Below are 70,636 nucleotides of genomic sequence, written 5' to 3'. Positions count from 1 at the left end.
TATATTATGTTAATCTCAAGTTACTATTTTGTCAGGTGGGTTATTCAGCACCTACTCAATCAGCTATCAGGGCTGATCTTAATCTTTCTCTTGCTGAGGTAATAAACATTCTTGTTTTTCCTTATTCTCATTTTAAACTAAATTTGAGTTTGACTCGTATTCACTGATAAATGGGCATACACTCGAGCGTTACAAGTACAACATTACTTGATCGTGCACGTCCTTTGGGCATGACCCATTTGTTTATTGGGTTACGATATAAATTGTACCATAGTATTTAAACAAAGCTTTGTACTCAATAAACTTAAATTATTGCATACTAGAAAATAGTCGCACAACTATCAAAATATAGGTATAATTGGCCGAACTTTATGATCAAATCATTGTGTTCTTAAGCGTTTATTTATTTGTGTACGTTAGAATCGAACTTTGTTATTCTGACTTTTTTTTGGGGATTGGCAGTTTTCAATGTTTGGTTCTTTGGTGACCATTGGTGCAATGCTTGGAGCTATAACAAGTGGTAGAATTACTGATTTCATTGGCAGAAAAGGGGTATGTCAAACTTAAATGCCTAGAATAGATACTGTCGTTTAAGATTTTTACGCACAATTTAAAAAAAGAAAAGTAAATAAGCTAAATTGTAGGATTTTGACACACATTAATTTTCATGAGAAACAGGCTATGAGAATTTCAACAGGATTTTGCATTATAGGATGGTTAGCTGTCTTCTTCTCTAAGGTATGCAACTTTGAACAATGTGTTAATCTTCTTGATACTATCTCTGATTCTAAATATAAGAAAAAATCGAGTCAGATACATCAATTTTTGTTGACCGGACTTTTTCTTATATTTAAGTCCAACGGTGTTAGTTTTTGCAAAATAAAAAAACTCATTAAATTATCTCATCTAATGCAGAGTTCTTACACACTTGACTTGGGAAGGTTTTCCACAGGATATGGAATTGGAGTTATCTCATATGTGGTAATTAATTCATTAGCATAGAAATTAACTTCAACTTAATTTCATCAAGAAAGTTTAAATTATTTTCTTACTCACTTGGCATATGTTTTTTTTTCCACTTTTGGAGGTGTAGAATTTATGTTGGCATGTTTGGATGTTCTCCAATATTAGAGTTAATTTTGTCGCTAGAATTGATTCTAATTGTATTCAAATATAAATCACTTTACATTCAACTCACTTGTAGTCAGAATAAAATCAGTCACGATAAAATTTTGTCATGACAGAACTAAACAACGTGGTGTTACTTAATATGTTGCCTCTTAATTATAACATTCCTAACAAAAATCAGAAAAATGGATCAGGTTCCAGTCTATATAGCAGAAATAGCACCAAAAAATCTACGAGGAGGACTTGCAACGACAAACCAGGTGAGGAAATGTATAAGAACTTTTCTTTTTAGGCTAATTTTTTTTTTTGAAGCATAATTGAATTGGATTTTAGCATTGAATGTGAATTTTTTGCAGCTTATGATTGTTATTGGATCATCAGTATCATTTTTAATAGGAAGTGTCATAAATTGGAGACAACTGGCACTAGCAGGTAACTAATAATATTGGTTTTGAATTTTTGCCTCAGATTAAAGAAATAATCTGATTGTTGATTTGGTTTGGGTTGGCTTGAACTATAGGGCTAGTGCCTTGCATTTGCTTGCTGGTTGGTTTGTGCTTCATTCCTGAGTCTCCTAGATGGCTGGTAAGGATAAATCTACACGGCCTGTTTGAATTAACTTATTTGAGTTTATTTACCGATATAAGTACTTGCGAGACTGTTTGAAACTAGCATGTACATTTTTTTCAGGCAAAGGTTGGTCGCGAAAAGGAATTTCAACTAGCTTTAAGGAAACTTCGTGGTAACGATTTTGATATTTCTCATGAAGCTGCTGAAATTCTGGTACATTCCAAGCTTACTTAACTGATCAAAAACTAAAAAAATCAATTAGTTTGACAAGTTTGGTGACCTAAGCTGAATTCATTTTTTGCTTACAGGATAATATTGAAACTCTTCAAAGCCTTCCTAAGACTAAGTTTTTGGATTTGTTCCAAAGCAAATATGTGCGCTCCGTAGTTGTAAGTAACAACATACTTGTAGAAATTATATTAATATTTTGTAGTGTGTGTGTGCGCACGCGCGCGTAATTGATCAACGGATGATAAACTATTTGTAACAATTTCAGATTGGAGTTGGACTAATGGCATTTCAACAATCTGTTGGAATTAATGGCATAGGATTCTACACAGCCGAGACTTTTGTAGCAGCCGGTAAGTGAGATGAAATGCATACTGATTTTGGCAGAATTGTGACATGCCACTTTGATTTTTGCAAAAGTTTCAACGAAATTAGTGTCACATAATTTCATCAAACTCACTGTGATTCCAAACATGCACGAAATATGTTTCTTCGGTCGTAGTTGTTACTTATTCCTTTGTAACTTGATTTACAGGGCTTTCTTCCGGAAAAGCTGGCACCATAGCTTATGCATGTATACAGGTAGTTGTCCCTTTCGATAATTTCTCAAAAATTAACCATATAATTTATGATTATTTTGTCTAAATTTCATTAGTTACATTGAATTATAGGTTCCATTTACCATGTTGGGAGCCATTTTGATGGATAAGTCTGGAAGAAAACCTCTTATAACAGTAAATATATTTGCAAACACTTATTTATCAACTACATCTAAATGAAAAAGGAATAAGAACTTTCGGTTTAACTAAATTAATTCTTGCATATATGCAGGTTTCTGCAAGTGGAACATTCTTAGGCTGCTTTATTACTGGAATTGCATTCTTTTTCAAGGCAAGTCTTTAGTATAAATGTTTCTTCTGAAGTTTATAAAATAAGTTGAAAAGAACTTACATAGCATATATAACTTATTTTTATAAGTCCTTCCTAACACTGGCACAAGTGTTTTTCTTCAATGTTCTAAAAATTTGACTGAACTGGCCAGTTCGCCGGTTGATTTGATTTTGGTTACATTGTAGTCCAGGTTAAATCGAATTGGACATCCGCGATTTAATATCAGTTGGTTTAACCGGTTTTCATTTTTATTCATTTATTTGTCATCTGGTTCAACCATGATTGAATCGATTGAATCATGATCTAAATTCATCTTTATGACTTCATATGGATCAGGATCAAAGCTTATTGCTTGAGTGGGTGCCAACACTAGCAGTTGCAGGCGTGTTGGTGAGTTTTCTTCGACGATTTTTTTTCCCTTCTCTTTGCTTTTTCTTCAAGTCATTGGTATGGTTTGATAAATGATAAAGTAACTTTATATTCCTTAAACTCAAACTCAAGTTTAACATGAAATTCTCTCATCTTTGTTCTTGTAATCAGATCTATATAGCAGCATTTTCAATCGGGCTAGGATCAGTGCCTTGGGTGATGATGTCTGAGGTATGTATCATTTTGAACACAATACCTAAAGTTGTAATGGTTTAGCAATGATTCGATCTACATCGAAAATTACGAATAATACTAAATTTGTCATTAAAAAACTAACTGTCATATTTCAGGTGTTTCCTATAAATGTGAAGGGAAGTGCTGGAAGTTTAGTGGTTTTGGTAGCTTGGCTAGGTGCATGGATAGTTTCATATACTTTCAATTTTCTTATGAGTTGGAGTTCTCCTGGTAAGCACGAAACACAATAGAACCAAACACTATATAGTTAGTCATAGCCCCTCTTTTACGAGTTTTTGTTCGTCTTATGCAGAGACCTGATTATTAATAATATTATTTGCCGTTCAAAAAAAAAAAAAAAAACTATATAGTTAGTCAAAATTAACTGTTATAATCAGCAACATGTAGTAATTGTATTGTTTTTGGACACAGGTACTATGTTTTTGTATGCTGGATGTTCCCTCTTAACCATTGTATTTGTAGCAAAAGTAGTACCAGAAACCAAAGGAAAAACATTGGAAGAAATTCAGGCTTGCATTAGTTCTTAAGAGGGACATGATATGAGCAGATATGGCTTATGTATATGAGCTGTTTTTCCGTGGTTGAACTTTTGTATTGGGTGAATTTGATGATATTGAAATCTGAACTTGTGAACTTCAATACCCTACATGCAAATTCACACTATAGGAAGAAGAGTAAAAATATATGGGAGGAATTTGGTTTTAAGAGAAGAGAGCAGAAAAAATCAAGAATTTTATAACTAATTTACTTATATATCCTTATAAACTTACAACAGTTTCATAATATTAAAATTATTGACTTCATCAACTATAAAGTATGAGCACTCAATAATCACAAAACTCAATAAATAATCAAACATAACGATAAACAATAACAGCAGACGGAACAGTGGCAAAAGCCAATTGCAAGACAAGGATGGTATAAATGTAATGTAGACGCGACGCGAGGTTCCATCATGAGAGCATCGATATAACAAGCGCAGGTTTGTGTATCCGCAATCACAGAGGTCAGTTTATACTTGCTGGGACAACATGGCTACAAGGTAAATGTTCCATCATGGAGGGAGAGGCAATTGCATTGCTAGAACCTATGAAAGAAGTTGAACGATGTGGTTTCACAAACGTCACTTTTGAAACCAATTCGAAGAATGTAAAGAAGTTGAACGACGTGGCTTCACAAACGTCATTTTTGAAACCACTTCGAAGAATGTAGCGGATACGATTCATAGATTACATAGTGGTGTGTCAGTTTTTAGGACCTTAATTTGTAAGATAAAAAATATCATGTCTTGTCATTCGAACTTTGTGATCGAGTGTATTAAGCGACAAACGAATATGATTATTCATACGCTAGCTAGAACGGTCATTTCTTGATGTAGTTACTATATATATTTGAAAAAGTAGGAGCAAGTTACTAGCATTTTCCTATTTTTTTTATTGAAAAAGTTATTAAAGTTTAACTTTTTTGACAGAAGTTCTTAAAGTAGTATATTATTTTGATTATTCTAATTTTAACTATTACACCTAATACTACATACGTGCATCAATCTGCTCCACGTGTATACTTTATGCCAAATGAGAACATCGTATCCAAGCAAAGAAAACCAGACATAGCAGCAGCATAGGAAGAGAAGATTTGACAAATCTAATCATCGACAGACACTGTTCCAATGTTCATTCCTTAAATTCATCACACACACTCTGACAAAACACAACACTCACAAACATGGTGGATGAAACCAGAAGCAATTGAATCAAGATTCTTTGTCTCTTCATATTCCAATCACAGGTTTCATTACTCAATCATCTATCTAAACCCCTCTTTTTTTTTTTCAATTGTTTGATAACTTATAGTGACGGTAAATTGAGTTCCAATTGTTGTGGTACCTACCCAAATATTCATTTTCCTTTTAATTCTCATAATTTGATTAAAGTTCAGTTCTTTTTGATCAATTAATTCAATTTCTCACCGACCCATTTGTTCCATCAATCAAAAAAGTCAACTTGAAAAGAAAAAACCTTTTGCTTTATTTTCTGTGTTTTCACCTAATTTCATTTGGCTAACTAATTATTCTTACTGTGATGCTAAAAGGGGTTCAACTTTTTTGGTATTTAGATGGTAATTTGGGTTTAAAACAGTTCAAAATGATATAATTCACTGCATATTTTTGTGTATTTACGATTATGAATTCCTTTGGCTAATGGTTTGTTTGAAATGATGCAATTTTGTAGGGTATAGAAAGATTTAGTGACAAGGTAAAAATTATGAGTCAGTTGAACAAAGATATAAGTGATTGTATGAATGATGGTAGTGGCAGTAGTAATAATGAATCAAGTGCAAGTGGAAAGGATGGAGAAGGGACAAGTTATCTTGTTCATGAAGTTGCACAGATGACAAAACTTAGGTCAAGTCCACATGAGAATTTGAGTCGCGTTTTTCCTGGTAGGATGAAATTACCTGCATCAACTTTAAGAATGTTAGTAGGGAGAGAATGTAATTATTCTGGAAGAGGGAAATTTTCAGCAGCAGATGGATGTCACGTGTTAAGCCGATATTTGCCTACTAAAGGTCCTTGGATTGTGGACCGGATGGGAAGTCGCGCTTATGTTTCGCAGTTTTCCGATGATGGTTCTCTTTTTGTAGCTGGATTTCAGGTTATTGCTACCATCATTCTCGTTCTAGTTACTGTTATGATTCTTATGAATAATTATATGTGAAGTGAAGCTGAAATATGAAGCAACATAAGACATGTCATGGCCACGACATTGACACTAACACCACTGACACGTTAACAATGGTAATAATTTGAAAAATGGAAAATATTAAATGTAGCTACATGTGTCGGTGTCGTGTTGGACAATATCTTGAAGTGTCGGTGCTGCATATGAAGATGGTTTTTTAAAAAGGGAGAGTCTTATATTTGTGAAGCTATAATTATGGAACTAAAGGGTCTTTAAGTCCTCACTTGTCGTTGTTTGTGCTTTGTTATGAAACAGGGAAGCCACATCAGGATCTATGATGTTGAAAAGGATTGGAAAATTAAGAAAGACATCTCTGCTAGAAACTTACGGTGGACAATTACTGATACATCTCTCTCACCCGATCGACAATATCTTGTAAGTTCGGCTTGTTTACTAGATGAGGTGGCATTTGCTGGCTTTTTAAGATGGAGGATTTCCGGTTATAAGGAGCCAATTTGACCATGGATTGTGAATTCATCTAAGTTTGAGCTATCATTTACCACTTTGTCTCATTTTGACAAATTGTTAATTCATTATTGCAGGTTTATGCTAGTATGTCACCAATTATCCATATTGTCAATGCAGGATCGGCTACAACAGAGTCCGTAGCAAATGTGACAGTATGTGCTTGAAATTTCTCACTTTTGTTTAGTTATCAAATTTCAATTCAAATTGTTAAATGTAAATTGTATGATTTAGTGACACAGTAAAAGTAGCGTGAAATATGTCATATGAATGATCTATAGATAATGCTTGATGTAACAATTTTAAATCATGAATTGACAAAAAAACTCACAAGACTGTAAAATTTATGGTTGCAATTGAGTTTATTTGTAAACATGTATATGCTATTAAACTCATTGGTTATGATTTTATTTTTTAAGATTATATATGCCATGAGATTAATTGACACCAAATCTTAGCCGTTAGTATAAATTTTATCCAAGGCCTCCCAATAACTCTCTTAAGTGCTCATATGTTGCTTGACGGTCTACCCTTAGCAATTACACGTTCTATCTCATCTTGGTCGCACCTCTTTGCTTGAAAATATATTATGATATGATGTATGTATTTATGCATGTGTATGGGTATTTATGTGTCTATTTGAGTCTATAAACACATCAAATAATTGTTTGCTTTACATTCATAAACCCTTCTTTTATTGCAGGAAGTTCATTATGGATTGAATTTCTCTTCTGACAATGATGGTGATGAATTTGGGATTTTCTCTATCAAATTTTCAACGGATGGGCGAGAGCTTGTGTCTGGAACTAGTGATAGTTCGATATGTGTGTATGATCTCGGAGCGGATAAGCTTAGCCTTAGAATCCCTGCTCACCTGGTATTATATATATTATTTTCATATAATTGTTTTTTTTTTTTTTTTTTTGTCACACAAATAGAACTTAGTAAATACATAAAAGCCAAAATAGCTCATTGCTTAATGTATTAAGCAAACATCCAAAAAAGTTCACGAGCTCAGAAAATCAACTTATTACATTATAAAAGAGGCCTAACTGTTGTGTGCTAGGCTAATAGTAAGAAAAAAGAGTAGGTCAATTGATAGCACTACCATGGTTGCTGATTTTGCACAATTAAAAAATAGATAAAATGTATTTGCATATTATTTTCCTATAATTGGTTGCTGATTTTGAATAAATCATTTTAGGATTGTTGATTCGAATCTGCTCAAAACATTTCAAATAGTCTTACAATGTTTGACATGTATCAAAATGTATTGTCGGATTCTTCAGCTACTCCTAAGTTTTTTCTACAATTTTTAGTTACTTTTATTTTTTGAGCTACTATAACAATACAAATGGTAATCCACCACAATGTTTATATAAATGTTTTATCTGTGTCTTGTGTTGTATCTGTGCTTTCTTGGGAAGCTTAGAATGCAAGGCAGCCTAATTTTGTGCTTGAGAATAATTTCTTTCAGTTCCTTAACTCTTGTAGAGATTAATTTTACATAAACTGGCAATCTTGTTGTGCATCACTCTGAAGTGGAATTTTGACTTCAGCTGGAGTTTTATTTGTCAGTATATATAGACAGTAGATCCTATCTGATGTTCCATTTTTATGTTGCAGTCTGATGTTAACACTGTCTGCTTTGCCGATGAATCTGGTCATCTCATATACTCCGGAAGTGATGATAGTTTCTGCAAGGTAGACTTCACATTATAACTATAGGAGTTTGTTAATATCCGCATATGCCTGATTCGATTTTGATAAATTTTTACTGACCACAACTTTAGAGCCATGTGTTTGTTACGCTGATAGAGTAAGTTGGTGCTATTCGATCTCTTGGTTGATAGCAGTGCAGTTCTCTTCTTAGCAGTTTCTCATAGAGCTTAAGCATATAATTTTCATTTGTTTGATTCTTTGATATTTATGCTTGATGAAATAATTCTTAGTTGTTATGATCTGCGCAGGTGTGGGATAGGCGTTGCTTTGTCTCGAAAGGACAACCAGCTGGTATCCTGATGGGACATTTAGAAGGCATTACGTTCATTAATAGTCGTGGTGATGGCCGCTATTTAATTTCTAATGGAAAAGATCAAACTACCAAATTATGGGACATAAGGAAGATGTCTTCTAATGCCGTGAAGTAAATTTTTTTTATCCTTCACTTTGTTTGATAACAGATTTATGCTAAAAAATATGCTAATGCATGATATAATGATGATGATGCTTATTATTTAAACTAACAGTATGGGACTTGGAGATGACGAGTGGGACTATCGGTGGATGGACTATCCTAAATATGCAAGAAATTTAAGGCATTCCCATGACCAGTCATTGGCAACATATCAAGGCCACTCAGTGTTGCGAACTCTAGTTCGATGTTATTTCTCACCATCATATAGGTAACTTGTATTTTTGGGACATTCTCACTCTAGTATATCACTGCTTATCTATGAAGCACGAACACAGACACCCGACACGACACTAACAAGTCGACACCAATAATAATTTGAGAAAATGACATTATTTTTTTATTTTTGAAAAAGAAAATGACATAATTTAGTGTGTCGGTGTAGTGTCGGTGTTTGACACCGACGCGTGAGTGTCGGTGTTCGACACCGACGTGTGTCCAACACTGGGACACGACTAATCTAAGGAGGGTCTATGCTTCATAGCTGCTTACTTATCTTCTTATCTTGCAATTTTATTGTGCCATTAGATTACAATATACAAAAGCCAGATTTGAATGACCACAAAAAGTTTCCTTTGAAAGAATAACATTTATCATGGAAAAATCAAATTGGTTTTATCAACATGTAATCATTTTTTAAAAATTTCTGCAAGTCTCCATATGCTTTTTGCTTCATGTTGGAATTGATAAATCCTTTTCTAGTACAAGTCACATTTTAGTTCTAGTTATTAGTGATTGGAATGTGTTCCGGCCTCGAATCAGCTTCACTGCTTTTTTGAAGTATTGTCTGCCACTCTTAACTAAACCCTCATAGTTTTGTTCTTAAAAAGCGTCTCAGTGGGTTGAGGAGAGTGAGTGTTATAAACTACTCTTTGCTTCGATTCCAAAGCAATATGAGACTTTTTAGTGTACCAGAAACAAAACAGATGAATAACATCTGTTTGTCAACATGTTTTAAGTGTACCGGTTTTGTTCCTATGTTCTCTTAACTCTTTGTATATGATGATTTGAAGAATGTGACTGCGAATAACATCTTGTGTATTTCTTGTTGCAGCACTGGTCAAAAATACATTTACACCGGATCTAGCGATGCTTCTGTCTACATATATGATCTGGTAAAAAAACGCTTATATATTCTTGAATAAAAAGTTATAAGCTATAACCTCAAATGCGGCTTGAAATAGCATCTCAAAAGACATGCTATAAGCTAATTAGAGAACATTGTTACCAAACGTGTCTCATTTCTATCAGACAAGCTTATAAGCTAGTCGAATAAGCTATAAGCTAGCTTATTGGATTTACCAAACAGACACTAAATCCATTTTTTCAACTTGGTTTAATATGATCTAAAAATTGAAGTTTCACATTCTTTATAGGTGAGTGGAGAACAAGTTGCAAAACTTGATCATCATGAAGCACCAGTAAGAGATTGCAGTTGGCATCCTATGTATCCAATGTTGATATCATCATCATGGGATGGTGACATTGTTAAGTGGGAATTTCCTGGAAATGGCCAACCACCTGCTCCTCCTCCAACTAGAAGATTAGGTGGAAGTCGTATTAGAGGTTTGTATTATATGTAGTTACTTCATGTTCTTTGTACATACATATCTACTATCTCGGATTTGGATTGGCTGTCGTAGAGAAATAATGTGGTTTCACGCTGTTTCGAATCCCGACCGTCAATTTATGACCGGATGTCTCAGATTAAATACAGAAAAAACAATACTAAAAAAATCTCATCCGTCAGATCGTAATCAGACGGTTCAGAATTCATATACATTATTGCGTCACGCAGTAACTCCACCAAATCTGATTCCCAACTATCTCTCTGGATACATATATATATATATATATATTTAGGTAGCTAGATTTACATAATTATTATGCATTTTTCTTTTTTACAAATATTTGTTACATTTAATTATATCTTGTTTTTGTATGCTTTGTAGGCATATCTTGGATGAGGAACATGTATCGTTAGATTAAGTTTTGTATATTAATTATTGTTATTAGATTCTCAAATTAAATTAAATATTATCTGGTTTGTAGTATAACCTAGAATTTTTTTTTGAAATACCCCTGTACCCACAAAACATCACCAAAATACCCTACCTGAATTTTTTTTTTCCAAAATACCTTACTTTTCCCTTGTGAGTGGAACGCGCCATCCAGCATGTGGCGTTCATATGAAGAACGCGCCGTTCGCAATTTAGTGTTCATAGGTTGAACGCGCCATCCAGCATGTGGCGTTCAATTGATGTTTTTTTTTTTTTTCGTTAATGAGGGAGAATGAGAGAAAGAATACTAGAACTTTGACACATGCGGTGTATGGGTCTAATTAGGTGTAATATGTAATAATAAAAAATAAAATACAAAAATTCTAAGAGTAGTATAGGGAATTTCAATAGTGATTAAAATTATGTGCAATAATTGATAAGCACCATCAATTTTAAAAGTATATCAAATCAAAATTATTGTTGACTATATTATTCATCACGAAATATTTTTATGTCTTTCCTGACCAATGATTTTTTTCTACCGGATCATAAATTTAGAGAATAATTATCATGTGAGATTTGGAAAGTTATTATCACGTGTAATTTGGAAAGTTATTATCAAACTAAATTCTGCTAAATCAATGTTTGTTGCAATACAACCAAACACAATCATAGTCATGTCACTAATCACATTCATTATTTTGTTTTTAATATTACAGATTTAATATTAACCGATGATCAATTGATATAATATGCACTAGCAGACCAATTGTGATTTAAATTATGTCCACGAAGTGTTAAACTCCATCAACTTTCATAGGAAAGATTTCATACGACAATTAATAAGTAAACAAAACGATGAGGTTCCAAAATTATTTAAAAAATATATAAAATATAAAATAAGCACATAAACAAATATAGAATAATTAGTCCATGAAATTCCCTATACTACTCTTATTGAAAATGCTCTTAGAATTTTTGTATTTTATTTTTTATTGTTACATATTACGCCTAATTAGACTCATGCACCGCATGTGTCAAAGTTCTAGTATTCTTTCTCTCATTCTCCCTCATTAACGAAAAAAAAAAAAAAATCAATTGAACGCGCGTTCAACCTATGAACACTAAATTGCGAACGGCGCGTTCTCCATATGGAAGCCACATGCTGCATGGCGCGTTCCACTCACAAGGGAAAAGTAAGGTATTTTGGAAAAAAAATTCTCAGGTAGGGTATTTTGGTGATGTTTTGTGGGTACAGGGGTATTTCAAAAAAAAATTCGTATAACCTATGTTGGGTTGGGCCTAGGCCCAGCGAGACGGTAGGTTTTTTTGGTTTAGATAACTCAATTTAGATTTTTTTTAAAAAAAAATAAATAATTTTTTTCCTACTTCATTGTTGAGCACATATGTTTTTGAAAATATTTTCTTTTCTAGGGAAATATATACTTTTTTATCAACATGATTTATTTGAAAGTTTACTTTTAGATAGTATAAAAATTGGAGTATATCTTTTTTTAGGATTTGGGTTTTCTTAGTTGAAAGAGATAAGATTGCAGAGAAAAATTCAAAATGCTCAACCAACTAAGTTAAATACAAATTATATATAGCTACAAATAGAGTTCAAAGGGATAATCCAAATTCTACGTCCTTTATAGATAAAAATAAGTGATTAAAGTGTATAGTGAGAAAATCAATAACTCTATTTTAACTACTATAATTTTGTCAACAAAAAAAAAAACTACTATAATTTTTTGGAAATCCTGTGTTTCAAAAAATATCACACACCTTTTATTTATAATAATGTTGATGCAATAATTATATTCAAGGAAGTTGTAATGACTATAAACACTAACAATTCTTATCATAAAAAGAAATACTAACGTAAAGTCAAGTAATAGTAAAAATACACTTGAGTTTTAACACTCCTCCTCAAGTTAAAGCTAACTATACTTCCAGCTTCTTGCGTCAAAATATTTTCTCACAAAAAATTGAAACTAAGTTTTACAACTGTTAAGTTTATGGAGTGGCAACTGCATATCCTGCGCCAAACATGAACATCTAGGCGAAAGGGACGAAAAACACCAAGAAATGTGGCAAAGGAAGTCCTGTGGTGGCTGCCACTCAAAACAGTGACCGAAAGAAGCTCATGCAAAGATTTGGGAGATGCGTGTTAGACATAAAAAGTACTTTTGAAGATGGTTGGCGACGAGAAAAAGCAGTATTGGGTTCATGAAACTGTTTTGCGTCGGTTGGTAGTGGTTGCTTATGGGTGTGGCTACGCATGTAGTAGTATTGGCGATGGGAAAAGCACAGTTGAGTGACCGATGATAGCCACTACTAGAACACGACTTTCAATTTATCGCTGCTGACCCAATGATATAGCCACTACTAGAAATCTCGCTTTTAGCAATCGTTTTTCATCAAAATCGGTTTGTAAATCCATTAGCGACCAAATTTTTGACTTTGAAAATCAAAATTTTGGTCTCTAATTCGGTCTCTAAAAACGGCCAAAATATTGGTTGCTAACTAGTAAATTTTTGACTTTCACGAAATCTATATAGTTGAATAATCTAGGTACTAGTAATTTGAACTTTTAAAATTCTCATGCGACTTTGTCAAAAAAAGCAACCACAAAACATTAAGCTTAAATAAGATTAGTGGTACTAAGTATAGTGTGAAAGCATACAGTTTCCCACTTGATTATCCTTATAATGTGCATTGGATATGTATCAAAACTTAGACTTATAATCATACATCATTGCAATTGCTCAACATGTGTGTAGACAGCAAATTTAGAGCTGACCTTAATTAACAATGACCATAATTTTAATTAACAATGACAATAATATATTGGATTCCTGAACAGAGATTAACTAGTCATCGTTAACATCATTAAAAACTCTATAGATTTAGTGCACTTGTGCACAATAGACGTCGCCATACTTATATTATGATAACTAAAAAAATGAAGGTATCATTTATCATTTTAACATACTTGCAATTCAAGATACTTCTAATCGACCGATGATGAAATTTTTAATAAAAGAGCGAAAACTTATAAATTAAAATAAATTATTTTATTCTTTTAATCTATAAGTCTTTTCTCCTATAGTGGAACATGCTTAAAGTTGCACTAATGGTAGTTGGATTTTGTGTGTGCCAAATTTGAAAAGTAGTTTAAGTTAAAATCATGGCATGCTGTTTACGTTGGAATTTGGTAAACAACCGCTAGTTTAAGTGTTTAAACTCGCGAGATCAACTAGTAAATCTCAGGACAATTTTGTGTTTATTCGTTGTAAGAAAACTGTTTGAATGTTCGTTTTAATAAGGAAACAAACACTTAGGAATTAAAATGTTTTAAAGCATACAAGAGAAACTTAATTCGAATCGCCTCGAAGTAGCAGTTTCTCAAGCAAGTATCTGAATTTAAACTTGGAGAAGATTACTGGAAACAAATTGCATTGAATGAAAAGCAATTACAAATAAAGATGGTTCACAAAACATACATTTCTCTTCTGAATTCCGTTCGTTCGATCGCTGAGTACTTAGAATTTTAGAGAGAGTGTTTGTATAAAATTTTGTGACCCTTGTTCTGAATGAAAAACTACTATAAATACTACTACAAAGTGGTAACTGTTTCTCGATCATCTGGACGCTCCTCCATTTGCCACGTCGACCACGTTCTCCACTTTCATCTTTCATTCCTTCAGCGCGCGCCAAGACCTCTCGGGCCGTTCGTTGTTCCTTCTTTGGGCTTGGCCCAACTCTCCATCGGTTCGATTTCGCGCTTTCGATAGCTTCCTGGCGAAACCAAAATTGGACGCGTTATCCATATCTCTCGAAGCGCTTTTTGGCTTCGACCTAGCTGACTTTCGACGCCACCTTTGAAAGTTTTATTTTGACAATATCACCTCCAAATAAATATTGGACCCACCAATTATATTTAATTGATAAATACCAAATTTATATCCAACAAATTGCCCCCCAAAAAAGCCATTTTCGACTGTGTCTATCGAAAGAGGAAGTGGCGTTTTTGAAGGTACTAATGGATAACTTTCTTTTCCATTTATCTCTCCTATCGTTTAAGTTGCCATTCAAAACTTTGGATTGGCTCCAAAACTTGTTTTTTATTCCCACCTATCAAGGGGTTTGGACACTTGTCACCACAGGAAGTTGAAAAATTTGTTATTTTCCTCAATCCGCGTGCCTCTATAAATAGCCAAATTCTCCCTTTATTGAGTTTTTCTCCAACTTTCGCTCTGTCAACTGTTCATCTTCTTCTTCATCTTCTGCGATTTTCTTGAATTCTTGCTTTCAAAAGACCTCTTATTCTCACTTTTCTGTTTATCACCAAGTTATTACTTTTCTTTTCACTTGAATTCAACTATCACAAACAGACGGTGATTCCCCAATTTAACCCTAATCCGTTTTACCTCTTCATCAATGGCGTCAGGTCCAAATGTTGGAAAAATCCTTCCTTCCGCCGGTAAGTGGACCGCCGCCACTCTTTCTTCTTACGATACGGACGTGGTTCCAGAACCATCGTTGCGTCTAGACTTGCAAAAGTTTTGGGAAAATCAATTGATCTTTCCTTATTCTGTTGATAATCTTGTGCATGCGTTTGGGGGACCCAAGCCAAGTGATAAAAGTCGGAATTCCAAGGTTTTGTCTATTTTTCCTATTTATAAACCTTGCGCTCTTAGGGTTTTCATCAGTGAACCCTATAACTTTAGCTATATCAAGGCGCCTAACAGAGTGTTTCGATCGGCTCCTTCTTTGAATGACCAATACCTGGGCTGGTTAGACAGGGTACAACGTGATAAAGCGGATATTTGGCAAGCTTGTGGTATTTATGACCTTATTCAGCTCTCTCGGACAGGCCTTAAATACCAGCAAGAGATGATTATTGCGGCTTTACACTTCTTTGAGTCCTCTACCAACACCTTCCACTTCGAATGTGGCATGATGACTCCTACACTGCTGGATGTTGCTGCCATTACTGGCTTATCGCCTCTTGGCGACACTTATGATCCTTGCAAAGCTTCCGACACCATCAAATTTGATTTTCGAAACAAGTCTTACTCTAAATACATCGTGGAAAATCGAAAGACCAGCGATGAAGTAAGTGACGAAGAACACGTTGCTTTCCTAACCTTATGGTTATCGCAGTATGTCTTCTGCACTCAATCTCTCCAAGTAGCCAAGAAATTCATCCCTATGGCTATTCAATTACATGAATGCCAGCAATTCAACTTCGCTCGGCTTATTCTTGGATGTCTTTATGAATCCATGAGGGATGCTTGTGAACACCTTAAAAGAACAGGCGATGGATCTACCTTTTTAGGTGCTGGCCCTTTTTGGTTGCTGCAATTATGGTTAACTGCCACTTTTCATGCTGAACTTGACCTTTTCTTACCCGAGCCATACTATGAGGAAACGAGAACACGTCGAGTCGAAGGCACAAGGTTGGCAAGGATGGTGCCTAGGGAAAGAGGCCTTGGTTATGATGTAGCTTTCCAACAGTATTTTAATACTTTTCTCAGCCTGAAGAAATTCAAGCCTAGCTTTGCTCCCTTTGTGGATAGGCCACTTGGTCCTCCTTGGTTTACTCACAGATTTCCTTCTCCACCAGAATTCGAGATGGTAACCAACAACATTTGGACTGCTTACTTGATGCCTACAGTCTTGTCTTGTCGAATTGGCTTGACCTCTGGAGATTTTGGGTTAGTTGGTTACTTCCCAAACCTGGTGTCTCGCCAATTTGGCTTAACTCAAATACTCCCTAAGAGCATATATTTGGAAGAGAGGGAGGTTTGTTTAGGCAAGCATGGCATGACAGAACCACAGTTCCATTCATTCTTGAACCATTTCAATCAGCCTTCTTATGAGCTTACCCCATTCGACTTCGCTCCCTCACATGCCTGCACTAGGGAATTTTTTACCTGGTGGTCTCGACACTATGAAGGACGCCTGGTCGACAAGACTGCCTTGCTTACCGCTATCTCTAATGGGTTCGACTCATCTATTTTGAACAAGATTAAGTCGAAATTGAACGCCAGAGGTATTCTTTTGGTTCTACTTTTACTTGCATAATTTTTACCTTGCGTGCTTTTCTCTTATGCGCACCTCTTCGATGCAGGGAGTAAGTCGAAGGCAGGTTCCAGCAACTCTAGCAAGCCTCTTCCTCCACCATCTAAGGTTGAACTAAAGGTAGGCTTTTACCTTCTTGTGGTTTCTCACACTTCTGTAAGATTTCTGTGTTAACTTTGATATGCCCTTTCTAGATTGCTTCACGCAAGAGGCCTCCTTCAACCGAAACTCCTTCTGTTTCAAAGAAACAAAGGCCTATTCCTGCCACTTGTTCGAGTGCTCCAGATAAGGTACTTATTTAGCAAAAGACTTTTCTCTTCTTTTCTTACCTGCGAACTTACGGAGCTGTGGCTTGCAGGATACTCCTGTTCTCTCGACCATCCCCGAGCAGACTAACGTTGCTACTACTCAAGATCTTTTTCCTAGTGCTGAACCCATTACTGATGAGAAAAAGAAAAAGAAGAAGAAGAAGAAAGAACACCAACCCAACCAAGAAAGTACTCCTGAGCGCAAGTCCTCTGAGATTAAGGCACAACCTGATACTCTGGCATCACCTGAGGACCCTCCTTTGGAACAATCGGAGAGGAAGAAAAAGAAGAAAAAGAAGCAGAAAAAATCTCCTGCTGCAGCTACTGTTGTCGAGGCTTCTGCTACTGCAAAAGAAACAACTTCACAACCTGAAGCTTCTGCTACCCCTCAAACCCAAGTAAGCCATTCTTACTTCTTGTTATTTCTCCAGCTTTTGACTGTGTTACTCATTCTTTCATGGTTTTGTTTGTTTCAGCCACAAAACTCTGCTCAAGTTATTCCTCAGGATGAGCCTGCTCTTAGCAAAGCGGCTGAGGGGGTGGTCGAAGGACCAAGCGATGCGCATCCTGAAGATGTTGCAGAAAAATTCCCATCTCCTCAGCCTCTCGAAACGGCCATTCCTACTGAAACCTCATCACCGCCCAAGGCTTATAGCTCACCTCACCGCGCTTTCGAAGATGACAATCTTAAGCCTAACAATGAAGAAGACCAACTCGATCGAAACCTACCACAACCGAACCCTTCGACACATCCTGCCCAAGTATTGGCCAATAATGATCCTCCAACCAACTTTCAAGCTGACCCTATTGCTAATACTGAACAAAGGCCAACAGTTGATGGTGAGCACTCCACTACCAATCAACCACAACCAAGTGGGTCAAACCATGAATCTAGTTCACCCAGTGCTGGCACTTTCGACTCTGAAGATGGGGACTCCTATATTGGTGATTCACTTGGTGAAGAGGGAACTTCCGTGTCGAAGCCACTTCCCACTGTTGTCCTGCCAGCTGAACTTGCTAAAGAGTTAAAAGATTTAACTCCAGTCGACGCACTTAACAAGCTTTTATCAAGCCATGGCACCTCTAGCTCCGCTGTTGAGGACACAGAGGGTAACGGAGATGTACTTGAGCAAGAACAGTTTGAGCATGAAATCAGGTTCAGGCGAGAAATTCTTGATGGGGATATGTTGGGCCTGCTTGAGCGTAACTCTTCCATATATTACAACATCAAAGCCCTTTTTCGCAAGCTGCAAAACCCAAGGACTGACGAAGCAATGTTCCTTCTAGTAACTCAGGCTGAAACCTTTTTAGAACAATTCATTAGTCAATCTCAGCTCCTAACCAGGACTAGCGGCCTTTTAACATCTCTGCTTGCCACCCAGCAACAACATTTCGAGCAAGCTAATAGTTGCAATGCAGAGGTCATAACTATCAAGGCTGCCTCTGATGAAGCTCTTGAGCAACTTGTGGCTTGTGAGAACAATATTGCTCAATGGCAGTCTGAAATCGAAGCGCTAAAGGAAAAGGTTCGACAGGAAGAGGCTAAGATGGAAAAGCTAGCTGCAGTAGCTATCGAAGCACAAAAGGTTAAGCTTGATGAGCTAGCACGTGAAGGTATCCAACACTACAGTAATGGTCTAGCTGTCCAAAAGCGAGTTGAGCACCTTGCTAGTGATAAAGAAATGCTACAACGTAAACTGGCGTCCATTCGAACTCAGTATTACCAATTTCAAGCGGCCAATCGAAAGCCTCCTTCGACATCCCAGCAACAATCTTGACCTTATAAATTTTCCTTTTAGTCTTAAATTTTCTGTTATTCTCTTTTGGATGTCGTAATTGTAAATCTTTTAACACTAGCAACTGTCGAACAATTTTGTACATGCTTTTTAGATGTATGCCCTTTTTGGCCTTTTCATGCTGCATGTTCATATATTGGCTGAGTATTTTATTCCTTTATTGTTGCTTGCTTTCCTTCTTTTGGGTCATTATCCCAAGCCTCATTAATAGCATTTTGTAAGGAATGGAACGAACATGTTTCCAAAGCAGTCAACATGATTAACTACACGGTTTTGGGCATTAATGCTTTGGCATTTCCCTATGCAAACTGACCATGGTTAGTTGTAACTACCTAGCCATTAACGCGTATTAATCCTTCTATAAAGATCCACGCTTTGCAAATCTTTTGTTCATCACTTTGCACAAATAACGCATCAATACCTCTCCACAAAGAATGGATAACAAGACAAATCCTCATTCTTCTACCTCAAGCTCAAACATGCTACGTCCTCTTAGAAAGGGACGAATCAAGATTCCAGCTTCCAAACCTCCACGCGCTAGAATCCTTCGCCCTCGACCGGCATCAGCTAAGGTAGTAGAAACCATCATTCTCTCTTCTAACTCCTCAAGCTCTAGTTCAGATGACGAAGATGAAGACTACCTCAAGTTCCTCAGTACCCTAGAGCCTGATGAAGAATACCCAGGAACTCCGACTCCTTCTTCTGAGGATGAAGACTCTCAGATCTCAGAACTTTCCAATTCTGATTCGAAGGATGAGGGAACTCGGGTTCAGGGTAAACCTTAAATGGTTATCTTTCAACATTCAACCATTTCTTGTATTTTCTTGAACATTCTTGAATGATTGGTTGTATTGTTGATTTTATATGAAATAAAACTTGATTATTGGCATTTCCTTTTACCATTTCGCAAATTTTATTCTTGCGTTATTCATTTTTTATGGTTATTTCTTGCAACATTGGCTTGTATTTCTTTAAATATTTGCCATTCATGTTGACTGAACGTTTCTCAGGAGTTAACTCTTCAATCTCATAAGCTCCATTTGACAAAACTTGAGAAATCTTAAATGGTCCTTCCCAATTGGGTGACCATTTTCCAAAGACTCGATCTCGTCTGTCCATGGGGAGGATGACTTTCCAAACTAAGTCTCCTACGTCAAAGAGTTTGAATTTAACCCTTTTGTTATAGGCTCTAGCAATTCGTTCCTTTTGTCGAATCAAAGCATCTAACGCCTGCAACCTTTCCTCATCCACGTCTGTTAATTCATCTAACATTATATTCTCATAGTGGTCAGGAGGTAGTTCCCATTGCCTTTGCACTCGAATTGACTGCATCATTATTTCAACAGGTAACACAGCATCGTGACCATATGTTAGTCGAAAAGGTGTCGAACCTGTTGACTCTTTAGGAGAATTCCTACATGCCCATAGGACTTGGTCCAAGGTCTTATGCCAATTCTTTGGCTTTTGAGCAACGTGCTTCTTAATTAAACTAATTATAACCTTGTTGGCTGCTTCAACTTGGCCATTTGCTTGAGCATAATAAGGCGTCGAAGTCATTAGCTTAAAACCTAATTGTTCAGCAAAATCTTGCATCTTTCGACCAACAAACACCGTTCCTTGGTCCGTAGTGATCGTCTCAGGAAGCCCAAACCTATAAATAATATGGTCTTGGATAAAATTGATCACTGTTTCCTGATCCACGTTTGTTAGGGCAACGGCCTCTATCCATTTGGTAAAATAATCAATCCCAACTAGTATATAACGTTGGTTCTTGGATGACGCGGGCCTAATCTCACCAATTAAATCTAAAGCCCAGCCTCTAAAAGGCCAAGGTTTGATAATCGAATGCAACTCACTGGCAGGAACGTGTTGTATCCCTGCGTGTTTTTGACACTCTTGACAGCCTTTCGCATATTCTATGCAATCCTTAAGCATGGAAGGCCAATACAAACCTTGTCGAAACAAAAGCCATTTCATTTTGTGGCCTGCTTGATGGGCACCACAGGCTCCACTATGGGCATTTGAAACTGCTACATACGCTTCATTTTCATTTAGGCATTTCAACAAAACCCCTTCAGGAGTCTTCTTAAATAGCTCATTTCCCATGATTGTGTAATTCAAGGCTCTATACTTAACCTTCCTATCGGCTGTACCTGTTGGATTTTCTATGTATTTAACAATGGGTTGTCTCCAATCCGTGTCAGCCAAATTGTCAATCACGAAGACTTCAGTCATTACTTCATCCAAGTGTGCATCAGCCATTTCGGACTCCCTTTCGACATTTAGCTCATTTGCCCCCAGCTGATGGGGTATTTCCTCACATGAGATTAGTTTTTCTTTAATTTCAACTATCTCATCTAATTTTTTCCCTGTTACCTTATAACCAGAAGCAATTTGGGCTAAGTCATTTGCTTCTTGGTTTTCGATCCGAGGTACGTGTTGAATGTCACACGAATCAAATCGTTTTAGTAACGAGAAGGCAATGACAAAGTATTTCATCAAATGTTCTTGAATGCATTTGTATTCCTTTGCCAATTGTTTTATTACTAACTCAGAATCTCCTCTGATTTTAACATGTTTTGCCCCCAAGTCTAAAATAATCCTTAGACCTGCAATTAAAGCCTCGTACTCGGCTTCATTATTAGAGCATGTTCCATTAATCTTGTACTTAAATTTTGTTGGAATCTTTAAAGGAGAAATGATTAAGATTCCAATTCCTGTACCATGTTTGTGCTTCGAGCCATCAAAGTACAACATCCAAGGTTCATGTTCTACATATGTTATTGGGGTCTCAGCCACCGAGTGGTCAACAAGAAAGTCAGCCACTACTTGACCTTTTACAGCCCTCAGGGGTTGGTAAGTCAATGAATATTCAGTTAAAGCTAAAGCCCATTTCCCAATTCGACTATGCAAAATTGGTTTTAATAACATATGCTTAATGATGTCAAAATGAGAATAAACATAAACATGAACTGGTTTGATATATTGCTTAAGTTTGGTACAAGAGAAATACAAACATAGACAAAGCTTTTCAATTGGACTATATCTAGTCTCAGCATCATTCAAAATTCTACTTAGATAGTAAATAGCCTTTTCTACGCCATTTTCATCCTCTTGTGCGAGCATGCTTCCAATAGTCGAATCTGATGCTGCGATGTACAACTTCATTTCTTTGTTTCGAATAGGAGGCATTAAAGTTGGAGGCTTCGACAAGTATGCCTTGATATCATCAAATGCCTTTTGTTGTTTCGTTCCCCATTCAAATACATCACCTTTCTTGAGCCTTAGCAGTGGAGAAAAAGGTTGAGCTTTGCCACTTAGGTTTGATATAAACCTTCTCAAGAAATTGACCTTTCCTAGCAAAGATTGAAGCTGTTTCTTCGTTCCTGGAGGTTTTGTCTCCATGATAGCCTTTGTCTTATTTTGGTTAATTTCTATGCCCTTCTTATGCACAACAAAGCCAAGGAAATCTCCTGCATGTACACAAAAAGCACATTTCAGTGGATTCATTTTTAATCCACATTTTCTCATTCTTTCGAACGATTTTTTAAGATGTTCGATATGTTCATCCTGGGAGGAGGATTTCACAACAATATCATCAATATAAACCTGCATAAATACTTCGATAAAATCATGAAAAATTAAGTTCATGGCTCTTTGATACGTTGCTCCAGCATTTTTCAATCCAAAAGGCATCACCACCCACTCATAGGTGCCTAAAGCACCAGGGCAACGAAATGCGGTTTTTGGCACATCATCTTCATCAATAAAGATTTGATTATAGCCTGAATAACCATCTAACATACTCAAATATTCATGCCCTGCTGCTGAGTCAACTAATATTTCGGCTACAGGCATGGAATATTCATCCTTAGGGGTAGCATTATTCAAATCTCTAAAGTCTATGCAAACCCTAAGTGATCCATTTTTCTTAATAACAGGAACAATATTAGCTAACCATTCCACATACCTGGTTGTTCGAATGAACTTGCATTTGAGCAACCTTTCAATTTCTGCTTTGATCTTTGTCATGATTTCCGGTGCAAACCTCCTTGGAAGCTGCTTTACAGGTTTCTTATCTGGTCGAAGGGGTAGCCTATGCTCCACAAGATTTCTGCTTAACCCAGGCATTTCGTTATAGTCCCATGCAAAGCAGTCCCTGTATTTCTTAAGCAACTCGACCATTTTTTCTTTTAGGGTTGGGTCTATATTGGCACTAATGTAAGTTGGCCTTTTAACAGAGCCATCTCCAATATCAACCTCCTGCAAAGGGTCTTGGGCTTGCATTCTCTGAATCGAACTATGTGGATCTTTCTCAAAACCCAAAGGCTCATCATCATAGATGCAATCTAACTTTTGCTTTTTTCCATCATTTACTTCACTAGCCCCCGAGGCCAGTTTGTCCCTTAAGTCATCATTAGCTTCGACAGCCATATTTTCTTGAACATTAATGGCCTCAAGAGCCATTTTGATTCTATTCTCGGCTGCGTAAGCCGTAATTCGATCCCATGCTGGGGACTCAATCATCAAACTCATCATGGTTGACCCATCCAGACACTGGTGGGTATGCATCCTCACACAAGGGTTTCTCTATGTCTTCCCTTTCCCAACAAAAGCCATGGGTTGGATGCAACTTAACTGAGTGGTATACATTTTTTGATACCACTTCATTTGGATCGAAGGCAGCATCTTGCTCACCACAAGGAGCAATCGAAGCTAGGTTTTTGTCGAAGTTCTGTAAAGTCACAGTGCCTGTCTCTGAAACATATGCACTTTGATCTGCTTCTACATTCTCGACTAAACCATCTTCTCTCCAGATGATTAATCTTTGGTGCATGGTTGAGGGAACAGCTCCAACACCATGTATCCATTCTCTACCTAATAACAGATTGTAATTAGGTTTGGCAGCTATGACCATAAACAAGGTCTTTCGAACTGTACTACCAACACAAACTTCCAATTGCACTGCCCCTAGGGAATGACCAGTTTTTCCTTCATAGTTGGCCAACACCACATTGTGGGAATGAAGGTCTGTGTCATAGAGACCTAATTTCTTCAACATGAAGTGAGGCATAATATTCACCACAGCTCCTCCATCCACTAAGACTTTATTGATTCCCACATTATTGACTTTTGCCCTAATGAACAAAGCCTTCAAGTGGTTTTGCATTCCCAGATCCGGCTTTTCGAAGACAACTTTCTGCTCTTCAACACAACCATTTTGCATAACATAGTAACACATTGGCTTATGATCAGCCAAATTAAGGGCTTCGAAGTCCTCTTCCAGCTCATTGACTTCAGTAGGCACATCATATTCCAGTGGCAGAATAGACACCACATTGACCATGACATCAAAATCAGACCCCTCATCCAGGAGATCATCATCCTCCATGTCATCCTCATCTTCTGCCCCTCCTTGGGCATTTTCAGCTATTGGCTCTTCCAATATTATGGAGAGCCTCTCCTTTACTGGCCTCTTGGCCATTTCAACCTTTTCAGCCTTCTGGGTTGCAACAGCCTTGCCCCCAGCCTCAGCCTCTTTTGCTGTCAACTTTTGTTTCCTCTGGAACCTTCGCCACTGAGTGCGGGTCATAGGATTTTTTCCCTTATAGTTATTCCTATAAGAGTATTTGTTGACTTCAGTGGCAGCATTCACTGTTTCCTTCCCAGCTACCACTTTTGAACCCTTGGGTTCAGCTACAATGTTCACGTTAACATTGCTAGAGCTTCCATTTTCCATCATCCTTCGATTAAAAGTGACGTACTGTCCACTCACCCATTGGTTAACAGGTGCTCTCCCAGATGGTTTGAAAGTGTTTTGGGGGCCTAGCCTTTGCTGGATCGAAAGGCCTTTGGTAATAGGTTTTCCCCAATTGGCCCCTTTGTAAGGCCAAGCTTTTTGATTTGGCCTAGATTTTGGCCATTTTCTCTTGTTTTCAGCATAAGGTACAACACTTTGAAGGCCTGCAGTAGCCTCTTTGTCGCACACAGCACTGCATCTAGGGCAAAGCATCACTTCAGCATTCTTCAGCTTGCACCTATTTAGGAAGTCCACCAATTCTTCCTCGGCATTGGGGTACACCTCACGTACCCTCTTTTCATACTCCTCTTCAGGCACAGCCTTGATTGGAGCAGCGGCATCTATCACTTCAACCATGTTGCAGTCATAGACTTCGACATAGGTAGCGTCCGCAGGTGGCAAAGGGTCTGAATCTACCTTCATTGGAGGCTTTGCCTTATCAGCATACTTCAGCCTTCCTTCATTCAGCGCTTTTTGCACCAAATCCCTGAAAACAACACATTGATAAGTTTTATGTCCCAAATAATTATGAAACTTACAATAACCTCTTTTCTTTCTTTGTTCTATTGGTGGTATTTTCATATCTTTTGGCACAATAATTTGGCCGTCAGTCACCAATAAGTCAAAAATCTCATCACATTTAGTAATGTCGAAAGTATAAGTCTTCGTAACAAACTTATCATTTTTTGGTTCGATAGGATTTTTTCCATTCGACGGCCTCAACAATTTGCAAGTGTAAGGAGGCCCAGGCTTTAATTCAGTCACATTAATATCACTATCATCGAAATCTAAGTATTCATCACTCATTTCATAATCAATTTCATTATCATAGGAATCAACAAAACCTATTTCTTTCTTTTTCTGAAACTTAGAATTTCTAACTTTTTCAGCTTTTAACCTTTCGATTTGTCTCACTCTGTCAGCCAGCCGTGACATGTCTCGAAGGTATTGGGTATCCAATTTCTTTCGAATTGAATAATCTAACCCACCGACAGCCATTTCCACTAGCTCGTGTTCAGGCACTTGAGTAAAGCACCTGGACTTCAGCAGACGAAACCTATTTAGATAGTCATCAATTGACTCTTGGTTTTTCCTTTTTACACTGGCTAACTCTTTCAGACTTATCTTGGTTTGGCCCATATAAAATTGCTCATGGAAAGTCCTTTCCAATTGGGCCCAACTATGAATCGAATTGGGAGGCAAAGTTGTAAACCAAGTAAATGCATTCTTGGTAAGCGAATTAGGAAAATATTTCATTCGCAAATTTTCATTGTTCGCCAAATTCCCAGACTCAGCTAGATACCTAGCAATATGTTCTACGGTTGACTCATTAGTGTCCCCAGCAAACTTAGTGTATTTTGGGACTTTCCAACCTCTTGGTAACTCGGTTTGCAGCACATATTCAGTGAAGGCAGAGACAAAGTTTGGCCTTCGACAACCCGTGTTTAGGCCGTTTTGGGCCAAAATCGTTTCGACCATGTTAGCCAAATTGTGTTGGCCAAGCAAATTATTGTTTTGCACCTCTCGCACTACCTCGTCAGGATCCTGGTTCCTCCTAACCATTACCACTGGGGGTTCTGATGTACCACTTGTGGATTTGGGTTCATAACAGGAGGGTTTTGATTTACTACTTGAGGCATTTGATTAACCTCGTGAGGATAATAGGTTTCCTCTTGTACGACTGGCGTAGGTGTTGGGTTAGGAATTGTTTCAGTAGCCACATAAGTTGGCCTTTGCTGCACTGGAGTCGAAGACATTGCAGGTAATATTACTTGTGGAGTAATGGGATTTACTCTAGGAGGTGGTGGAGGTGTCCCAAAAAAATCTGCAATTCGACTCATTTGAAATGCCAACATTTGATAACTCTCGTTGGTGTTCTGAATTAATGGATTAAACACAGTACCAATTTGTTGTGTTAAGAGATTAACCATTTCATGGTTGCTCTCATCCATTTGCTGTCTCAAAGACAACACAGATGCAGTCGTTAAGGGTGTGGGAGTTACCCTTGACGAAGTATACCTATCAGATTCGAAACTTGGCATCCCTAAGCCAAGTGTAGGGGGAGGCCCATACATAAAACCCTGACCTGATGGTGGTTTCGAACGTCCAAAACCAGCAGTCACGGACGGAATTGCCATAGTTGGTATTGGCAAAGTTGGAATAACATCATGCACAGTCGAAATGGTTGGACTGGAGAATATTGGAACATTCACCAACTCAGATGTTACCAAACTTTGTGGAGGTGGATCGACTCCACCACTCGAACTTGCTTCGCTACTCATCGCACTAGAATTTGGAGTTTTACTAGGATTAGATTTCTGAGTAGTTTTAACCATAACCTAACTTATCATCAGTTATATGCAAGTAACAAGTTTTTTATTCCACAATATAAAAATTCTCACAACTTTAACAAACACAAAACCGGTCCCACTGGGCGTGCCAATTTGTTTACGTTGGAATTTGGTAAACAACCGCTAGTTTAAGTGTTTAAACTCGCGAGATCAACTAGTAAATCTCAGGACAATTTTGTGTTTATTCGTTGTAAGAAAACTGTTTGAATGTTCGTTTTAATAAGGAAACAAACACTTAGGAATTAAAATGTTTTAAAGCATACAAGAGAAACTTAATTCGAATCGCCTCGAAGTAGCAGTTTCTCAAGCAAGTATCTGAATTTAAACTTGGAGAAGATTACTGGAAACAAATTGCATTGAATGAAAAGCAATTACAAATAAAGATGGTTCACAAAACATACATTTCTCTTCTGAATTCCGTTCGTTCGATCGCTGAGTACTTAGAATTTTAGAGAGAGTGTTTGTATAAAATTTTGTGACCCTTGTTCTGAATGAAAAACTACTATAAATACTACTACAAAGTGGTAACTGTTTCTCGATCATCTGGACGCTCCTCCATTTGCCACGTCGACCACGTTCTCCACTTTCATCTTTCATTCCTTCAGCGCGCGCCAAGACCTCTTGGGCCGTTCGTTGTTCCTTCTTTGGGCTTGGCCCAACTCTCCATCGGTTCGATTTCGCGCTTTCGATAGCTTCCTGGCGAAACCAAAATTGGACGCGTTATCCATATCTCTCGAAGCGCTTTTTGGCTTCGACCTAGCTGACTTTCGACGCCACCTTTGAAAGTTTTATTTTGACAATATCACCTCCAAATAAATATTGGACCCACCAATTATATTTAATTGATAAATACCAAATTTATATCCAACACATGCCCACAATATACCCTCTATAGGAGCGGATTATATTTGTGACCCCAAATCAGAACACTGACCTATTGAATCAGTGCAAGAAAAGGAAATCTTGATAATTAGGTAGGTCAATCCAAATATAAGACTTATAAAAGGGTTTTGCTAACTACAACAACTTATTTTTTAAAAGATGTGTATGAATAGGTTATAACTAAAATATAGTTAAACTCATTTTAAAAATAAGTGGGTGTCCTGTATATAAGCATGCTTTAATACACCCACTTATTTTTTAGGTGTGTTAGTATTAAATACACCCTAAGACTACCCACAATGGTAGTGTTGAATGTATATTCAACAGCAATATACAAGTTGAAACCATTGGAGCTCTATGTTGAATCCTAGGTGGATGAAAGAGGTGTTGAAAATTTTCAACTCAGTTGAAACTGACGCGGGGGGCCAGCTGGCGCGATTTCATTTGCCAATCCAGGCGCGTGTGGCACACGCGCAGACAAAGGAGAGTGGCCGTCAGTGGACGCAGAGAGAGAAAGCTCCTTTGGATAAAGCAGGCCACGTGGCTGCTTGTGATTGGTCCGGTGGATTTTTATGATTTTTATCCTTTGAACTCAATTATTTCGTTGAAAATTAATTTTTTAATTTTTAATTTTTATACCAAAATTCGTGATTTTTTTTTCTCTACAAATAGAGACTTGGTTCATTTCATTTGGACACAGAAAAAAAAACCAAATTTTACACTATCTTAATCTATTATTTACCTTCTAATTAGTCTTTCTTTTGAAGTTTTAATCTTTTTTTTAGTGAAATGGATCCCAACAATTCTTCTAATTATCCCAACAATTCTCAAAATCCCAACAATTCTCAAAATCCCAACAATTATCAAAACTCCAACAATTATCAAAACCCCAATAATTATCAAAATCCCAACAATTATCAAAATTCAAATCAATTTTTCAATCAACATCCTCAAAACACACCTAATTTTGGTTTAACACCAAATTTCATCGTATTAATTATGTAACTTGTGTGTTGTATTGCATTTTAAGTTAATTTGTATCGTATTAATTACGTTATTTGTATGATGTATTGCATTTTAAATTAAGAAAATAAAAAAAAATATTTAAATAAATTTTGTTAAGTGTATTATTTTAATTTAATTTTAATCGATAATTATAATGTTATTTAATCATAAAAACAAAAATTAAAATTTAAATAAGAATATGAAATAGAAAGTGGTGGGGTAGAGAAAGTGGTGGGGTATGGTGTTGAATATAAAAACCATTGGAGAGGGTAAAAGTTGAATGTGTGTTGAATGATTAGGTGGAAGAAAGAGAAAATGATGTGGAGTGAAAAAGTGGGTGTTGAATATAAAATGGTGTTGAGACCATTGTGGGTAGTCTAAGATGGATGTGCTATACTCCTTCCGGTCTTATTTATAGGCAAATTTCTCTTGTTTCACGTATATTAAGAATGTTGTTAACTTTTACTAAAATACCCCTTATAATTCATTAAATTTGCATTGGAATTATACAATCATGTTAAAAGTAGAACAATTAATTAGGGGTACTTTTGGAACAATTAATTTGCATTGGATGTGCCAAACTAACTTTTTTGTTTCACTCGTGTGTGCTTTGTTGAAGATTAATGATTGTAGCATGCTCTTGAATGAACATTTTGGTTAATTTCTACCCAAAATCAGACTAAAAGTGCATTCCATTGAAACTGATTGGCCAATTTTTTTCTTCCATGTCATCATAGTATATCAAAGAAAAAATAGTACTACATGTACAAAGTGTGTGTGTGTGTGTGTGTCATGTTTATTTTTGAGGAGCTTGCGTGGGATCATTCTCAATGGGTCAACCTTGACTTTTGATTAACCTCTCAATTGTGGTTTGAAATAATAGCTACAATGGAATTGGGTCAAAGAGTGTGGTAGCTACATCATTCATATCAATCCAACCACCCCATTCATAGAACTAAAAGAAAGGCTAATTGGATAAAGAAAACTTTTGTAACCCATATGAAACTAAATTAAGGTATTAATAAATATAAAGATGATTTACAACACTTGCTTCAAAGTCAATTCGTTTTTGTAAAATGTTATGATTAAAGTTAGCATTATTCTGAAGTGGATACAAATAGCTTTTCATTGAATTTTTCTCTTTTTATTCTCCGTGTTTCTTTTTTATTCTCGTTTTTCCATTTTTGTAGTTTAAATTCAGAAAAATAAATTAAAAAACACATTTCAAAGTTTTTTCCGAGGCAAGAACAATTCGTAAAATACGTTTTGAAATATTTATTCAAGGACAAAAATAAAAATCGGGATAGAAAAGAAATACTAAGGTGAAAAGAGAAAAATTCCTTTTCATTTTGGGTGGTCAAAGAATCTATTAGATTTTGTATGATAAGTAGATGTACCATATACAAGTTTTACACTTGAATCCAAATGGAAAATTTACATTAAAAAAAAATAATACTTTGCTTTTTATAAAGTTTAATGCATGAAATTTTATATGGATATTTTTATATTGAGTTTCTTAAATATAATCATCATTCTATCTTTAGATGTTTTAAGTGGTTACACTATTACAGTGGCAAATCCACCGTCCGGTCAGCTTGGGCACTTGCCGAGACTCAGGTAATTTTTTTGTTAGCTTAGGGGAAAATTGAGATTTTTAAAGGTTAATTTATAACAAAATTGAGATTTTTCAGTATAAAATTTAGATTTTGCCCAGATTTTATAAATTTTCTGACCGTCAATGCACCGTTACCATACATTCACAAGATATTAGTTTTCATACTATAAATATATTTTCGTTGCATTTTTTTTTTCTTTTCTAATTTGGTATGTAGTTTTCATACATGTAGCTAGTTCAGTTCTTCCAAAATCCCAGCCCTCATATTCTATATATTGTCACCTTTGTTATTCGCTTGAAGTTATTGTTTATATCGTCGGACCTAAATTCAGGATTAACACACAAAATATATGAATCCTGGTTCTCTCACTTTTATGTATGAGTTTATGATGATTTTCTCAGTCTACATAAAAAAATAACTATTACAAAGTTTTTTTTTTTTTGTTTAGAAAATGTAGAAATTTTATTTTATTCATAAAAAGGTGGGAAAGGCATCCATGATATACACACAAATTTAGTAAGCATTTGATATTCGCAATTCCAGTTTTAGTAATTTATAGGAATCACGAATATAATTTTTGCAATTGTGGGCATACCAATTTAGATTTCAATGATTCGAATATTAAATAATTGAGATCATCTCAATTGTCACTATAAACTATAAAGTGGAGGTGATTAAATTGCAGATGCACTGGAATATTCCATGGTTTTTAAGTTTAGTTGTTAGAATTCACCCGAATATATGTTGATTTCTGGATTATGAATTTCAATATATTCATATTAAATGTAATGTCTCTGTCAACTAAATTATGCTCACATGAGTGGTGGGGCCAAAAAAATTATAAAATTTTGGGCAAAATTTTACATTTAACATAATATATAAATTGCCTAAAAAAAAAACATAATATATAAATAGTCCAACAAAAAATTTCAATTTTACTCTAAACTAACTCATACCAAAAATTGTGATGCTACATTATTAAAAAATAATAGTAGAAAACATTAAACACAATTAATTAAAATGATTATGAGAATTATTGATAACAATGAGTGTCACATAATGTCACTTAATGTGTGAGTTTTAATTATACTTGCTACTTCCATCTACAAACAAAAAGAAACAAAACTTTTATTCACTTATCAACATATAATTTTTGACTAGTAGTATTCAATTAGAAAAACCAAAGATATTTGAATCTTCTTTTCATCTTCTTGACCCATAAAAAAGGTACAGTTGCAACTTATTCAACAATAATACAATAAAAGAATAAAATAGCACTGACCTTTAAAGTTAACCACAAGTCAAATCATGACTCGTCACTCTTAGAAATGATTTTCCACAATTAATTAATTAATGAATTGATTCTTTGTTAAGTATTTTTTTCCTTCTCTATGGATTCATAGAATAAATGAAAATAACATAAAGTAATTAGACTCAAGTGATTAATGAATTATCTTAGAATAAATTATTTGAGAGAATTTAAATTTGATTCTTAATAAAAAAAAATTTATTAGTTAAAGTTCACGTATTTCGTAGCTGAACTCTTAATTATCAGAATTTCGAGATTGATACCATAGAGTAAATGAACATATAAACCAAATAAAATTTAGTATGCACTACAAAAGCCAATAACCACGTAAATTTCTTCTTGTTTTGCCTTTCTAGCAACCAAAAAAACACTTCTTCTCTTGCTACCTATTTACGTATCTTTTACGCATGAAGATTATTAATTCTGTCTTCTTTGCATGTTTTTTCATGTTTTTGACTTTATATATTCATCAAATTACTAAACACTCTTTCTTGTCTTTCTCATTCTATACTTCATATTTGAACACTAGAGTTTTATAACTCACTTATTGAATCATCATAAGAATGTTTTCAATGAAGTTTTGGCTAGCTTTTGTGTTGATCATATCAGGAATTTTTGGAGTTTCTTTGAATATTGTTGAAGGAAAGCCGCGTAGGATTCTTTTGGATACAGATGTTGATACCGATGATTTCTTTGCTTTACTATATCTTTTGAAGCTCAACAGATCAGAGTTTAAATTAGAGGTTAGCAAAACAAACCGAATTGAAGTACTTAACAAAGTTACCTTAATTCACTTTTTCTTTCTTCTTTTTGTGCTTTTCATTGTGAATCATTAAGAATGCTTTGATCATGAGTATAACATTTACTCATCTCAGTTATGTTATCTCAGCAATCCCGGTTCAAAAGAAAAATGATAGACGAATAATTTGAGACTATGTAAAATGTGTGAGGGTTGGATTTTATTATTATTGATTTGTTTATTTTTGCATTTTTGAATTGCGATTATTTTATAGTTTAAAAGTATGTATTTTATCTATGGACCAAATTTGTTTGTATTTTTCGTTATAATTATGTTTTTAAATACTTTCGTGTAGAGGTGTCACATTTAGTGGATGTTCTTTAATGTGGAGGTCCAAAGTCCAAAAGTTTGAATTATTGTACTCATACTTTTCACCACTTATAAATACTTTAGTTTTTCTTATTCGTACCACGTGACTTCTTAATTTCCAACAAGAACATACTAATGATCATAGGGTTTGACCATTTGTGTCTACATCTCTGACTGCAAAGCGACTCCAGTAATACCTTTCTATTATATGCATAGGGTTTACAAATTATATAACTTGTGTTTAAATACTACGAATGGTTTAGTTTATAAGATTATCCTATGAATCATAAAAAACAAATGCAATAAACTTTTTATATGTTCTTTTTTAATTTTTAAGCAAATCTTACTAGTGGGGATTGACTAATTAGATGCTGTTTGTTAATGGCTTAATCAAGAAATCAACATAGTGAAAAGAAAAGAAAAAAAAGTACTTTTTTCCTTTTTCAAATAAAGGGTGTGTTTTTAAGAGTTGTCAAAGTCAATAGTATTCTATTTGTCTCATTGTGTTGTAAAAACTAGACAATTTGTATCTTTCTGATGTTGACACTTGCCATTGCATATTTTAGCTTGATTTGGTGCTTGATTATGCAGTGCATTATTAATATTATTAATCAAGGATTGGATAATTTTGTGTTTATTTTAGTATGTTTAATTATCTGCTTCTGCAGGGAGTTACTGTGAATGCAAATGCTTGGACTAATGCTGGACATGCTGTGAATCAAATTTATGACTTACTTTACATGATGGGAAGAGATGACATAGCAGTTGGAGTGGGAGGTGAAGGTGGAATACTCCCAAATGGTACCATACTTCCAAATGTTGGTGGATACCTTCCAATTATAGACCAAGTATGTACTATATATTTGTAATCTATGAAGCACAGACACCGGACATGACACTGACACGTTGACACCGATAATTATTTGAGAAAAGGACATAATTCAATGTAATCATAAGTGTAGGTGTTTGACACCGACGCGTGTCTGACATCGGGACACGCCTAATCTGAGGAGTGTTTCATATTTCGTAATGTATCTTTCCTCTTTTTAAGGAAAATGTCTCTTTGCGGATGAACAATAATTAAGAACAGTACTTATGATACTGCATCTAAGTATAGTCTTTGTTTTGTAAACCTTCAAGATTTGAGTGTACTACATGGAGCTTATATTAGTATTATAGTTAACTCAGCAATCTGCAAAACCTTGCCTTGGATTTGCAGAATCGAAAAATGTGTTTATAATAAGTAGTTATGATTGATATGTTAATTAAGATTTCAATGAATCAGGGAATGGCAACAGCAGGTGATTGCAGATACAGGCAAGCCATACCTGTTGGTTTTGGAGGTCGTTTGGATGTCGATACTAACCTCGGCATCCGCAAAGCTTTCCTTCCACAGGTATAATATACTTACCTTCTAAATTTGATATGTTAGTTAAATGCGGCTGATACAAGCTCAAGTGTAATTGCATTGAGTTGCACAATCTCGATGTTGCGGCTCTTATCGCACCTTCAGACTTTATCCTTAAGGAATAAAGCCATTTTGTTACCTAAGACTAAGTGTATTATTAATCATTTTCTTGTTGATTTCATCACGTAATTAGGGGAAAAGAAAATATACTCCGCTACGACAACCAACTGCTCAGCAAGTGCTGATTGACAAAATATCTGCAGGTCCTATAACTCTCATTGTGACTGGAGGACATACAAATTTAGCCATTTTCCTTATGAATAATCCACACCTAAAGAAAAATGTGGAACATTTTTACATCATGGGTGGTGGTGTAAGGTCGAAAAACCCTACTGGTTGTTGCCCCAAAAATGCTTCCTCTTCTTGCATACCAAGCAAGTGTGGTGACATTGGAAATTTGTTCGCAAATTTTAATGCAAACCCTTATGCAGAGTTCAACATATTTGGAGATCCTTTTGCAGCATACCAGGTTAGTCTATTGTATTCTTGCATCCCAAGTAAAATTACTCGGTATAATATAACTTATTATAAACATTAAATTTCATCAATTTAACCGCCTTTTTTAGATTTCGGCCAAAAAATAACATGTCATTCTTTATAGGTGATTCATTCTGGTATCCCGGTTACCCTTGTTCCTCTTGATGCAACAAACACGATTCCCATCAGTGAAGAATTCTTTGATGAATTTGAAAAGAATCAAGACACATATGAGGCACAATATTGTTTCAAGTCCTTGAAAATGACTCGTGATACTTGGTTTGACAATAATTTTTATACGGTAATTTACGTCCCTATGATTTTCTCATAACACACTTTCAGTGAAAACGTTTTACCTTATCTTTGTGCTTGGGGCAATGACACAGCTAACGTGGTTCTAACTGTGGCGCGTCTATTGCTGGTTGAAAACTATTTCCAAACCCCCTCTTAGGCCTCGGTTTATCCTCGGCCTTCGAAAATTTCTGGAAGGGCTCCCTTTGGGGTAAAACCCTACAAAAAAAGAAGTAAAAAAAAAACTAGTTTTACCTTGACATCCAATAAAAATCTACTATTTTTGCACGTCACTCCACTTTTAAATTATTGGTGTGACATGGAAAGATGAAGTGCTTCCATTGGATGTCAGTGTAAAACTAATTCGCTAACAATATATGTCTATTAAACTCGAGTTAAAAAAAGGGCTTCGTATTGATAATGAGTTATTGTTGGGTTGGCAGAGTTATTTTATGTGGGACTCTTTCACAAGTGGTGTAGCAGTTTCAATCATGAAGAACTCTAATAGAAACAATGGGGAAAATGAATTTGCTGAAATGGAGTATATGAACATAACTGTGATTACTTCAAACAAACCTTATGGTATATCTGATGGCTCCAATCCCTTATTTGATGGCCTCAGAGTTCCTAAATTCAATCTTAAGAAAGGTGGTGTACATAGTGGTCATATTCAACAAGGACTAACAGATCCATTTTGCTTTGTCAAGAATGGCAAAGGAAGATGTCAGGTACTTGCATTTCTTTTCATATCTTATAAGTGTGTGTGCGCGCGCGCATGCGAGCGTGCGTGCATGCATCCGTGCTTGTTAGCAAATTCATATTTTGCACAGGGCACTCAAAATCATCTCAGGACGGCCGGCTCATGAGATGTGTTTGGATGCATGTGTAAAAGATTTTCACACTGACTCATAATTAAACTTTATGGTAAAATGTTTATACCTTAATAATTATGTATTGCAAAATGTTTCATAGGATGGCTATACAAAAGAGTTGAATGGTCAAGACTCAGTGAAGGTTCTTGTAGCTACAAAAGCAATGCCTAACAAGGATAAAAAGAGCTCACTTGATAGAGAATATTTCAAAAGCTTCTTAAATGTATGTCTTTTTTTATATTTTATTCAAACTTCTAAAAATGATATGACAATGTTAGTATGTGAATTTTGGTTTTTGTTTATTGATTCACAGGTTCTAAAGCAACCACAACATAGTGGGAGATTCAATTTCACTACACAGTTTCCTTACTATGAAAAAGTAACTTACAAGCCAGATTTTAAGAACATGATACTAGGAAAATCTATTGTGTTTGACATGGACATGAGTGCCGGGGATTTTCTATCTCTATTTTACCTCCTTAAAGTTCCTGTTGAAGTTATCAATCTTAAGGTATTTTGATTTTTCATGTTTTTAGTTTCTTTAAAGTAGGCCTACTAAAACATGGAAAATATGCCAAAATGAAAAGGGACCCATAGCGTGCAGTCGTACAGTCATGCGTTTCTGACCATCTGATCTCAATCAGAAGGTCCATGATAAAAGTATATTTTGATTTTATAAAAAGTAAAGTTTCACTCTTTAAAATTTAAACCATATGGTCTAGGTCGGGCGGTAAAAAACGTGTGACTGCATGCAGTCATCGACTGTACAGGATCGGGATCCATCAACTTAGGAGACTATGGGTGCAAGTGCCCCCACTATAATTTTGATAACTATGCTAGTTAGGAGTATGAATTATTGGTACATAGACTCACATAAAACTTTTGGTATTGGTTGTTTGTACTTTTGTTTGTTTAGGCAATCATTGTAAGTCCAACTGGGTGGGCAAATGCAGCAACAATAGATGTAATCTATGACTTACTGCACATGATGGGTCGTGATGATATCAAAGTTGGTATTGGTGAATTTTTTGCAATGAACCAATCAAACCCAAGTGTTCCACCAGTTGGTGACTGCAAGTATGTTAAAGCCATTCCTAATGGAAATGGTGGGTTTCTTGACTCTGACACTCTCTTTGGACTTGCTCGAGATTTGCCTCGTAGCCCTAGAAGGTGCTTTCTGGTTACTACTGTAGTACTTTAGTTTCATGCCTTAAAAGTTTCATCCATATCCACATTATGATACATAGGACATTATTGAAACCATTGTGTTTTTTGTGGGGTATGAAACCTGATATTAGTACTATGAAAGAAATAATGGTACTATGTTATCTGAAAACTGTGACAGTATCACCACAGTGAATGATACTCCCTCTGATTTTATATATAAGCAAAGATTTTCGAATAACTAATGTATCTGGTTTATAATATGTATCAGATACATTAGTTATTCAATGAACCTGAAAAAGAAATTTTTGCTTATATATGAGACTGAATCCTCAAGGGGTATTGAGTTTTATGGTGACCATCTTGATTGGTGGTACAGTGTAGACCAATAATTAAAAATCATCGAAGCTATAACGGAAATCAACAATGTTGTTATAAAGTAGAAGTTTGTGGTTCTCTTTGTTCGTACGATTGAGATTTGAGATAGTGGTTGATCAATGTCAGTTCCACAAAAACAAAGAAAAACAAATGAGTTTTGAGACTTGCATATTATTTTTCCCTTATTTTTGTTGAACCGACACCAATCAAGTCACCATCTCATGTAAGAATAAGGAGGATCACAAACTTCTACTTTCAGAAGACGATGTCTGTCATTGTTGGAGTTACGAACGATTTTATAGTATCGATCCACGATGTACCACTTATCCATAGAATTTTCTGGAATTGTATACCACTCTAGTATGTAGTGTACTACTATGCACACAAAAATAACTTTTTGACATAAGTTAGGTACACAGCAGAAAACTCTATCAAGTTTGGAGCACCTAGAGATACTGATCACCCTGAACTCAGACAACTGCGAGCTATGGAGATTTGGGAGTCTATATTGCAAACACTGAAACCAGGGTCTAAGATTACAGTATTAACCAATGGACCCTTGACTAATTTAGCAAAGATTGTATCAGTTAAAAACATAAGCTCTAGAATTCAGGTAAGTTATCTTCACATTATTTTACAAACTTCTAGGCATGAAAAATGTTAAGAACATAAGATAATTATAACTTGTAGTGATGAAGCATAACAATTCCAAAACATTTCAGGAGGTATATGTAGTGGGAGGACATATCAGCAGGAATGACAATGACAAGGGAAATGTCTTTTCTGTTCCTTCCAACAAGTATGCAGAATTCAATATGTTCTTGGATCCTTTAGCAGCAAAGACGGTGTTTGAATCGGAAGTTAACATCACACTTGTTCCACTTAGTATCCAGCAAAAAACAAGTTCTTTTTCGAGTACTTTAAGATGGCTCAGTAGGACAGAAAAAACGCCTGAAGCGGTATTTTCCAAGCGTCTTCTGTCAAGGCTTCATCGTTTGAAGAAAACTCACCACAGATATCAACATATGGTATATCTTCATATTCATAATTATTTGGTATAGTCATTTCATTCGGATTTTAAAATTGTTTCTGCTGCTTAATTGGTTTATGCTGGATATATGTTACAGAACACATTCTTGGGGGAAATTCTAGGTGCTGTTGTCCTAGCTAATGGCCATTCAAGTCTTGATGCAAAATTTGAGTCCAAATCTGTGAAAGTTTTAGCAGAAGGGGATGAATCTACTGATGGAAAAATGGTAGTAGATGAGAAACATGGAAAATTAGTGAGAGTTTTAAGGCATGTTGATGCAAAGACCTATCATGAGATATATACAAAGAAGCTAGGTGATCCTAACCAATCAGCTAAGATTGGAAGCTTCAAAGAACAAAAGAGGAAATGGAGTCAACCACATGATAGAAATTAATTAAAAGCCTGTTCATGATTGTGAATTTTTTTTTTTTACAAACTATAGCTTTTAATTTATCATGTGAATGATGATCGGTAGAAGTTCAAAAAAGCAACATAGGATACATAGTACAGCTTATATCACACACAATCGCGGCCAAGAAAGACGAATTTGTTTTAATATCTATAATTGGATTTCAATTTTTTACAGTTATGTAATTGCGAGTCTCAATTGTAAGATGAAGATCAGATAACTCGTCTTTTAATATGTATTTTAAGTTTCAGTTTGTTCCGTTTATCTACCTCAATTTATTGTCAAATTAGTTAAGTATCTTAACTCTAAAGTTGAACCAATGGTCAAAATCACTTCACTGCATGGCTGCATATTGTCCCTACATCAAGGAATCCAAGTCTAAGTGTGTATATCAACAGTCACTATATTAACTTACTTGCCATGTTTAACATAACCGTATCAACAGAAAACTACAAATCATTCACCGCATGATGTTCGTGAGTTGACACCATTTGTGGGCTTGTTCATGTCTTATCTTGCATAAAGGCATCCTAAGATAAGAATATAAAAAAATAAAATATAAATATAAAATGACTATGTTTGCTGCTACAAGAGAAAGTAAAGGTATAATCTATTTCAGCATTTACTTCCTTATATGATTTGCTCCATTAAGGAGTAGACAAAGGGACAAATGACACCACATCATGATTTGTTTTCTAAAGAATCATATCTTTTCATGATTCTTCTTATCTTGCAAAACCATTTTAAAATGATTATTGGCCGGCATTTATAGTTTCTTATTCCTAAATAAAGCGACTTTACATTTCCATTAGTTTACCACTTTAAATTTTCAACCACAAGAGATGCCAACTACTCACCTATAGGATGTTGCCATATACTCAATTAAGAAAGTTTATCGTTTAGGAGAAACTAAGCTCAAATCCTTACTGAAACAATCTTTGACCAAATTTTACTTACCTTCCGACCAAGCTCTGGATAACCAGAAACTCTTCTCCCTGAGAACAAGAGGGTTAAGACGGAAGTCTAGTAGAAGGGTGATCTATCTTATACATCCTATCACGAAGGGAACCGGAGGGTTAATATGAAAGTCTAGTAGAAGACCAATCTATCTTATATCCTATGGTGAATCCAAATGTTGAGGTTTAGAGGATTGTTCTCACAATAGTTACTTCCTTTTTGGGGAGAGTGAAAAAGAAGCAATTTCAATATTGGTGTCAATAACCTTCATTGAAACATGCAAAATATTACAAATTTTGAAAGTGATTTCTTGTGAAGAACAAGGTACATTGGATGAAAACTTCTATCCACATAAAAATCCATACATTCACAAGAGACATAAGAGAAATAGAGAATCCTCAACAGAAATAGAGGATCACAATACAAACATCTCTACATATCCACTCACTTAGAAACTCAGTTCCATTCCATCATAGGGATTGAGCCACCAGCTGCCACTATCTGCTGCTCAAGCTGCAATTAGTATCCACAAAAGAAATATAAATTGCAAATCCAATCCAGAACTGAAATATATAACGTTTCTTCAACCAAATTTCTTTATCAAGTTACTTACCCTCAACAATGTTTCAAGCTTATTCTTGACATGTATGTACTCTTGCTTCACTTGCTGCAGACAACTACGGCAACTGCAGAAATAGGAAATTTTACATGATCAGACCATGAAATTAGAAAATTCTCATCGATTTCTCTAGCATCTAACCACTTGAGCCATGTTCGAGTAACTTTGTCCTTCAAACTTTTGCACTCGCTGTTAAATTCTTCATGAAGCCAAAATTATGAAACAAAAAGTTATGAAGATTAACAACTTACGCATCTATGTTTTGTTCCTCACAAAAGTTGCGAAAAGCAATGCATGCATTTTTCACCCTTTGTGCGCCTATGCTGTTAATCAAACATACAAATTTATCTCAGCAAACTAAAAAAATACAGTACCATGGTTTAACAAGTAAAAAAACACGATTAGCCAGTTATGAAATTCGGATAATAAAACGCTACTCTTAACATTGCAGATTCTGTAGGTCTTTACATTTTAGGATTAGTTCAATAAAATTGTATACCTTGCACTGCTACCCTTAAACTGGTGAACATGAGCATCAATTTTTTTGAAGTCAACACTTTGTTGATCCCTACGCATGTAAAATCCATAGAACATTAAAGATCATAAACTTCTCCAAGTTCATTAAATTCTACAAAAACCAACATGAGTAAATAGTAATACTCACACAGCAAAAGACAGATCTTTGAGAATCCTCTCAGAATCTTCAAAGAAAAGAGAAACAACTTCAACAACAAATTCAGGGTTATTCTCATCTTGCAGCTGTTGAAGTTGAAGAAATTGACCATCCAAGAAACCCTTTTTTCACCATAACATAAACAAAAGAGGAGAACATAAAGACCCACCAAATCAGCAATTGAAAACAAAACAAAACATCTTAAAACATCCTAAATAAAACAGACATCTCAGAAGATTCAATTAATTTGAGACAGTGTAACTAACTAACAAACTAACTAACCTCCATGAACAAGGATTTCATGTAGCCCATCCACTGTCTCTGCATCTGACCCACTTCCATGTTTCTATATAAACAAGTAAGTTGTTAGTGTTATGTTACTAATCACAAAAAAAGTGAATGACCCAATTGAGTTAGGGTCTTCAAGTTTTGATCTTTAAGGGAAATAAATTAATGGGTCAATCAAATAAAGAGAAGGGTATACATACCTTTGTTGGAAATGAAAGATGAACTGTGAAATTGAAGGTTGGAACTTGGAGGAGAGACCCACTCACACAAAACACTGTTTCTTTATTGTGATTCCTTTGCTCTCTCTCTCTCTCTCTCTCTATGAGATTGGCGCTTTGCTTTGTTGTATTTTGTTCTTATAGTACTAAGCAAAGACCAGTCAATAAGTTGTAGTAGGAATTTGTTTGTTGTGTTGCGCACTACAAACAGGTCATCACACAACACACATAGCTCGTGTGGGGAAGTAAAATGCAATGAACCTCCCTTTTCTTTAGGTTTACGGCTAATATTCAATGTTACAAGAGTAATAACACAATTTAAGGAGTGTTTGGCTCCAATGTCTTCAGACACCGCTTAAACATCGATATGTTGATACTGTTAATAATTTAAAAAAGACTTAAATGCAGTTTTACCCCCCTATTTTGAAAAATGTGGAATTTTACCCCCCTATTTTAAAATGCGGAATTTTACCCCCCCTATTTTATAATTTGTTGGATTTTGCCCCCCACCAAAATTTTGCAAAAAATCTGCTTTCGAGTCACAACTTCAAAGCTTCGCATACAACTCAATTTGGATCCATAATTCACCAAACTGGTACCGAAACGACCGCAATTGAGTTAGTTTTCCACAGAATCAAACTCCACTAAATTTGGAGTTACAGAGAGAGATTAATTACTGTTTTAGTGAAGGTCTGTTCAAATTAATTATCGTATGAAACTACTACTGGTATTCTCGTCATTCCTCTCACCCTGTAGCTCATTTTTTAATACTATTTACATGTATGGAAATCTAACGAAATTACCCTTGTTGGAATTTCAATTTCGTCGAATTTGGAGTTACGATGTGTTCGGTAGATGATGTTGAATTTGAAGATCACAAGTAGATTTCTGCAGAATTAGTAATTGGACAGACCTTCACTAAAACGGTAATTAATCTCTCTCTGTAACTCCAAATTTAGTGGGGTTTGATTCTGTGGAAATCTAACTCGATTACGGTCATTTCGGTAGCCATTTGGTGAATTATGGATCCAAATTGAGTTGTATGCGAAGCTTTGAAGTTGTGACTCGAAAGCAGATTTTTTGCAGAATTTTGGGGACATACCTTCACTAAAACGGTAATTAATCTCTCTTTGTAACTCCAAATTCAGTGGGGTTTGATTATGTGGAAAGATAACTCGATTACGGTCATTTCGGTAGCCGTTTGGTGAATTATAAATCCAAATTGAGTTGTATGCGAAGCTTTGAAGTTGTGACTCGAAAGCAAATTTTTTGCAGAATTTTGGGGGTCATACCTTCACTAAAACGGTAATTAATCTATCTTTGTAACTCCAAATTCAGTGGGGTTTGATTATGTGGAAAGATAACTCGATTACGGTCATTTCGGTATCCTTTTGGTAAATTATTGATCAAAATTGAGTTGTGTGCGAAGCTTTAAAGTTGTGACTCGAAAGCAGAATTTTAGGGGGGGGCAAAATCCAACAAATTATAAAACAAGGGGGGTAAAAGTCCGCGTTTTAAAACAGGGGGGGTAAAATTCCGATTTAATCAAAACAGGGGGGCAAAACTGCATTTAAGCCTTTAAAAAAATAATATATAAATTAGGATATTGAGTTTAAGTGATTAATAACATTTTCCTATGATGAGTTGTTCGGAAGAACTTGATATCAATTCCTGATTGTAACAATTTTTTGTTGGACTTTACTTACTTTGTAGCTGAATTATATCTCGTTTTCTTCCTCGTGGTATTGGAGCAATAAATATATCATTAAATCAAATGGGAGATATCATTAAATCAAATGAGATATTGTGAAACTTATTGACGTGTTTATAGTGCGTGACTAATTTTTTTGTCAAGTAGTCTAGTAGCTATAAAATCCACATTGAAGTTGAATAAGTGGTAGTGCATGACTATTTTACTTATGTATATTAGACTTTTTTTTAAGCTGAAAGAAAAGGCTCGGTTAATATAGAGAAAGTGCATTTTTTTTTTTGGTTTTTCACCACCAGTTGAATCCGGGTAGGGGGTCAGTTCTGACATCAAGTGGTTCATGTCCTTTTTCGATCGCAGTTGCCGGGGATCGAATCGCAGTCCTCCCTACCAAGTTCAGCGTCAATCAACACTGGACCAACTAACGATTGATTACAGAAAATGAGTTGAATATGCATACATTGGAAATAGAGTTATGTTGGTTCTTTTTTGGTTTCAAGAATTATGTTGGTTCAACATCCAAATACATATATAGAAATTTGTATATTTGTTACCATATATATTTCTTTGATGTAAACGGTATCCTTAGGTTATTTAACGGAAAAAAGAATAGTTAAGATGGTTAAGAAAACAAATATAGAAATGTATTAAAAATTGTTATTTTCAATAAAAACATTCTATTTTTAATTGTCTTAACTAATATTGTTAAGACATTAATTAGCAGACCCTAAAATAAAAGTGATAATTTCCAATTCCAACCCCGTACATATGAAATAGTTTTTCTTTTTTTTTAACAGCAATTTTTTTTTTTGTATGAAATAGTATTTGTCATCCAATGTGTATTGTCAATTTGTCATCCAAAGTCCAAACGCAGAGTTGGTTTAGCAAATTTTCACATTGAAACTGTCGGTAAGAAATTTCTTATAAGCTGTTTTTTTGGGTCCAATCTTTATAACCTTTTTTCTAGTTAAGCTTATCAAACATAACACTTACATATTGTATAAATTCTTAGAGAAAATTATTTTTACTACTAGAAGGGACAAAAAAATAATAATCTATAGTGTCGATGTTTTTTCAACCATATTATTAAAAAGTTACTTTAACATGCATAGTTTTCAACTTGAATGTTTTCTCAACCATAGTTTATACCTTATTCTTTTAAAGTCTAACAAATAATCTTCAAATTACGTATACCAAAAATGACTTTTAAGGAGATATTGAGTTTAAATCTTGAACATGTTAGAAATATATTATCAAATTTTAATTATTCTTGCTAACCCTCTACTATATCTATTGAATTAGAAGTCTCCGTGAGCTTAGCTCAGTTGGTAGGGACATCGCACTACATGTACAGGAGTCCGAGTTCGAACTTGGGACACTCCACTTATTCACCTTTAAGGTGGATTTTCTAGCCACTAGGCTACTTCACCAAAAAAAAAAAAAAAATTGGAGATGATGGAGAAAACAAGAGGGGTGAAAATAAAAGTAACTACAGTTGTAACTTTCACATGCAAAATGCAATGTATTAATACATGTTTGAATTTGCGGTGAGTTTTATAAAATCACAAACAACTATAACTTTACAAAAGTATTACAATTTTTAAAAAATACAACGACACTATCCATATGTTTGGTATATATGACGGTGGATACGTCAGAATCACGGTGATCTACCATGATTTCACAAAAATTACACTCTACAATTTTTGATAAACTAGTATAATTGTAACATACATACTAACATACATACCATAATACCAAACATGGACTATATATATAATTCTGAGTTTCTGACAGAACTAATGTGATACCATAAGTTATTGGAGCAAGCTCAATCTTTTGGAGCAAATAAAAGCTAAGAAAGCATCTTATAATTGGAACACAAGGACCACAATATATGGGCATCTTTCTCATTTATCTGATTTGACAGGATTCTATGTGATCCTTTCTTTGGCCTCTTGGGTCTTCCAAGTTCCAGCCTCTCCATTATATATTCTCACAAAAATTGTCTCATTGTGATTTGCAAGGCTAAGATAGCATCAAGTGTCCACATCAATAATTCAAAGTTTGCTTTTGTATTTGTTCTCTTATTATTAGGATAACGGTTTTGTCTTGGCTTGAGTAGTATAGTAGTGGTATTTAGTTAATGGAGAGACTGAAAATTGGAACACCTAAAATATTTCTTTTTCATAAGTAAATTAATAGTGGTATTAGACCAACAAATAATAATTAATAGTTGGTACGTAGTACCTATATACACATGCACATAATAAAATTATAGGTTATTTAAATAAACTTGATGACTAATTTTGTTTAGAGATCTTAAGATTTAGATTGAGTCTTTAACTCAAACATATTTTTTTTTACTAAAAATAAAGGATATTCATTCATTCAAACTGATAGAATACATCGATGTAATACAAATTCAAATTTGCTAAAAACAAAAAGGATGAATCTGCAAACAAACTCACAGCATCCATGTTAATAGCATAAAACGGCAAATTACATAAGCCTACTTATATGACTATATTGAAGTGTCTGGAATGTCCATGCCCCCAGATCTGCAGCGTTGATGACACAAAAATCGACATTGGATAGATTTGTACTTGATCGGATCTAATCCTTCAACCTGAAATAAATGAACACCGCACAAAGACGGGAAAACAAAATACACCGCACAGAGACGGCACGACAGAATACACCGCACAAGGACGGGATAACAAATAACACAAAACCAAACAAATATGTGAAAAATCACACTTATTTAATAACGAGAAAGAAAAAACAATTTGGAGGGGTGATTTTAGGTCAGGATTTGACCTGAAATCACCCCTCTTTGATAAACCAAGAAGAAGAAAAAAGGTGACGGCTAGGGTTAGAACTTAGGAGATACTAATGTTGTTTTTTAACTCAAACATATATAATTGACTTGTATTATAATGTGAGGGATGATTTTCAATTATTAAACACATTTTTAAATAAATCCAATTCATCATATGTGGAACTTACAACACAGGTTCAGAGATCGGACTTCTCTAAACACTACAACAAAAAACTGTATTTAGAGTTAATTGAGAGCCATCCGACTCTACTTTAGAGTTGGTTAAAGCCGAGTCAAAGTTCGACTAGAACTTGACCATAGGCAACTAGCCCTACCTAGACTTATTTATGGAATATATAGGCAAATAAACCATAGAAATTAAAAGAAAAAAAAAACCATAGAAAAGGCAACCAACAAGCTCAAATTCCATATCAATAAAATATTAGAAGTATGAATAAATTTTGGTTCTTGCTAACATGTGCCTAAGGGTACATGTTAAGGATCTTAAAATGAAAGTTTTGTATTGAGAAAAATAAGATTTTGACTTTGTAAAAGTTGAATACACAATTTTTTAGACTAATTTTCTATATGAAGTACCTTAAAATGTGCCCTTAAAGCATCTTTAGTGGTAGTGAACTAAGTGGGTAAACTAAGTTATTTTTTGTGGTTCCAAAGTGATTCGTAGGATTTAAGAAATTTATAGTTGATTTGAGTATTTTTTTTTTTTTGCTTTCACCACCAGTTTAATCTGGTTTGGGGACAGTTCTGACATCAAGTGGTTCCAGCCCCTCCTGATTGCAGTTGCGGCCTTGCGGGGGATCGAACTGTGGTCCTCCATACCAAGTTCACGTTAATCACCACCGAACCAACTAACGATTGGTTGATTTGAGTAATTTTTATTTAATGGCAGTTGTTTATAAAGAAATAGAACTTGACCCCACATATTTATATTTTTTTATTTATAATTTTTTTTGTTCAAATGGTTATTACGATGCACGAGTTTTGATTGAATAAAAAATTATTTTTTACATGTGAGAAATATGTAGCTTACGTATGTTGTATAACCAACGTGAATTATACTTAGTTCACCTACCATGCCAAGTGGCATTTCTCCAATGGTAACAAAGTATTATCAACGTTATTTATAACCACTTAGCCAACATGTTAGTTTATTAATGCTCTTAGGGTACATGTTAGTTTTTTCCATAAATTTTTAACATACTAGTATTATACTTGAATGAACAAAATTGACACAATATTGAAACCATATAAATTGAGAACAATTATTGTTCAAACGAGCATGAAATATTGAAATCAATCATGGAATAAAAATTTAAGCAAACCGAATGAACCAACATAGCCTAACTCATAATATTCAATTTAAGAGGGCCAAAATGTATCATAAAATATTTATAGAAGTTGAAACAATAGACAGAGTTCACATGCATTATCAAATGTCAAGCTATCAACACATTATTATCAACAAAGAAAGTTTAAGATAGTCAACCATTTCAAGCTATCAACACAGAGCAGGACGAGGGTATGCGAAGGCGGGGTGCGACGTACTGGATGGATACGAGGAGGGGGTTGTTGGATGATGGGCAATAGGTCATCTGCTTGATTGTTTGTTGCGGAAGAATCATCAGCAATTGGCTTATACCCTTTCAAAACTTGGATAATGGATGCAAAGCAGATATTTTCAGGAATGAGCTGCTTAGTAGGATGGAAGAGGATAAGACGAGGGGAATAATGAGCAGAATGAGTGGGTTAAAGGCAAGGGTAGGGCAGAGCAACTGATGCCTCTTTCTTTTGTTCCCCACTCGCTGGTATAGCATAGTTTTCGGTAAAGGAGAAGGAGGTCTCTGGCTTATTCAACTCTTTGTAAAATGGTTCAATAATCCGCTTCGTTGATTTCATGTATTAGATTGTTAGGTTGAGTTTCGTTGATTCGTTTTATGAAATTATTGAGGCTTTGGATTATTTGGCCACGTACTTTGTGAAATGGTTCAATAATTTGCTTCATTGATTAGGAGAAGGAGGTTAAAGCCCAACTCCGAAGTCTGCTTACCTACTTCCTGCCCTTATAGCTGCCATTCTAGTCTAGGAGATGTCCAACTGACTGTTATGGGATGGGCGGGTTAACCACAACTAAGTCGTCCACCCCTTTCAATCAGAATCGAAGAATATTGCAGATAATCAAGTTCATAAGTTATCTGTCTATCTAACACAGCTTGACACCGTATGGAGATCACCACACACATTACAAATAGATAGCAACAAGGATCATAATATGTCTGTCACTACTACAACGTAGCATATGTTCAAGAAACAAATATAGTTACTAATCACAATCTATATGGAAGTAAAAACTGCAGTTATCATCAATCAACTTGATCATCCTATCCTCTTATTCAATATTTCAACAATCTCCTTGAATAACAAACTAAGCGACCACACTCCTATTTTATAAACAATGCATATAAACAAACCAAAATCACAAACTCATCAAAACCAAGTACAAATATGATTCATAATATGAATGAAATACCTTCTTTGATTATCTGCCTTTCTCTTGGTTCAATATATAACAATTAACCACAACTAACCTTTTATTTTGAATTCATAAATCACACATTGTCATTCCACAAAAGCAACACCTGACTGTTGTAATAATTAATAAATTGATAAAACCGGAATGTGGTGAACTAAGGAAGAAATTTAAAGGATGCTTTCTTTTTTTGTTGTTTTACAAAGTAACCAATGAAAAAATTTTGAATCACACATCACCTAACATTACAGTTTCCAGACTCAAAAATGTACCTCTTGAAGTGTGATCATGGCACTACAACACTATGAAAGAGCTAACAAAGATAACGAGACACGTTATAAATTACAATCCACCACAACAACAAAAAACATAATACATGTCGAGAACCAATGGATTGGAAAGACAGCCAAAATTGCCACTTGAAATCGGAAAGCATTAGCAACATATCTAACATGTCTTGCAACTTTTCCTACAGTAGCCAGGAAGGCCTGCAGATCCAACCATATATTCAGGATTCTTAGTGCATTCTCCAAGGGCAGCCCATCGTTCGCAGCTTTCATGCTGATCAATGCAGTCTCCTCCAGCTCCCACCGTCTTATCAAATGAGTCCACATGAATCCACTTCGTTGCAGACCATTTCTCTCCTTCGATTACAGGGCATCCTGCATGAAGACTGAGAGTGTCTGGAATGGCATTTGGGTGGAGACTAAAGAATAGAAGTGCATCTCCTCTTCGTGGTTTCACTATGAATTGTCCGGGAGAGGAAAGAAAGAAGAAAAAAAAACAATTATTGAAGATTATTTGACTGGCAGAAAATGTGGAGTTACAGAATAATATAGAAGAAAAACCATAAAATAAATATTTGTCCAGTAACTCACCTGCTATTCCTTTTTTGGCACACTCAGAGAGATCCTCAATTGTTTCAGACAGTTTATGACGGTGAGATTCCTCTAACTAGCATTGTAAAAATATCAAAGTTAGCTACAAGAAGGGAAAAGAAAAGCAGAAACAGTTTCCCTTGCCAAGAAACTCCCAACTATTTGGCATGGAATTCATATTGAAGAAAATATTGCATAGTGTGCTTAGTGTCCATCGTTCACAAGTACTGTCAAAATATTTGAGCATAGAGAAAAGTCGTCCCAATCAAATACAAACTTTTCAACTACTCCAAATTTTTTGCTTCGTCTATAGTCTAAACATAGTCATTATCAGAATGATTGTGAGAAACTAAAAAAAAAATGAGAAATGCTCCAACATGTGTACTCATAAATACCATACTCAGACAGTAAGACAAGACAATTTGGCTCACTCAAAAATTGAATCATTCTAAAGGATAAATTCAGTTGGCGCAAAAAATTGTAGCGAATAAGAACCGAAGCTAGAGACTCAAGGTCATTTAAGGAGATACCAAAAAGAAATTAGAAAATTATAAACGAAATGATTTACCAATATGATTTTTAAGTCTATGTAAACATGCACATTAGATACTAGACAAACCTCTGCATTAGGGAACACTGTTTCACCACCTTTGGTCACATTAGTGAGATACATGAGAACAGTGGCGACCCGGTGTCCACCCCGAGCTATATTAACTTTATCAGCAAAGTAATCAAAATGTGGGTCATATTTCTGCCCGTGCTCATATCTTAATACTTGTATGTCTTCACCATTTTCTGAAATTCAATAATCAAATACTGTAAGCAATTGACTATTACCTCCATGTTCTAATTTTTTTCTGTTTGTATATAGGGCAAGGGGAGGATGGAAGGTAGAGAAGCTGGAAATGTATTTAACTTATGACACAAATTTGTGAAGATTTTGTTTTGATTCATGATATTATGAAGATTATTTGCATAAAAGAACTAGTGAATAACAATTTAAGACAAGCTACCCTTTGGGCCTCGAATGATACAAATAAATACTTCTTAATTCAGTCCCTCTGTTTCCGACTTTCTTTAGTAAACTTTGAATGCTTCTAAATTGTTCTCAGTTTGGGAATTACTATGGTATCCTGATGGATATGGTGCTTGTGGTAAATTTTCAAGCACTTATTGAATGCTGATTTTGCCATTAATGTTTGAAATAGCATTAACTATTATATAACTAGTAGCCAATCAAATGCTTGGTGGGTATCATACCCAGGGAATAAGGGTACATTAGACTATTAGAGTCTTTCTGTCTTTCCATATAAACAAACTTAGCTATTTCTAAATTGAGGTATGAACTGGACAAGTAATACAGGGCCTGTTTGAAAACAAACTTCAATGCTAAAAATGGAAAATTAGCATAGAAAATGATTTAACGGAGCTGGTTTTAAACCATAAAAAAACTGATATTTAAGTAAATAAATATGTACATAACATATAAGAAGCCGTTAAATATAATAGATTTAGTCATAAAAAAAATATAATAGATAACAACAGTTTCCTAATTTAAAAAATTACATGATAATAGTGAATGTTTATAACGTTTAAAGCTCGTAATTTTTATTAGAAGCTAAGATGAATATAGAATTGCAATAACAATTTCAAACTTCATAGTCAAAATAGGCTGTCCTGATATTGCAGAATGAGAAAGACTTGAAAAACTTTGAATGGCTGCAGAACACATGCAGTAGGAGTCCTATAATTTTCATTAATCATAATAACTCTAAAACCTAAAATTAGCATTACGGTTCATTAATGAATTCATTTGCCACAGTTCAATTCAACAAGCAAATATATTTATGAATGATTAGTCTAGAGCTGATTTCGTCTCATGCCTGTTTCTGCCCTGGCCTAAAAGGACAAACACAGGATACAGAGGATAATAAGCTCACATTTTCACTCATTTTAATTGTTTATGTGGCCAAAAATGGTTTGTGTTTAAACCAGACATTATAGAACAAGAAAAACCAACAAAATTAACAACAATAATAAAAGACAATCATAATCACTGTATCCAATTTCACTAGACAAATATATAGCAGCTTCTAGAAGGATATCACAGGCTTTAATCATGACTTTGTATATATCATACCTTTCGGAAGAAAAGTCCATGATGCAATCTTGTCTTCAATACCAGAAACAATGGCATCCTATAAAATGACCAAACAAAGTAAGACAAAAGTTAACAGAATTCAGAAAGTACTACTGTTTTTAGTATGAATAAAAAATTTAACGACACAAAAACTGAAAAACCCCCTGCAGTTTTTACACCACCAGCCAAAACTCAGACAACTACAAACAGCAATCCAAATATTCTCCCAAACATCACATGTTATTCTTCTATAAAATCCTTGATTACAGCAGTGCTCTTTCAAGGAAAGACAAGAGCTCGTGTCTAACATCACATAATTCACAACCAATAAAGGCAAAATCTGACCTTCAAATCCAAACAGAAATCCCAGAACACAAAATATACGTACTTTTAAACAATACCACCAAAGCAAATAAAATGGTTTTAAGCATAACTGTGCAGATCATAGAGCATAGAATTCTTATTTTTCTACAAAAATAGATGATTCCTCTATAGTTATAGCCCCAACAGTTCAGCATAAGATTGACATTGAATCTACATCTACCAACAGCAACCGCAAAAGGCACAGCGACAAAATATTTTGTTATGTTGTCAAAACCACAACACGTGATTGAGGCCGTATTAGCTACATTTGGTCACAGTTTTTGGCAATATCAATGATCGTGATTCGTAACCCGGCTGCAACAGTTACTACGACTGTTACTTAAAACTATAAAGAATAGGTTACTAATTAAGATTTCCCAAAGTAATTTGGGCCGCATTTGGCTGCAATTCTCCACAGTATCAAGGATCGCAATGCGACCACAACTGTTAACGCGGCCGCTATTTAAAACCCTATTAAAGGATATGTTATTAATTAAGGTTTCTAAAAGTAGTTGAATTTTTTATAATGATAAGAAAGTACTAGAGCCTAATAATGAATTTGTAGCAACATTAAAACTCTAATGGATAGTTTGCCACTCATTTAGATCCCACAAGACTCGAGGGATTAGTTGGAGATTAGTCTCTGCAGTTGCATGCGGGATTACACCCCAACAAAAAAATTAATGAAGTTGCAAATATAGAAAAACAAGAATTGAAATCAAAGCAACCTTATTCTTAGAAATGAACATGCCAGAGCTAGTTCTGACTTCGCTCAATTTGCTCTCACCGGACAAATTATCCGCCACTGCAGATCTCTTTAGCTCCGATTTCGCTATCGAAATCAAATGATCGCATTCCAAATCCGTCAAGAAACCTTTGTAAACAAAAGCTCTGCACCGCATCAAAATCATTAATAATCAACAATTTCATAACGAAATTATGATGAATTTGAGGGGCGAATTCGAATTGAGAAAGAGACAACCTTGGTTTCCATGAAACTTGTTTCACCTTAGTAGGATCGATGATCGCACTGGTTGAACCTGCGTAGGAGCTGAATGCTTGATGGAATTTGGAAATCAATAACAATGGAATTATCAAACACCAAACCCTAAAAATTACACTCATTTTTTTCTTCTACTTTCTCTTTTTTCCTATTCAATTTCTAACTAGATTCAAACTTTGGTTTATTAATTAATGTTTCACTTTGAGAATTTTGACTTTTGAGTATTTTATAGTACTTTCATTATGTTAAATTATTGACATAAAAATTTTCAACTTGATTATGCATTTATGAATTAGGCGAAAATTTTGATTAGATGAAAGTGTTAATTCCTTCTTCAGTTTAGCTGTCATTTGTTGATTAATCTAACGGTAAGTTTAGAACAACATAATGTACCAAAAAAAAAAAAAAGTTTAGAACAACACAAGACAAAGTAAGTTAGTTTAAGATATTGAATAAATTTATCTCGTATGATGTTATTTGGTAGGAAAAATGTTATTTTACTCACTTATGTCCTAAATACAAGAGGAAAACTATTTTTTAGATTTATTGAAAATTTAATGTAAAAAAAGTAATTTTCTTTTTATATTTAGGACCGGGTAAGTAGTATTTTAGATAAGAAGATAAAAAGCTATTCTGGGTTTAGTTTAGTGGTACAAGAATTTCAGTTTTTGTTTGGTATCATAATCAGTTTTAAAACCAAACATATTACAACTAAAGTTGTTTTGTTTAAGCCCTTACTTTTTTAACAGAGACGCATCCTAAATGACATGCAAGAAAGTAGAAAATATGACTAAACCACCAAATTTGCTATTAATTTTGTAATATGCTCTCAAATATGTCCATGAAATTATGAATTTTAAAATTACAAAAAAAAAAAATTTGATTCTTAATTTATTTACTCCTTAATCCTCCTAAAAGTAGTTTTTTTTACTAAATTGATATCGTAGTAACCGGATAAATATATGGATCAAATTAATAATAAGTTGTTAAAATATATGGAAGCGGTTAAATATAGAAATCAACTTAATAGTTTCAGAGAGTTAGATAGAGAAAATTTTAAAATATTCATAATCTCTGAGATATTGTTTACCGATATAACAAAATATTTTAATACGCATAAGTTAAGAATCAAACCTAACACATTTTTAAAGGATCCAAGATCCTTAGCACTTGTATCAATTCATCATTGGCTTTTTTTTTGGTAAGCATCAATTCATAGTTGGTACGTAGTGTTGTCTATTGAACTAAAAGATTAAATAACTTGCTGAAGAAGGCATGTCCAATTGATAATAATCACTGCAGCTCATTGAATAAGATGAAAAAGGACAGTCCCCATTTATGCTGAAAGATTAATTAGGGTTCACAAATTACACCTTAAACCATTTTAATTAAACAAAAATACATGCTACATGCACATGAGGTTCTTCCTCTTTATCTTCCTATTTTGTGTTTGTTTTGTTGTTAACCTTTTCAGCCAATGTTCTGGCCAACACTAAATAATCCACAAGTGGAATCAGCTCATCATACTAATCTACAAATAAATCACTTCTTTCGAAGTTTTTAATGTAAACTTTTGTTGTTCTATGTATCTTAATCATCAAAGACCATAATCTAATTTAGATTATTGGAGCCTAAAATTGTCTCCATGTGTCGATCCCTCTCGCCGCTTAATAACTTTGTTGAGTTGTAATCTTCTGCATCAAATAGTTCTTCAGAGTATGTCCTATGAAGTTTTGAGTTTTGCCTTTCTTTCAAGATTTTCTTGCCCTCTTCTTCACCTCTTAGTATCTGTAAGACCTGCATTCATCATTCAACAAAATAGCATGTCCTATATCAGTAAGATATCGTCAATAATGTATTTGTTCAATTTTGCTGCTATATTCCTTCCCATGTTAAAGTTATTGAACGAATTTATTTAATACTACCTCTGGTCCTTTTTATAAGAGACGGGTCATTTTTTAGATTCATTGAATAATTGATGTATCTGGTCTATAATAAGGTGTATGGAGTCAACTAACTAAGTGTATCATCTCATATTTTCAAGGTGTAGCTTCGTGAAGTGATATTGCAAGAACATGTTAGTTTGTCCAAGTATCTTTCATATGTTAGCAATATAGTTCAAAATCTACGGAATCGAACTAAAATATCTTATATATAAAAGGACATGCCTCACTCATATGTGGTCGCTGTATCGAGGCCTGGTCTATACACATAGAAGCTGTTAAGATTACAAGTTTCATCTGTTCTTCATCATAAGCACCTTGCAAAATTGGATCAACTAGCTCTTTGATGTTATTACTAGATAGCAAAGGTTTTGCCTGCCATAATTATTTACCATGTAGTAGATTAGAATCAACATTTTCAACATCAAGATGATCGAAAAATATAATGCAATAGCCAATACTTACCCACATCACCAGACTTTTTTGTGAACTATCTAAAGCTTGTCTTCCAGTAATAAGCTCCAATAATAGTACACCATAAGCAAAAACATCAGTCTTTTCATCTACTATACCATGCATGAAGAATTCAGGAGGAAGGTAGCTGTTTTATGACATCAACAAAAGAATTTATCGAAACGAAAAAGGGTTAAATTGTAATTACTGAAAAATTTATGAAGAACTTGTATGTGAAGCTGTTGAAAAGATACAAACCCAAATGTGCCTTCCACTTTGGAAACAGTATGGTGAGTCCATTGATCAGGTAACCACTTTGCAAGCCCAAAATCAGATATCTAGTTTAAGATTGGAGTTAAAAAGTGTAAAAAGAAACTTAGATGAAACAATTACATGCATAATTAGATTGCCAGAATCATGACGTGCCACTGTAGTTTTGGTTAAATTTACACTTTGCAGCTTCTACAAAATCAGTGTTATTGTGATTCCAAATATACACTAAGATTGCTATCAATTTTAGAACATAAGAAGTTTGCTGAAAAATGTATGTTCGACACAAATAATCATATTTGTGAGGCATAAGAAGCGCACCTGAGGCTCAAAATCCTCCGAGAGCAGAATATTAGAAGCCTTGATATCTTTGTGAATAATCCTTCTTTGACATCCCTCGTGCAGATAGCGAAGACCCTCAGCAGTCCCCAAAACAATCTTATATCTAAGGCTCCAATTCAATTTCTCTCTAGGTCCTGAAATCGAGAGAAGGGGAATAAACCAATTAACTAAAAACTTGAGTCGTATTTGAATAAACAGATGTTTAGGTCACTGGATAAGCTCAAATAAGTCAATTCAAATTCGAAACATACCATAAAGTAAGGACGACAAGCTTCCATGAGGAGACAATTGAAGAACAAGAAACATTCCACCTTCAACACCATATCCAATCAATCTAGCAATATTGGGGTGATCCACATGCACTATAATGCCAAGCTCAGACAAAAAATCTGCAGTCATTTCTTCTTGGCTACCTTTTGTCAACTTTTTAATGGCAACAAAGTTTCCATCTTCCAATTTACCTAAGTAAACCTCAGCATATCCTCCCTCACCAAGCAAATTAGCTTAAAAAATAAACATAACATAACTTTATTAGTCTAATCAGAAATGAAATACGACACTGACATAAACACGTAATAATTTGAGAAAATAGAAGTGATTGAATGTAACCAGATGTGTCACTGACATAGTTCGATCTAAAATTTAGGTGCTACATAGCTAGCTAACAAGCATGATGTCAAGATGAAAAGAAATATATATATATATCTTCTTAGTTTTCATACCATGGCTAAAGTTATTGGTTGCGGCTTGAATTTCTGCGATAGTGAAATTCTTCCATGAAGATTTGAAGCAGCAAAACTCGGCGTCAAAAGAAGACTGAAGAGCTGGAGAATTGAGAGAAGGGATAAGATCCTCCCTAATTCTTTTGCTTTTTCTTCTAGTAAGTTTCGGAACATTTTTCAATGGATGAAAGGTTTGAAAAGGCTTTTCCGATCCTTTCTTCAGTAGTTTAAAGAAACCACGCCACTGATTATTTCCTCTTGGACCTCCCTCAGAATCAGAAGTGCTTGCTCTTGAACTTGGTGTATCAGATTCTTGACTTCTTGGAGAATACTGATCAGACTGGTTTCCTTCATCTATCTCTAAATTTCCAAAATCTGATAAACATCATACATGGTATTTATTCCATCATTAGTACAATAAACAAACCATTATCTTATTCAAAGAGAAATTAAGGTTCAAAATATTTAGAAAAAAGTGCATGTTTGGAATCACGATCAATATGACAAAATCATGATGAATAGTGAATAGTGTAGTTTTTGTCAAAATCACAAAAACATGCCATAATTAATTCTAACATGGTAGCAGCACACCGTCATTCTGACAAATTCACCATCATTCAAAATATGCATTGGCGATGAAAAATTTGAGACGAAAAACATGAAATTCGTCTCTAACTCTATCAGTAATTCAACTTTTTTTAGTAGAGATGAAATTAAACAAAAGAGAACGGAAATTGATTTAGTACCAATGGTAGAAAAAGAATCAGAAAATCCAGGTCGTGGTCGTCTGGTTCTTGAAGTAACTCTATCTATTTGTTTTCTTTCTAACTTTTGAACGTCATTGCTGCAAAAATAGTCAATATTCATTATTAGCACATAAGAAATCATTAATGTTAACAATTTACATTGCCAAAAATTTCCAATAAACTATATATAATCAAATCAAGAGAACCCAAATTAGATTTTTGGTAGGAACAATTCTTGATCAAACTTTACTTACCTCGAAGCCGAATTCGGATTACTAGGACCTCATTCCCTTAAGAACCAGAGAGTTAATACAAAAAAACAAATCAAACGGCCCCAAGAACATAATAGTGCAAAACGGTGAATTTGACAGAATCATAGTGTACTGCATTGGTTTTGGTAAAAGCTACATTCTAGAGCTACAATTAAATCACTGTCTCACTTTGATTCTAAACATGCACGCAATAATAAGGGATATAAAAAGGCGAGAAGATAAAGATGTATCTCGAAAAAATATATAAAATTATAAACTCAATCCAAACATACGGTAAGCAAAAGATCGATACATCAATGTTAAGGAAACATTATAAAATACGATAACATGAAAAAATAAACGTTGCATGCATGGATAAAGAAATGTATGTTAAGTACCTTGAGGAAGAAGGTTGTGATGGTGGTGGTTCTCGTGCTACATCGCTCATGATGTAAAAAGAGTAAGAGATGGCTCCGAGAACCGGAAAGAGAATGTAGCCACGGGAAAGACGCGTAGAGACAAGAGAAAGAGAAAGAGAAAAGAGAGATATGGAAGAAAAGACATGAAAATGAAAGTAGCGGTTGGCATCATTTTTCTGTGTCTACGTACCATAATACTCTAACTTTGTACTACACATCCGATTTTTTATGCCCAAATTACGTTTGGCTTAACAAGAATATGCTTATTCAATTCTTTAGCTTCCTACATGTATTAATTAATGAAATATAGAAATTAAATTAGTGTGTAAATAGTTAGGAGGCTCGTCAATTTACATGCTCTGTTATATATGTAATTGTCTCTTGTCAAAACTAATGTGTTTTTTTTTTTTTTAACTCACACATAAATGGAGAAGTGAGAATATGAACTTCGCTCACGATGTTCAACTTAATAGTTTTGACATTTTTTTTCAATTGAATTAGGATTTGAGCAATTGTCATTAGGGATGAGCATCATGGATAAACCAAGGTCCATAACCAAATATCATAACCGGTTTGATTTTCACAAAACCGGTTATGACTATAACCACTTTTATAACCGGTTTTTGCTTTTAAAAACCGATTTTTGCTTTTAAAAACCGGTTTTTGGTTTAATAAATAGTTTTTTTTTTACAAAATACCAGTTTTTGAGTAAATCATTTAGTTTTCAATTCCAAAAATTTTTCAGGAAAAGAAGTATCCGATCTTTTTTCGGAAAAAATGTTCTGATATTTTATTCGGAAAAAAAGTTTCAATTTTTCTCGGAAATAAGTTTTGATCTTTTTTCGGGAAAAAGTTTTCAATTCTTTTCAGAGAAAAAGTTCCCGATTATTTATGGGAATAAAGTTTCGATTTCAGATAAAAAACAATTTCAGAGTTTTTTTCGGAAATTTTTTTTTTGATATTTTTTCGGGAAAAAAGATCTGATATTTTATTCGAAAAAAAATTTCTCGATTTTTTCCGAAAAAAGTTTTGATTTCAGATAAAAACAATTCCGAGTTTTTACCGGTATAAAATTTTACTCTCCTTTTGCGCTATATATATATATATATATATATATATATATATATATATATATATATATATATATATATATATATATATATATATTATATATATATGAATTCGGATTAACAAATGAGCATTTTAATTATTATTATTTCGCACTGGGCCAAGCCTAATCCACTAAAGAAATGAATCACGATATACCATGTTATAGAGACGCCCTAGATGCACACACAAACAAGTCCGGAAAGTTGACAAATAAAAAAGGGTCCAGAAACCTATTAGGGTTTCCATTTGAGAAAGGTTGAGAAACTCTTGAATTTGGGCCTTCTTTTCACACTCTTATGCATATGAAAATAATGGGAAAAATTGGATTATAGAATTCCTTCTATAAGTAAAAACTCATGATCAATTAAGATACCCATTTTCTAAACCCTAAAACCTCACACTCGGCCAACCATTGACTTGATCGTCAAAGTATTTGTAAGTGTATCATTCCCTTCGTAAAGCTACCGCCACCCTCAACCATGCAACGTCTCTCAGGTGGTCAATCAAATTCCACTCCAGATCAATTATCATTTGAAATAATGAAGAATTCTACCAAATATTTTGGCGTCTTGGATAAAAAACACAAAACTCTATTTATTTTCTATATGTTCTTAAATGGTCCACAAAATTAATTATCCTTGTGACTTGTGAGAATGATTACAGTGTTAACACCTTTTTTTTAAATAGTCTAGTGATTAAAATTTCACCTTTAAGATGAATAAGTGGAGTGTCTGAGGTTCAAACTTCAACTCGTACGGATAAAATGTAATGTTCCTACTAACTGAGTTAAACTTACAAGTATATAGTGTTAACACCTTGTACCACAAGTTTCACTTGTTTTTTGACTCTGCAAATTAACTTATTAGCTCGTTATCTTATTTAAAGATAGACTATAGTACTTATTTAAAGACATTAATATAAATAATTTTTTAAGTAGACTAATAAGACAGACCAAACTTTTAAAAAATGAGACTTTGATCTAAAATACGTCTATGACAAGTAACAAATCAGGCTTGTGCCTTGAATTTTTTAAACAGACCATTCTTGTGTCGCAAGGGGAGTCTAAAACATTGGGGGACCGTGACATTGAACTATGAGCAACCACATAAATGAATTTGACATTACATCTTTATTCAAAAACTTATTAAGGCAATAAGTATATATGAGTTACGTCGCTTATATATTGTTCAACACTCAGGTTTTCATCCAATGTGAGACTCTTTTACTCACATTTGATACACCAACATCAAGTAGTGAAAAATTCCTAGAAGGACATTAATGGTATAACCCTAATGTTTTATCTGAAAAAAGTCATTCCTCAATTCAAACTTACAGTCATGCAAATTCACAGCTGGAAAAAAAAAGAGAGATGCTGAAGTAGAGGAGATATCAGATATTACAAGCTAGGAATAATTTTATGTGATTAAACTTAATCAAGAATAATAAATTAGTGGACATTACGAGTAATCAATCCTTCAAATATAGTATAGAGGTCTTTGTTTTCAGGCCCAAAGATCTCATCAGCTTTCTTTAGTGTATCCTACAATTTTACACACAAAAACACAGATGAAGGAAATTAACTTAAATTCATATACAAATGCTACCATTAACAAAAGGGAAGTAGAAGCATGAAGGTTCACCTCTTTTGTTTGCTTATGGGAATTCAATTCCTTAACATTTGCTAAAAATGCACCAAACTGCTCGTAAGACAAACGGCTCCTAATGATAACAAACATGGAGAAATGAAAACAACTTATAGCTTATATGAAAACATATTGACTTTATTTTATCTTTTTTATAGAAAAAAAAATTATACATAAGCACTTATATATGCGCTTATTTAAGTTGTTTATTCAAACAGGGCTTAGTTACCCTTACCTGACTTGGCGAAAGAACTCCTTTCCATCTACCCGTGTTCGTCCTGAGACAATAAAAAAAGAAAAACTTGTGAGTACATGAATCAAGCATCCCTTCCTTAATTTATATATGTAATCCATTAATTAAAGTGATCCTATAAATGATCAAATTAAATAACTATAGAAAGTTAAAACAATAAAAAAAAAAAAATGAGCTTGAGCTAGCATAGAGATACTCACCGGTGTGTGACCCTGCGCCAACGCTAGACATTGAACCAGTTGAGGAAAACATTGAAGACCTGTCAATTTGTAAGGAAACCGCATGACGCCTTGGAGACGCCGGTTTAGATGTTCTCGTTGGTGTAACAGATGCAGAAACAGTAGGAGGGGAACCAGGAGGACTAATGTGAGGGGTCGTAGTTCGAGATGCTAACAGAATGTTATATGATGATGATACTTGAGATTTTCCACCTACAATGTTGAAAAACATAAACAAAAGTGATTCATCCTCTCCTTGTCTAAATGAAGTTATGTCATTTCTCATCTTGGCATTAGATGATATATACCATTAGATTCACGATCCTCTACGGAAGAATTTCCTGCATCAGAAGTATTGGTTCGCATTGGAGATGATCGAGAAGGTGGCAATGGAGCAGCATCTTCATCTGCAATAAAATGAGAACTTAATAGATCAAATGGTTTATTTATATGAACAATTATATTCAATTATCAATTATTAGGAATAGGATATATTTGGTCCTGTTGTTTTCATTTTGAACATGAAAATGAATGTTGAAAGAGTTGAAAGTACCTCCAAGCTGTGATGTGGAAGTTATACTTGCCTGACTATTTAACATAGCCGCAATTTTGGGTGATCCTCCCTGCACCAAAAACCATATTACATGTCAAATATTACATCAAACAATAATACAACAATGAATGATAACAAAAAAAAAAAAAAAAACTAAATAGATGGATCCTATCTTGCCACATTAGATAAGATCATTTTACTCAAATCCAACAAGCATAGATGAGAGACATACACAATAACATTAAGAATGTACTGTACTTATATTGTTCTTACATATGACACATGTTTTAACATAAGAAATAGAAAATCTAATATTATATTTAAGAACCATATTTAGAACATGCATCAAACCGACAAATTAAATTAAATTGAAAATTAATCGATCTAGTTTGTTTTGGATTAAAAGCCAATCTAAAGAGAATCGAATTGATTCGTTATGAAATTGTCAATTGAACACTATTACAAAATCATTTTACTAATACTTCCTCCGATCTTTTTTATAAGAAATAATTTACAAAATCATGAGCACAGTGACTCCTAGCACAGTGACAAGGCCTAACTGCACAAAAAAGTAATCTATAGTGTATTGTCTTTAAAAATATTTTGTCACCTAGTTCATTAGCTAAATTTTTACATTTTAAAGTGAATAAGTCGGAGTATCCGGATTACATGGTAAATCCAGTGTCCCTACCATTACCAATTTATGAATAGTATTTTTAATAAAAAAAAATGGAAATAACAACTTACAGATTTGTCATCATCTTCTTGAAGTGATTGCATAAGCGCCTTTCTGAAAACTTCCAACTGCATGCAATATTCATATTAAAAACACACTATTACAATGAACCACATTTCCTAAATTAATTGAAAATTAGAAAACCAATAATTTGCACCTTAGAGACATCTCTAGTAAGCTTTCTCACTGTGCTAGAAAGTGAAGCATTCTCCTTCAACAACTTCTCCTACAATTTTCATAATCTCAACCAAAACTAATTAAAATTCCACAAAATAACGAAAATAAAATAAAAAACTCGGACAAATTGAACCGGGTTTAGATAATTAGATTAGAAACCGGTTCAGACCTTATCTTGTTCAGCGAGTGCAAGCTTATCAGCGGCTTCAGAAAGTGCAGCGTGAAGAGGCTCAACCTGAGCCTGAAGCTCATCGATGAGCCCGTCTTTCTCGGCAAGTTCGGCGCGGAGAGCCGAAGCTTCTGATTGGAGAGTGTTGACACGTGTCGAAAGTGCAATGGAGGTGATTTTGCGTGCCACATCGAGTTGTTCGAATGGATCGGACGGTAGAACTTGCAGTAACTCCTCGGGAATATCAAGGCTCGGACCACTCGATTCAGCCACCAACATGTTGTTCTCTCTTTTTTCTCTTCAGTTTCGTTTTAATTGTAGTTATTAGTATATTTTATTTATTTATTTGAAATAGTTGTGATTTTATATTCATAATTTTGGGAGATGAATGCAGAAGCACTAGAACTTGATAAGAGAATGGAATTTTTTTTATCTATATCATCTTTTTGTTTTGTTTTTTTATATAATTATTATTACACATGTTATTGTTGGTTGCCATAATGTGTGGCTGTATAAGGTTTAAGAGAGGATAGGAATTGGAGCTCAGACAAAAATTATATCAATGGTTATTAGTCATTGTGGTGTGCAATAAAAATTTCTAGAGCATTTTCATTTTTTTGTTGAATTTATAGAAAGAAAAGAAAAAAAAAACTATTTTGGTGTAACTAGAGCAGTTTAATTTAGGTTAGGTGCATTGTTGAATTCATTGATATCATTCGGTTGGAGTATATTGCTAACTGTACAAAGAAGGATGAACCTATACCAATAGTATACTCAACCAAATCTATCATAAGGATCTACAATAATTTAGCATATCTATTGAGAATTTTAAGTAGATGAATTAAGAAGTATTACACTCAAACCCAAAAATAATGACCAAATTAAAGAAAGCTAATGGTTATATCTTAGAATGCAATCCATTGGTTAGAAACTTATTCATAGAAGTTCTTTTTTCCTCCAATAACCACTTTCAAAAAATCCTTTTCATATCCTTTTAAAGACGTCTTTTATCACTGATACTTAGATGAAAACACATATCATCTGCTAAGTGAATAATAGCAAGTGCTAATTCAAGTCAGTAATGATTTGATTTGTGGGATTTGTACTGTGACGAGTACGAAAATAAGGTTAAAGTACTACAGATATCAAAGCAGTTATTTCTTACTTTTCAAATGAGTCACACCACCGCAAGCCAAATATATAGGAGCAACTAATGCAATCCATTAGTTAAAAAATATATTAAAAAAAGTATTTTTTTTTATATTTATTTTTAAGATGTGTACTCCATTAATGATAGATTCTAACTAAATAATCTTAACAAAGACATTGCGGTAATTCTCTTCCAAGGAATCGTGAAGAATTCAAGGATCAAACAAAGATATTGGGCTTAACTAGTTAATGAACCTCCTTTGAAATAAATCGTTTGGGATAATTCAAATTCGAATTTTGGTGGAAAGAATTGTTGGTCAAACTTTACTTAGCACACAGTCGAACTCTAGATTATTGGGGCTCTCTTCCCATAAAAACCAGAGGGTTAATAAAAAACAAAATCATCAATGTCTTGGGTGGACCTATAACTCTTTTGGGCTTGGTTTCATTGGTTGGGCTTTTTTTCTCCGTTGTCCTAAACATTGGGCCTTTCTTCTTCTTGGGCCATAATAATAGCGCTCTCGCTCCTCTTCTTCTAAACTCTCAAAAGTGGGATAGACAATGTATTATCTCTTTCCGACCAAAGCATTTGTTGGAAGAGGTCAAGCCTTAAATGGATTTCAGTTATATGACTTATATCCAAAGTCACACATATGATTGGTTGTCGTTGATCGACCGTTTAAAACTTTTTACAGTTTATGAAAATTAATCTCTTTCAAAATTGTATAAAAAAGAATTTATAAAATATAAGAAAAAATCAATAAAATGAGCCCCAAGTCCACTTCAAGTAAAGAATGATAGCTTGCTTATAAGATTCTTAGATGACCTGCATGTTTAATTTTTAATTACATTTCAAACTATGTGTTCATTAGAAGGATGTTTCCACTACCCCTTCATATATAAACTAATATTAGTTATATTCTGTGTTTGTAAACTGTACAACAAAAATGAGCCCAAACACAATGAAAGAGAGCATCTTCATATTCTTTGCATCAACTATATGAATTATGGCTTATCTGACCCCACAACTTATCAAAAGTATGTTTTCTCTATGAAAAGTATATTTGATTTGTTATTTTCCAGGATAATTAATTATATTTTATTTGTTGGCATTGCTTTGTTTATTATTTTTATCACAGTGGAAAATCATTGAAACAGGCAAGGCAAGTAGGACAGAATAAGATTATTCATTATAAAATTCTCTATTTCTCTTCAAGTGAAACCAGACCATAATAATGGTCTTAGGACGAAAATGAATATCACACGGATTGTACTCATGTGCTGCTTGCTTCGTTGAATGAAAACTATATATATCTTGTTAATGTCTGCCCTAAAAATATTTTTATATTAAGTTACTTATCATGAGTGGCAGAGTCAGAAAAAGATATTGGGAGGGCCGCTGAAAAAATTATAATATATAAATTAAATACAAAATTTAAGTTACAATAATTACACAAAATTAAAGATAAAAAATTATATGTTTTATTATATTACATGCATACTAAAAGGAAAATGAATGAACCAATCGTTAGTTGATTCAGTGGTGATTGGCGCTGAACTTGGTAGGGAGAACTGCGGTTCGATCCCCCGCAACTGCGATCGGGAGGGGGCTAAAACCACTTGATGTCAGAACTGACCCCCAAACTAGATTCAACTAGCGGTGAAAAACCAAAAACATAAAAGAAAAAAAAAAGAGAATGAATGTTCTTAATTGAATAGTTAGAATTGTTTTAGAAAAAAATAGAAACCGTTAATGTTTTACCGATGAAAAATTGTGTTTTATTCACACAAAAAATAAGTTTACAAATACAAAAACGTCAAGGGAGTTGAACCCACAACCTTCCAAAGCATAATTATCTTAAGAACTACTCGGCTGCCTTTGCAAATTTTGATATTTGCGCGCAAACAAATATATATATATATATAGAGTTTGTGCATGCAATTTTACTTAAATATCAAGGGTGTTTTAGTAATTTCACATGTTTTTGGGTGGGTCACGGCCTAGTTAGACCACCCCTATCTTCGTTACTGCTTATCATGTGTCCTTAGGACATATACGTTAGCATTTTTCTTTAGATGAAGATTATTTAGCTTAATATATTGATTTAATTTAATGCAATTTTTTACCAACAATTATATAGTAAAATTTCTTTAATATTTGAGAGTATCTTACAAAATTATAACCGATATGGTAGTATTGTTGCACTCCACTAGTCCTTCATGGAAAATTAGAAAAAGAAATTGTTTTGTGGATTTGGCAGGCCAAAGCCCGATAAATATCTAATTGATTAGTGCTTAATATCTATTCCAATTAGCTGTGTCAAGTGGAATTTTTTTTTGTTACATACTTACATGTCAAGTGGATATATTATTATTATTATTATTATTATTATTATTATTATTATTATTATTATTATTATAGTGGATTGTTCATTGAAAGGGTTAAAACACCCTTGGTATTTCAGAAATTACTAAAACACCCTTGATATATTATTATTATTATTATTATTATTATTATTATTATTATTATAGTGGATTGTTCAACCCTTAATTATTAATGCATGGTGATTATTTTCTTTTGATCAACCTTTATAAAGTATGATTGTCTTTGATTTTATGGCTTATTTTATGTGATTATTACTAATACAAGACGTGTTGGTGGAGTGTATATGTAATCACAGCTTATAGAATAAATAGGTGGTATGGTAATGAGTTATGAGACCACAGAATTGAGATGCACTTTAATAAATTAGATAAGAATAAGAACGAAACATTTTAGCATTCAAGATAAAGTTTTGCAGGAACAACGGCATGTGAATGCAAAACCATTTGTCTCCTTTTTATACATACCAATATGAATAAATAAATAAATAAAATACTAATTTTATGCTCTGTTTGTTTGTGGTAAGACTTGTAACTTATAGCTTATAAGCTCATAAATTAAAAAATATTTGTTTTGATAAATGTTTTTCAAAAAAAGCTTACAGCTTATTTTACTAGTTTATAGTATTTTTTCAAACGTTATTTCAAGTAGCTTATGAGCTTATAACTTATTATTTTTCTTCTAATTATTTTTATTTTTGTTTTGTTTTCACCCTCTGGTTTCTAGGAGAATGGAGTCCTAGTAGTCCATAGATCGGGGCGAGTCCTGACATTAATTAAATATATCTTTTTTATGTCATTTCATACTTATAACTTAATATAAGCTAGTTCAACCGCAAATTTTAGCAAATACCACAAATTCAATTAACTAGTTTATTCGCTATAAGCTAAAAACTAGCTTATAAGTTATTCGCTATAACTTTATCCGTTATAAGCTAACTTATAACTCTCTGCTATTTTTTTGCCAAAATAACTTAATCTTCTTTTTGTTTTTTATTTTATTTATTTTTATCAAAAACATACTAGTTTTTCAATATATAGGGACTAATTAGCTAGAAGTTTATGAGTTGAGGACCAATTATTATAAAATAAATGGAATGATAATTGACCAATCACCCTAACATTATGTTTTGTTTGTGATAGAAGGTAAAAGAAAAATCAACTATGGATCAACTTAATTGCTAAAAGATTTTAAACTCTTAAATAAGAAATTTGATTAATATTGATCATAATATTGATCATTGCCTATTGTGTATAGCAAGGTTATCAAAACCGGACCGGACTGGCCGGTCGGACCGTGAACCGGTCATGAAAACGGTTCGGTTTTGAGCAAAAAACGGATAGGAAACCGACCGGCAAAAAAACGCGTGAACCGGGGTCGAACCGGCCGGGCGGATCAAGCGGTTTTGCAGATTTTCTTTTTTTAAAAAAAAAAAATAGGGCAAAACGACGTCGTTTTAATTTTTTTTTAAAAAAAAAAATCTGAAACAAAACAACGACGTCGTAGGAATAGGAAATGTTTTTGTTTTTCATCTATTTTTCATTTGGTTTGAATTATAAATTTTATTTTATTTTGACTTGTGATATTTTATCTTTTTAATGTGGGAAATTATGAAATATTGAGCAGTTATTCATATATATTTATTTATATATTAATTAAAATATATATTTAATTAAAAACGGTTCGACCCCGATTGAATCCGGTTCGACCAATTGAACCTTGAATCGGTGAGCTCGCCGATTCGATGACCGGTCCGGTTCTGACAACCTTGGTGTATAGTAAAATTCTATTGTGATCGAGAATAGAATACAAACATAAGCTATATGAGGTAATTAAATGCAAATGTTTAGGAGAGTTTAGAAATTTGATTAATATTGATCATTGCCTATTATTTTGTACACTTCAAATTAACCAAATAGCTGTTATTTTGGTTAGTGAAAAAGTTAAACAATATGATATCTTTACCACTTCAACTCTTTTGTTACTTCCAAAACCATCTTAATTAATTCTTATAACAAACTTTATATCTTACATCATTCTATTTTTGCAAATGTTATTCTCAAAACTAAATTTACGTATTTTTGTTTTGACAATATAAATTTTCTTATCTTAGAAACAAATACATATTAATAGTGTCTTTTTATTTTATGCCTATCCTTCTAAGATCAAAGGTTATTAGGAGTTAAATAAGGTGGGACAATTGAAAAGATTCAATTTAAATTCCAAAATTGTGCCGATATATTACAAAATTTAGAAAAGGATTTTACGATAATTAAAAGAAAGATCTGAAAAAGGCGATTTATTAAAATTGTATTCACCACACACTCTTTTTAGATTGACTCGATTATTATTACAATCTCTTGAACATATTTTTTTTAAAAAATTGTAAAGATTTGTGAGAAGCTATACCAATTGACAGCAATGGTTTATCTTTTCTATTTGACTCACAAGTATACATAGAAATAAATCTTGTGGCCCTAATCCAAAAAAAAAACTTGTGGTCCTAATTAAAGAATTACTCATAAAATAAAAAAGATTAATAAAGTTTCCATTCTTGACTTTGACTAAAGAAGTAGAGAGTCATAGCACACACCATTTGGCGGATGACATTTTTCGTTCTTGGAACAAGTCCACTAGATTGCAAGTATGTAGCAATTACTCACTCGGTCTCTATTTTTTATTTTTTTTTAATTTTTTAAAATTGATAAGTATTATTGAAATTTATTACATATAGTGTAATATATTTTGACTTTGAATTTAGATAAAACATGTGTTGAATTTAATGAAATCATTCATGCATATACTTCGAGCCGAGGATGTTGAAGATTACTGGAATCATTTCATCACGAAAGATAATTGGACTAAATGTTTTGGTCTTGGAATGTACTCTTTCCGGCCTCATATATAAGCAATAATCACTTTTTTAGATTCATTTAAAAGAGATGTATTTTGTCTATAATTTGGACTAGATACATTATTTTTCTAGTGAATTTAAAAAGGTAACTTTTACTTATATATGAAGCCGGAGGGAGTATGCTTGACTTGAATGGAACATCACAACAAATAAAATTGAAGTTAGTAACACTAATTAGTCTACTTTCTTTGGTGTGTCGGCTTGAACTCTTTAGAAAGATCGTAATAGACTATAGTCTTCTCTAGAGAGACTAAACTTGGTAACCATTTTACTTCCAAAGTGGTTAACATAGCGTATCAGATAGAGAACAAGATAAATATGTCCCTTTGTATCTTGGGATGAGAATAGATGCAAAATTCAATGGTAAAGCCTCTGGCTAATTTTGTTAAAATTAACAATGATGGCTCCTACACCCATAGTCAGGTAGCTTGTGGTGGTATCATTAGATATCGTAATGGTCACTTTGTCAGAACCTTAGAGCAGGAAATGCATTACTTATTGAGTTATGTGGTATTTTATCTTGTTGTCAAATAATTAAAGAAATGCAATTAACTCATGTTATCATCCTAGAAACTGATTCACTTTGTCAGAACCTTAGAGCAGGAAATGCATTACTTATTGAGTTATGTGGTATTTTATCTTGTTGTCAAATAATTAGAGAAATGCAATTAACTCATGTTATCATCCTAGAAACTGATTCAACTGAGGTGGTCAATATGATCCATAATTGGCTTACTTCAACTCTTCATCTTCAACCCCTCCTTCGTGAGATCT

The 70,636-nt window shown here is 34.1% G+C and overlaps 7 protein-coding genes and 1 non-coding gene across 10 annotated transcripts in view; 4 read left to right on the top strand and 4 right to left on the bottom strand.

Annotated features, from left to right (window-relative positions):
* The window catches only part of LOC123895619 (sugar transporter ERD6-like 16), a 5,597-nt gene extending 1,515 nt beyond the window's left edge, over positions 1-4,082 (top strand). The window contains exons 2-18 of one of the 2 annotated variants that reach the window (XM_045946077.1): positions 36-98; positions 463-552; positions 679-738; positions 916-981; positions 1,323-1,388; positions 1,485-1,560; positions 1,649-1,713; positions 1,819-1,911; positions 2,007-2,087; positions 2,195-2,279; positions 2,462-2,508; positions 2,598-2,660; positions 2,758-2,817; positions 3,154-3,207; positions 3,358-3,417; positions 3,537-3,651; positions 3,853-4,082. In XM_045946077.1, coding sequence (XP_045802033.1) covers positions 36-98; positions 463-552; positions 679-738; positions 916-981; positions 1,323-1,388; positions 1,485-1,560; positions 1,649-1,713; positions 1,819-1,911; positions 2,007-2,087; positions 2,195-2,279; positions 2,462-2,508; positions 2,598-2,660; positions 2,758-2,817; positions 3,154-3,207; positions 3,358-3,417; positions 3,537-3,651; positions 3,853-3,968 — 1,260 coding nt within the window. In that variant the 3' untranslated portion in view covers positions 3,969-4,082. Of the gene's footprint in view, positions 1-35; positions 99-453; positions 553-678; positions 739-915; positions 982-1,322; positions 1,389-1,484; positions 1,561-1,648; positions 1,714-1,818; positions 1,912-2,006; positions 2,088-2,194; positions 2,280-2,461; positions 2,509-2,597; positions 2,661-2,757; positions 2,818-3,153; positions 3,208-3,357; positions 3,418-3,536; positions 3,652-3,852 lie in introns of both variants that reach the window. The other variant, XM_045946076.1, reaches the window with a different exon arrangement.
* Positions 4,083-4,979: 897 nt separating this feature from the next.
* Positions 4,980-10,876, top strand: LOC123895620 (LEC14B homolog). Of its 2 annotated transcripts, XM_045946078.1 has the most exons (11): positions 4,999-5,229; positions 5,673-6,095; positions 6,438-6,557; positions 6,725-6,802; positions 7,351-7,524; positions 8,274-8,351; positions 8,618-8,793; positions 8,897-9,052; positions 9,896-9,956; positions 10,218-10,407; positions 10,794-10,876. In XM_045946078.1, exons 2-11 carry the CDS (start codon positions 5,706-5,708, stop codon positions 10,823-10,825), a joined length of 1,455 nt encoding a protein of 484 aa, XP_045802034.1. In that variant the 5' UTR covers positions 4,999-5,229; positions 5,673-5,705; the 3' UTR covers positions 10,826-10,876. The 2 variants fall into 2 exon arrangements, with proteins under 2 accessions (XP_045802035.1, XP_045802034.1); XM_045946079.1 differs by having other exon boundaries at positions 4,980-5,229; positions 10,218-10,876.
* A 21,359-nt stretch (positions 10,877-32,235) lies between these two features.
* Positions 32,236-39,445, top strand: LOC123895617. The gene is made up of 12 exons (XM_045946074.1): positions 32,236-32,741; positions 33,775-33,954; positions 34,392-34,502; positions 34,708-35,043; positions 35,176-35,352; positions 35,786-36,070; positions 36,315-36,437; positions 36,528-36,725; positions 37,131-37,384; positions 38,168-38,369; positions 38,479-38,784; positions 38,884-39,445. Exons 1-12 carry the CDS (start codon positions 32,562-32,564, stop codon positions 39,178-39,180), a joined length of 2,649 nt encoding a protein of 882 aa, XP_045802030.1. The 5' UTR covers positions 32,236-32,561; the 3' UTR covers positions 39,181-39,445.
* Positions 35,411-35,561, top strand: LOC123900235. The gene has a single exon (XR_006805887.1). It is a non-coding gene; the product is annotated as a U4 spliceosomal RNA (small nuclear RNA).
* Positions 39,446-40,395: 950 nt separating the features above from the next.
* Positions 40,396-42,290, bottom strand: LOC123895618 (histidine-containing phosphotransfer protein 1). The gene is made up of 7 exons (XM_045946075.1): positions 41,933-42,290; positions 41,727-41,790; positions 41,436-41,566; positions 41,271-41,339; positions 41,023-41,094; positions 40,766-40,838; positions 40,396-40,665 (listed from the first exon to the last, which is right to left on the bottom strand). Exons 2-7 carry the CDS (start codon positions 41,784-41,786, stop codon positions 40,609-40,611), a joined length of 462 nt encoding a protein of 153 aa, XP_045802031.1. The 5' UTR covers positions 41,787-41,790; positions 41,933-42,290; the 3' UTR covers positions 40,396-40,608.
* Positions 42,291-49,177: 6,887 nt separating this feature from the next.
* Positions 49,178-53,735, bottom strand: LOC123895616 (probable prolyl 4-hydroxylase 4). The gene is made up of 6 exons (XM_045946073.1): positions 53,391-53,735; positions 53,137-53,299; positions 52,046-52,103; positions 50,525-50,700; positions 49,906-49,981; positions 49,178-49,770 (listed from the first exon to the last, which is right to left on the bottom strand). The coding sequence occupies exons 1-6, from the start codon at positions 53,531-53,533 to the stop codon at positions 49,475-49,477; spliced, it is 912 nt and encodes a 303-aa protein (XP_045802029.1). The 5' UTR covers positions 53,534-53,735; the 3' UTR covers positions 49,178-49,474.
* Positions 53,736-55,022: 1,287 nt separating this feature from the next.
* LOC123896321 (receptor-like cytosolic serine/threonine-protein kinase RBK2) lies at positions 55,023-58,586 on the bottom strand. The gene is made up of 9 exons (XM_045946726.1): positions 58,537-58,586; positions 57,888-57,985; positions 57,142-57,516; positions 56,671-56,922; positions 56,399-56,553; positions 56,066-56,145; positions 55,820-55,955; positions 55,580-55,729; positions 55,023-55,208 (listed from the first exon to the last, which is right to left on the bottom strand). Exons 1-9 carry the CDS (start codon positions 58,584-58,586, stop codon positions 55,023-55,025), a joined length of 1,482 nt encoding a protein of 493 aa, XP_045802682.1.
* A 2,356-nt stretch (positions 58,587-60,942) lies between these two features.
* On the bottom strand, positions 60,943-63,905 carry LOC123895615 (uncharacterized protein At4g15545-like). The gene is made up of 9 exons (XM_045946072.1): positions 63,417-63,905; positions 63,228-63,296; positions 63,082-63,138; positions 62,335-62,404; positions 62,090-62,188; positions 61,764-61,994; positions 61,546-61,588; positions 61,308-61,386; positions 60,943-61,207 (listed from the first exon to the last, which is right to left on the bottom strand). Exons 1-9 carry the CDS (start codon positions 63,693-63,695, stop codon positions 61,115-61,117), a joined length of 1,020 nt encoding a protein of 339 aa, XP_045802028.1. The 5' UTR covers positions 63,696-63,905; the 3' UTR covers positions 60,943-61,114.
* Between the last annotated feature and the right edge of the window lie 6,731 nt (positions 63,906-70,636).

This window comes from Trifolium pratense, linkage group LG7, assembly GCF_020283565.1.
Source record: "Trifolium pratense cultivar HEN17-A07 linkage group LG7, ARS_RC_1.1, whole genome shotgun sequence".
NCBI lineage: Eukaryota > Viridiplantae > Streptophyta > Magnoliopsida > Fabales > Fabaceae > Trifolium > Trifolium pratense.
This window is presented reverse-complemented; position numbering and strand designations above follow the sequence as displayed.

Coding starts and splice junctions, on each gene's coding strand:
- LOC123895616 (XM_045946073.1), bottom strand. CDS start 53,533: ATGAGTGTAATTTTTAGGGTTTGGTGTTTGATAATTCCATTGTTATTG. Junction 50,701..52,045: donor ATGGACTTTTCTTCCGAAAG/GTATGATATATA, acceptor ATTGAATTTCAG/AAAATGGTGAAGACATACAA. Junction 49,771..49,905: donor TGCCAAAAAAGGAATAGCAG/GTGAGTTACTGG, acceptor GACAATTCATAG/TGAAACCACGAAGAGGAGAT.
- LOC123895618 (XM_045946075.1), bottom strand. CDS start 41,786: ATGGAAGTGGGTCAGATGCAGAGACAGTGGATGGGCTACATGAAATCC. Junction 41,340..41,435: donor AAAGATCTGTCTTTTGCTGT/GTGAGTATTACT, acceptor TTACATGCGTAG/GGATCAACAAAGTGTTGACT. Junction 40,839..41,022: donor GAGGAACAAAACATAGATGC/GTAAGTTGTTAA, acceptor CTATTTCTGCAG/TTGCCGTAGTTGTCTGCAGC.
- LOC123895620 (XM_045946078.1), top strand. CDS start 5,706: ATGAGTCAGTTGAACAAAGATATAAGTGATTGTATGAATGATGGTAGT. Junction 6,803..7,350: donor AGTCCGTAGCAAATGTGACA/GTATGTGCTTGA, acceptor CTTTTATTGCAG/GAAGTTCATTATGGATTGAA. Junction 9,957..10,217: donor CTGTCTACATATATGATCTG/GTAAAAAAACGC, acceptor CATTCTTTATAG/GTGAGTGGAGAACAAGTTGC.
- LOC123896321 (XM_045946726.1), bottom strand. CDS start 58,586: ATGAGCGATGTAGCACGAGAACCACCACCATCACAACCTTCTTCCTCA. Junction 56,554..56,670: donor CTTGTCGTCCTTACTTTATG/GTATGTTTCGAA, acceptor TCTCGATTTCAG/GACCTAGAGAGAAATTGAAT. Junction 56,146..56,398: donor CGGAGGATTTTGAGCCTCAG/GTGCGCTTCTTA, acceptor ATCTTAAACTAG/ATATCTGATTTTGGGCTTGC.
- LOC123895617 (XM_045946074.1), top strand. CDS start 32,562: ATGTTTTCAATGAAGTTTTGGCTAGCTTTTGTGTTGATCATATCAGGA. Junction 35,353..35,785: donor TTGACAATAATTTTTATACG/GTAATTTACGTC, acceptor TTGGGTTGGCAG/AGTTATTTTATGTGGGACTC. Junction 38,370..38,478: donor ACATAAGCTCTAGAATTCAG/GTAAGTTATCTT, acceptor AAAACATTTCAG/GAGGTATATGTAGTGGGAGG.
- LOC123895615 (XM_045946072.1), bottom strand. CDS start 63,695: ATGTTGGTGGCTGAATCGAGTGGTCCGAGCCTTGATATTCCCGAGGAG. Junction 61,589..61,763: donor TGGCGCAGGGTCACACACCG/GTGAGTATCTCT, acceptor TTATTGTCTCAG/GACGAACACGGGTAGATGGA. Junction 61,387..61,545: donor GAGTTCTTTCGCCAAGTCAG/GTAAGGGTAACT, acceptor TGTTATCATTAG/GAGCCGTTTGTCTTACGAGC.